This window comes from Rattus norvegicus, chromosome 14, assembly GCF_021556685.1.
Source record: "Rattus norvegicus strain SHRSP/BbbUtx chromosome 14, alternate assembly SHRSP_T2T, whole genome shotgun sequence".
Classification (NCBI taxonomy): Eukaryota; Metazoa; Chordata; class Mammalia; order Rodentia; family Muridae; genus Rattus; species Rattus norvegicus.
In genome coordinates this window covers 5352609-5424697 of record NC_141547.1, presented here as the reverse complement: position 1 = coordinate 5424697, position 72089 = coordinate 5352609, and the positions used below count along the sequence as shown (strand labels likewise).

At 43.9% G+C, this 72089-nt stretch overlaps 2 protein-coding genes and 1 long non-coding RNA gene across 7 annotated transcripts; 2 read left to right on the top strand and 1 right to left on the bottom strand.

Annotated features, from left to right (window-relative positions):
• The first annotated feature begins 16043 nt into the window (after nt 1-16043).
• Ibsp (integrin-binding sialoprotein) lies at nt 16044-28979 on the top strand. Of its 2 annotated transcripts, NM_012587.2 has the most exon segments (8): nt 16076-16135; nt 19411-19477; nt 19568-19618; nt 19713-19790; nt 23382-23447; nt 26791-26955; nt 27509-28131; nt 28182-28979. In NM_012587.2, coding segments are annotated over 6 exon segments (960 nt in total). In that variant the 5' UTR covers nt 16076-16135; nt 19411-19423; the 3' UTR covers nt 28055-28131; nt 28182-28979.
• A 5644-nt stretch (nt 28980-34623) lies between these two features.
• LOC100910198 (uncharacterized) lies at nt 34624-49705 on the bottom strand. 2 transcript variants are annotated; one of them, XR_015636844.1, is made up of 5 exons: nt 49559-49705; nt 39881-40106; nt 38912-38974; nt 37532-38642; nt 34624-35208 (listed from the first exon to the last, which is right to left on the bottom strand). It is a non-coding gene; the product is annotated as an uncharacterized LOC100910198 (long non-coding RNA). The 2 variants fall into 2 exon arrangements; XR_015636843.1 differs by lacking the exon at nt 39881-40106 and having other exon boundaries at nt 49559-49697.
• Nucleotides 36613-48326, top strand: Mepe (matrix extracellular phosphoglycoprotein). Of its 3 annotated transcripts, XM_087584392.1 has the most exons (4): nt 36617-36659; nt 38360-38427; nt 44171-44227; nt 46783-48326. In XM_087584392.1, the coding sequence occupies exons 2-4, from the start codon at nt 38374-38376 to the stop codon at nt 48034-48036; spliced, it is 1365 nt and encodes a 454-aa protein (XP_087440518.1). In that variant the 5' UTR covers nt 36617-36659; nt 38360-38373; the 3' UTR covers nt 48037-48326.
• Nucleotides 49706-72089: the final 22384 nt, after the last annotated feature.

Sequence of the window (72089 nt, the reverse complement as noted above, 5' to 3'; positions counted from 1 at the left end):
AGCCTCTGATAACCACTACTCCATTTCCAACTCCAGAGGTCAAACTTTTGAGAGTCTATCTCTGAGTGAGAGCATGACGTATTTCCCTCAACACAATGTCTTCCAGCCCAGTATATTCTACAGATGATAGCATTTCAATTTTTTAATGGATGAGTACTGCTGTGGTTTGAGTAAGAATGGCTCAAGTCTAATATACCAATAAATAATGCTATGTTTATGTTTGTTTATATGTTTGTGGTTTATATACTGTATGTCGACATCTTAATTTAACTTCCTATACATTTCTTGATTTTTAGCCCCCAGTCTTTTTTGGAAATAACTCAACTATTTTATTGCTGAATGTCGCTTCTACCTTATTTTCTCTCCAAGAGTTCAATTACACACACGCAAGGCATTTTCCCCCCATTTTCTATCACCCTTCTGCTTGTTCTTTGGGAGACACATGGGAGGTGCTTTCTAGGGTTGGACACCTGTAAACAGGAGAATGAAGACAGAAAGGCTGAGCCATGCCTTAGTTCGAGGAAGATGCAGTGGAAACACTAAAGCAGCTGTGACCCTTAATTAGGCAAGAGGTCTAAGTCTCTGTGCCCCATCCTTTGTTCATAGGTCTATGCATGTGTGTAGTCCCTGTTAGTATTGTTTGGCGTGGGCAGTTCCCTGAGGAATGGCTTCCAGGGGGACTTAACTTTCAGTTGCACTCTCAGTGGTGGGGTGAGTAAGCCTAAGGCCTGGAGGGAGGATCTAGGTGTTCACTTTGCATGGCCATATGCATCTCTGATCATTTCTTTCTAGTAGATGTGTTTGTGGAACGGTGCTGATATGTGCACTGAAAGAAAAGAAGACAACTGGGAAATTATATCACTTCAATTTTGAAGGCAGTCCCTTTTTTTTTAAAAAAAAAAAAATGCCCGTCAAGCCTAGGGAAGAAATGCATTAAAGTGTCTATGTCCACTTAAAAGTTTCTTCATTTAGACAGTTTTGCTGCTTTATTTGCATCCTGCTTGTCCTGTGTAGGTCAATCTGGCATAAGCTAGAGTCACCTGGGAAGAGGGTCCTTGAATTGAGACGGTATCTTCCTAAGATTGACCTACTGGCAAATCTGTTGGGTATTTTCTTGATCAATGATTAATAAGGGAGGGCCCATCCCGTTGTGGGTGGTGGCAGCTCTGAGCAGGTGCTCCTGAGTTGGATGAGAGTGGCCCAGTAAGCAGTGCTTCTCCACGGTCTCTGCTTCAGGTCTTGCCTCCAGGTTCCCGCCTTTAGTTAACGCCCTGACTTCCTTCAGTGATAGAGCGTAACCCCAAAGGTTGTAAGGTGAAAGAAACCCCTTTCATTCCTGTTTTTTGGGTCATGGTGTTTTATTACAGCATTTTGTTATTATTATAGGAACTAAGGCACGCCTCTTGAGGGAATATAGTAACAACAGAAAAATCCATAGTTTTCCCTAAACTACCTCTAATATCCAGAGAAATTTATCAGTTACACAAAGAGAAAAGAGCAAAAGAAAAATTAGAGAATAAAACCAAATTCATAAGTTCCATGGTATTGTTTCAACTGTATAAAAACTCTGTTGAGACCGTGCATTTCTGATGATACAGTTTGAAAATATGGGTCAGTGTGGAACAATCTATATGTAAGTAATTATACCACTTTCAAGTATTCTCCCTTAATGTTAATAGATTCAGTTTCATAGAGCTTTAATTATGACTGCATGCACTGAATTCACCCAAACATAGACAATGTGTTTGCTATAGTTGTTGTTGAATAGTAAGTTCAAATCAGAAAATGAAAGCTTTCTGTAAACATCCAAGGCTCGATGAGTCTGGTCAATAGTGTCTGTGTTCTCAGAACACTCAGTCACTAGGTCCCCACAGGTTGGAACGAGATATCCCTGACAAGAAACCTTATACTTGTTTGGATGATTTTTTTTAAGGCTTAAAATTGTGAAAGAGCTGAGTAGTGTCTTAAATGATATTGTGTGTAACTAAATAGCAACCTTTTAGCATAAAAGAAAATCCCCAAAGAAAACTTAATTTTCCAACTGGTCGGAATTATAATGAGTTCTGTCAGATGCAGACCATAATGCCCAGATGACCATTTAAATGTAACCTTTGAGATAAATTTCTTCCATTCAGAGCCTAAACACCTTAAACGAATGCAAAGAGTGAACAGACAGGGACTGGGAAGACCTGTGCTCTTTGTGCACAAGCCTTCTTTCCTACGTTACTGTTCTTTCCTTTTCTAAGCCTTTGCACCAACTCTCTGTCATCTGCAAACCCTCAGTTCCAGTCCCAGACCCGTGAATCCGTGAATCTGTCCACCTGTGACTTCACATTACCTAACCTAGCTCTATAGCGATTTAAAGGTCAACTTTCCATGATTCAGCTACCAGCTTAACCTGGCCTAGCTCAGGTCACAGATCTTTCACATTGGTCCAGTCTAAGGAAGGCAAGATTATCATATCAGACACACGACCAAAGAAAAGAGTCCTCATACTCAGGTCAAATCACAAACAAAAACAGCATGAATGACTAAAGCAGCATGTCTCTCAATAAAACCACTTCTGTAGTAGTGTTCTCTAATGAAAACTACCCAGACGAACCCCAGGACACAGGATTTAAAAGAACACTCATAAACATCATCAAGGATTTTAAGTGAGAAGATGTGGACAAACATTAGAGGAGAATGACCAATGCATGCATGAGACCCAAGAAAATGCAAATACACACATGAACGGAATAGTGAAGGTAACTCAGAATTTGGAAACAGAATCCAATAAAAAGATAGAAGCAAGGAAGAGAACTCAAGTCAAAATGAAGACAGAACTGAAAGACTCAGTATCTGAATCAGGAAACTCAGGGGACGTCTCACGAGTAGAATGGATCAAGAACAAGCTAGAAGATCCAGACTTGGAAATAAAGTAGGGGTTCTAGATGAAATAAAGAAATAATATTAAAAAATAAAGCACAGGGGAAAATGTGAACTATGGGACACCATCAAAATGCCATATCTCCCAATTGTAGGGACCAAGTAATCCAAAGACAATGGCATAGACCAGATCTTTAGCAAATCATAGGAGAAAACTTTCCCAAACTGACTGCCTGGAGCTGTGTACTCTAAGTTCTAGAAGACCACAGCTACCAGCCCAGGCTACACCCAGGAAGAAGACTAGTGGCCATCTATTATCTGTGGTGGCATGGAGGTATAAAAAACAATTTGGATTATTACTGACTTGTAGGAATATCAACTGGACCAATTCTTTTTTTTTTTTTTTTTTTTTTGGTTCTTTTTTTTTGGAGCTGGGGACCGAACCCAGGGCCTTGCGCTTCCTAGGCAAGCGCTCTACCACTGAGCTAAATCCCCAACCCCACAACTGGACCAATTCTTAAAACTCTGAAATTTGCATCTTCTTCAGCTTCCTTCTCCTCGTGGCCTGTCCAGCGCACAGGAACAGAATCAGGTGTCTAGTAACAGACTAGACTAGACTAGACTTACATGGACTAGGGAAGACATGGGTGTTCTGTTGGGTGGCACAAATGTCCTGAACAATGCCGGTAGGAGTCATAGATGTTTTCAAGTGGAAAGACAATCGTGTTACGATACACAAAGGCAACTCTCTCTTCCCATTCTCCTTTCAGCTTTCTCTAGTCAGCTCTACCTAAGAGATTTATGAATTATCAATAAGGAGAAAATTGACAATGATCAAGTAAGACTGCCTTATTATGCAAGATTTACTTGTCTTTATTTGACCTCATTCCCCGGTGCCCTGCAGATCAGTTCAGCAGTGAGAGGAGCAAGTCCCATTGTTTTTGCTCTATTGGGAAAGTGCTGTGTTTCAAGCCAATGTAAGCACTTTGTGTAAGGTGAGAAACGTGAATATTTTAAATGCAAACTCCCACTAATTCCTTGTTACATTCCTGAGAGGCCGCACTTACTAACTGCAGCTGTAGAGGGGGCAATCAAGATGGCCGTGCCAGTATCATTCAGTATTACTCTCTGAGCATCTAAGTTCAAGAATCTTCATCCAGTAGTGATTCTCACCACAGTGCTGACAACATGTTGACAACAGCATTAGACCTGGTCTAGGACTTAGCAGGGCAACGGGGTAAATGAGCGTGAACTAGAAAATGTAAGTAGCTGTTCATCCAGCTTTAGTCACAACTCCATTGCCCACTCGCTTCTGGAAGTGGCATCTCTTAGTGTTCTTAAGGTACCACTAGAATCCATGTTACTCTGACATCTAGAAAAACAATTTACAAGCCTTTCAATACACTTCGTTATTCTGCTAAGAGTAACTAGCAGTCATGTCGGTAATGGTAAATTAATGACCTTGCAGTTGGGTGACTCAATGATGAGTACACGCATCAGATGACAGATTCACAGCACGATGGCGGGTCTTTCTGTCATGATGGAGTGATTAAAGGACACTATTCTTGACGTGGTATTCACTAAGGATAAGATAATGCCCCTGACTTATAAAGAATACTACTTAAGAACTTCAAATGTCCATTTTTAACCTTTTATAAGGTGAATGCTAGCTGAGAAAGTAGACAATAGGAAACCAGGGTTTTTGGGTTTTTTTTTTTCCTCACCAAACAGTTACATCAGTTGTGCATAAAGGGAACTTGAAGAAATTGAAAATACAACACAGAATGCTTTAGCAAAGGGGCGCTTCAGAAAACTGTGGTATTTCTCTGGATGGTGAAGCAAATGGGCCATAGTTACCCACCCTCTTCCCTCTTCTCAAAATCAGAGTTCTCCCTTGTTGAACAAAGCATTTCTGCCATTCACTAGTACTCTGAAAGGCTTTGAATCTGCTGTGTCTTTCTATAGGGTTAGGCACAGTGCTGGTTAGGCTTCCCCAATGCAGTCATCTCGCTTTGCCACTCCTATAGTTCACACCACACCTCAGCTTTCTCTGGTATTATGCTTGTGCCACCTTTCCCCTTGGACACTGAGCTGGAATGTGATTCACAGGTGACATAGTGTCTCATTTGACACACTTTTCTGGCTCCTTTGGGGTCCTTCAGGTTTAATTTCTCTCAGATGACCTATTTCTTTATAAGGCTTTGCTTGGAGGTTGTATAGAATTTACTTCCAGTTTTCAAACATCCAAATCCATAGGAAGCTTCTCTCTCATGTGGCCAACACTCCTTCTACCACAAAGACCAATCCTGGCTTCTCACGGCCTGTGGCTTTCTCACTGTTTGATACAGCAGGGCCAACAGGAGCCAGGACACTTCTCATTTACCTTAGGAATGAACAAGAACAGGGAGCAGAGTCTGAGCTATTACAGGAACACATAATTACAAGGAGCACTTGGCCCTGGTTTTGAATCAGCCTGAAATTGTAGGCAGATTCCCTTGACCCCCACCCTTGATGTAAAGCCACAAGACCAAGGGAGGACATCTCCCAGTGCCAACCCATCAGACTGAAAGAAAAATGAGGACACCCATACATTCTAAATGTTTTATGACTTTGTAGAACTATGTCAAGGGACTTGACATTTCAATAAGTTGTTTAGTGAAACGCTTCATCATTGGATTGTCACCCTCACAATACAGAAGACAGAATTTGGTCTATTTTGACTATTATAAAATTTAAAATCTTCTATCAAAAAATTACTGTAGCCGCATTTACAGATATTTCGATGTCATACTTAAATATATGTATTTCAAGTGTAGAGATTCTTATTCTCACAAGACAGAGAACTTGCCAGACATCAGGTCAAAGTGAACACTTTTGGCACATGTGATAGTGACACCATCGGAGTGACTGAAATCCAGGATTTCCAGAGCCATCAAGTTTCCAACTCAACCTGATCCATTTCTGACGCTGACCTATGATTTAAGCCACCATTGCTTTATTCCATAATTATAAACTATTTACACTGAACTAGTAACCCCTGAGCAGAGACATGCCATTTTTTCCTTTGTCCTAGAGTGTGATTGTGCCTAGAGTACAAAAGTAGAGATAACTATTTTGACTTTAAAAATTCTTCAAGCATCAATTTTGTAAGTATTTAAGTTTCAATCTAAATAAGTGATATTCTCATCTTTGGCATGGGACACGGACAGACCTATCTCATTAGCTCATATACTGGTTAATTAGAAGAGCTCATGCACAGTAGTGGGGAGAGATCCTAGTCTAAGGAATTAGTCATTCAGTCAGCCATCAGATGTTTAAGTGGTGTGTGTGTGTGTGTGTGTGTGTGTGTGTGTAGAATAATCAGATAATCCAAAAATTTTACACAGGAGACCTGTATGAAAACTCACATCACAAAAGAATCATGACAGGAACATGCACCACATGGAGAGGGTGTGTTTTCTCGTGGGGTTTTTTTGGAATGCGAGAGGTCAGGGGTATCCCTGACAATTGTACTGTGCAATTTCAAGTAGGAAGTGCCAATGTAGTCCCCAATAAATGTTGACTACGTGGCCAGCTGGCTTCAGATGCTCTATCAACATTTGTAACCTTTATGGTTGATGCAACAGAATGAGCCCTACTGCACAGAATTACAGCAACACCATAAGTGAGGGCTGGCCATGACCTACTTGTTATAGAGTCACAGACTATTATTATTGTGGGTTGTTGCAGAAGGTCCAGGCGGTGGAGGGCCCAGGAAACACCAAAAATACAACCCCGCTAGTAACTAAAGCCTATATTTGTTGGCTGTGGAATCCCTGAGAAGATTTCTGAGAACAGATTTCTTATTCACCAAAGAATGTGCTGACCCAAGAAAAGGACATTGGGTCTTTTAACAAAACAAAATGGACAGTCACGAAACCTTCAGGCCCATCACAAACTGACTGAATGAAGAGTAACCATGTGAAACCTTTTTCTTAATTAAAAGTTTCTTATTGAAAAATCAGAGTCGAAGAAAATTATCCCATATAGAATCACCAGTATTGTACTTCTGAAAGGGTATTTAAAATTTTTCTTCTTAATTTTTATCCTTAAGTTACAGGATGAGGAAGAAATTAGTAGTTTTTGGAAGGCTGGGTTGTCTGAGTGTGCCACTAAATGCATCACGTGCTCCTTGGCCTCAGTCTCATTTGTTCTCACCGCAATCTGAATGGCAATGGTCCAAACACCCAATGAGATGTTAGTGAGGTTGTGTGTAAAGGGACCCCCTCTGTTACTATTGATGGAGGTGTAGCCTGGCATAGGCACAATGCAAACCCATGTGGGAGTTTCTCAAAAGGCGGAAATAGAACTTCCACAAGATCCAACCACACCACGCCTGGGGTTATTTCTAAATAACTGTATGTTATTAGGATAACAGTTAGAGAGAGGCCTGCATACTGACCTCGCTCACAGCTCTATTCATAAGATCCAGGAGAAAGGATAAACCTAAATGTCTTCAATGGATGAACACACAGGGAAAATGCACTCACACACAATAGACGTCTACGCATCCATAAAACAATACAGTTTCAAGAACATATTCTCCCATTCTTCTTTCTGTTCCTGTGATGAAACTCAGACCAAAAGCAACTTAAGGAAGAGGGGCTTTCTTCATCTAACAGGTTACAGTCTGTCCTTGATGGAACCGAGGGCAAGAACTCAACCAGGAACTCAGTCAGAAGCCGTGGAGGACCGCAGCTTGCTGGTTCACTTAGGTTCATACTCATCTAGTTTCTTACACGTCCTAGGACCATCTATCTGCCTAGGGAACCGAATGCTGTGGGCTGGGATGTCCTGTGTCAATCAAGAATCAAGGCAGGGTTGGGGATTTAGCTCAGTGGTAGAGCGCTTGCCTAGCAAGCGCAAGGCCCTGGGTTCGGTCCGAAAAAAAGAAAAAGGAAAAAAGAAAAAAGAAAAAGAATCAAGGCAATCCTTACAGATATGACACGGGCCAATCTGGTCTGGGAAATTCCTCAGACAAGACTCCCTTCTCAGGTGACAACAGGCTGTGTGGAGCTGACAGTTGATGCTAACTAGCATTCACACTTCGGTTTTGTTTTTCAATGCATAAGATTAATAATGCTTTTAATTACATAACATATTCTGAGGGAGCACAGTCAAACAACAGTTCAAGAAAGCACACACGAGCATCACTGTAATACATTAAAAGGCTATAGATGACTCCTCTACCTCTCCTTTCCTTTTCCCACTTATCCCCTCATGCGTTAATGCCACATATTTGCTCATGTGTTGCCTGTATTATCTACTCCTCATCTAAAGCACTTGGAGGAGACTTCTGTCACTATTATTCCCAGAGTTGTGAACAAATGACGTAATGGTGCATTGGGAAAACTAAAAACACATTGAACTAATAAGAAAATGAGAACGGCTAACCCAGTTGTCCACTTGACTCTGTTTGGAATGAACAACAAACCAGAAATGGAGGGCATAACTGTGATCCAGATCTTGAGGCTGGAAGACACAGGATTTTGATCCAGATCTTGAGGCATAGTGGCCATAAAAAGCTTAAGTGCAGACATGGTTCTAGAGGAGCCAAAAGTTTTACACCTTGATCCAAAGGCAGCCAGGAGAAGAGACTGACTTCCAGGCAGCTAGGAGGAGGGTCCCAAAGCCTATCCCCACAGTGACACACTTCCTGCAACAAGGTCATATCTCCTCATAGTGCCACTCTCTGGACCAAGCATATTCAAGTCACTACATTCTGCTCCCTGGCCCCATTAAGCTTGTTCAAACACATGAGTCTGTGAGGGCCATACCTATCTATAGCTTAATGCAAAATACAGTTAGTTCAATTTAAAAGAACTCTGCTCTTTGCAGCACCATAGGCTCTGGTTGACTCAATACACTCCTGCTGCTCTTATTGGTCATACCACAATACTATCATCTCCAATTCGATGGAGTCTTCCACTGCCCCCAGGCTTCACCGATAGCCTCTCACAGGCTCTCTTCATGATGCCAAGCCTCAGCTTCTTTGCATGGCCCCTTCAAGTGCAACTGAGGCTGCACCTTCACCAATAGCTTTCCCAGGCCTCTCACAGTACCAAGCCCCAGCTGCTCTCCATGAACTCTTCATGCCTTCAAAACCAGTACCACATGGGTGATTCTTATCTATTACCAAGACCAGCTGAAACACGAGGCACAACCTTGGTTATCTCTGGAGTACAGCTTCTTTGTGCTCTCAGAAAAACATTTCTCAGAAGATTTCACCTCAGTGTTACTGGTCTCTCCATCTAACCAGCATCGATTGCCCTAGTAGTCTTCTCCTCTTCATTCCAAAGCCAGAGCTGCATGGCCAGAATGGTCAAGTTCTGCTGCTTGCTGGGACTGGAACAGGCCCTCTTGTTATTACATCATTACCTAAGACCTGAGGTCATCTGACTCCGAAATACAACTTTAGCTTTGCAGGAAATGATGATGGGATTCCATGCCATAGGCATGGTGACATAGCATTAGGCTACTGTGTTTTAGTTTGTTGAACACAAGCTCTGGAGTAGTAGAAAAGCAAATCTTTCAGTAGAGATAATTCTAAGTGACCAACAAGCATTGACATGAATGAATAATGCTGGTAAATCGATAATCTGTATCTCAAAGGAAGGAGCCAGTGTGAGATTTCATTACAACACCCAGAATGGCATACCACCGACAGCTTATGGATTGTGTCTTTCTAGAATTTCCATTTACTTATTCTATTCATACTCTGACTGTAACTGAAACTCTGGGCAGCAACCGTGGATAGTGATGTGGCTCTATTGCAACAGATAATCTCTGAACTCCTTATTCAATCTCTTACAACAAAAGCAATGCCAACAGACCTTACTACCTCAGAGACAGCACTGTTTGCATCCTACAGTTGCAAAAGCATCTTGGATATTACAGATACTGAGGCTCTCGAGTGCAGTGCTCCCCAAACACTCTGGTTCCCTAGTGATCAGCTTCTCTTCTCGGGGAAATGATACATTAAATTAAGTTTTGGTCCGTAGCAAAATGATACTGAAAAATCAGTTGAGAACACTGTGGCAATCTCTCATTTATTCACCGATGGGGATTATTTCAAGGTTTACCGAATGAGTCTTAAGGAAAAGATCCCAGTCCAGGGAATGGATGGAAGTGACTGAGGATGCCTGGGTATGCTTAGGGGAGAGAACCGGAAGTGGAGAGAGTGGAGTGAACTGTGAACCAGAGCCAGTTGACTACCAGCCTTCTACACAACTCTGAAAGGTCAAAATGTTATCTCGAGAACACTGGAGTAGTGGGATATTTCCGCAGAGACTCTAATCATCTTCATGTTTTATTAGACTATGATGTGAAAAGCAGATCGTAAGAAAACAGTGAAGAGGTCCCGGACCAACCTAGGCGAGGCAATACGGTCTCAAGAGAGCAGGGGCCGGTGGACAGCAACAAGGGATCGACTTGACAGCCAGGCATCCCCACACTGATGCTGAAGGAATAGATCCAGGTGAGTAAAGATAAGGAAACAATTCGGATTCCTATCTTGAAGAGCAGGGCCAAGGAGTGCAGAGGAAAGGGCAGTCGAATGTTCCAGGTAGCTCTATTCATGATTGGCTTAAAGGATGGTGCCAGAGTCGTAGATGACCTGAGAGTGCAGAATGAGAAGAGAAAGGGGCGCAGAATCCCCTCACAGCTCACAAATCTAAGTGGCAGGAGAGCCAGCGTGGCCGAGAGGAGAACCTGAGCAGTGGTGGGCAGAGCCTCGGCATGGCGCCACGGGGTTGAAAAGAGGAGAAATGGTGGCCTCGGTTATCTTAGAAACCACATAAGACTGAGACAGAAAAGTGTTCATTCCACTGTACATGCAAAACACAGTGGTTAAAAAGTCAATGGCCTCTGTGAAGCTAGCTTCCCGGAGCTACAGAGGCAAAGGCAGCCTCGGGGCAGGTTGAAAGGAGAGCAGACGGGAAAGACATTGAATCAGCAGCTGCGTTAGTCATTCTTCTGTTGTTGTGAGAAAGCACCATGCCCAAAGGCAAGTTATGATTTTGATATCTGCTTCCGGAGGGGTAAGAGGCCATCTTACGGAGGCAGGAAACAGCATAGCCAGAGCAGGAAGTTGAGAGGTCCCATCCTCAAGAGCAAGTAAGAAGCAGAGAGAGCAAACTAGAAATAGAGCAACGTTCTCTAATATTAAACCCCGCCCCCTAGTGACATACTTCCTCCAGGAAGGCCACAACTACCCCAGACAGCAGCACCAACTGGGAGTCAAGTGTTCATATGACAGAGCCCATAAGGGGCAATTCTTATTCAAACCGCTAAGGCAAATGTTAACTCTCAGGAAACTTGGAGAGAGCCATATAGGAAGATCTAGGTAGGGATATATATAGGCGGTGTACATGTAAATGAAAATATTGGATATATATATATATATATATATATATATACACATACATATATATACATATATACATCCATATGTATACACACACATATATACATATATACACTCATAGATAGAGAGATAGAGAGATAGATAGATGTATATGGGGAGACCTATGTATTTCTTTCTTTTATGTAAGAGCTTTGAAATTTAAATGGCAATGAAAACGAGCCAAGTGGGAAGAAGTGAGAATTGATGGCACCGTAGGGGATACAGGAGCCCAGGAAATCTGTAAATAGATCAAACAGATGTCAACTCTGTTCGTTCCTGTATAATTTTGAATAATGACAATTTAGGAGGGCAGAGAGAAATTCAAGAGTTTGCCTTCTGAGACAGGAACTGCATCAAGAACAACGATCCACGAGTTCTTTGCCCTTGGGTCTGTCACCCACAAATAGCATTGTGTGTTAGCCAACAAGGCTTCCCCCACCATTTTATAGGAATAGAATCAATGGATGCCCCTCACGAATGTTCAACTGACGTCAAACCCTACAAGGACTTCCAGTCTCATGTAAGTAGCCATAGATGTTTCCCAGTCTGCACGTGAAGCGACTGGAATAGGGGCACAGCCCTTGTCCTCCAGAATAGAACAACAAGGAACAGATGGCAAAGAGGCAGAGGTCCGCTGCCACCGCCACCCACAGGAAACAGTGTCATGAGAACAGGACAGTCTCAAGTAAGAGATTTCGTTGAGTACAAGCTTAGACACGCTTGTTTCTGGATTATGAGATAGATACATATTTTGTGCCAGAAGGAATCAAAGTGCTGGAGGAGGAGATGCAGGCCCCCATGTCCTAACCCGGAAACCATCTCCAACTGATGACCACTCACAAACGAAAAATTAGTTTTCTCCAACCGTCTCACTGGTGACACGAACCACTCCTAAGGGTCTGTCCCATGCCCAGCAGGAACTGGACAACACAACATGAGCTCAAAGAGGTTTTAGGACTATTTATTTATTTGTTTGTTTGATTTTTTATTTATTTATTTATTTATTTATTTATTTATTTATTTATTTATTTATTTATACTTTCCAGGTCCTTTGCTTATGTATTATGGCTTTCAGTTTTGTGCTTTTATGGGATTCCTGTGTCTCTGAACCCCTGTTTCCTCTGCTACTTCTTTGGCCTTTTTCCTTCTGTTTGTTTGTTTCACCCTCTTCCCGCTCGTTTATTTTCATTGCATCTGACTTTATTCTATTCTTTAGATGTCTGTTTTCTTTTATTCTCCGCTAATTTATTTATTAATTAATTTTACATCCCGATAGCTGCCCCCCACTTCCTGGTTCACAGAGTCCCTCCTCCAACCCCCTCCCCTTCTCCTAAATGTCTGTTTTCTAAGGAGAGACAGTAAAGGTGTGGATCTGGATGGGAGAGGAGGTGGCAAGAAGCTCAGGAGGTTGTGAGAGGGGAAACTGTAATCAGAATATATAGTATTGAAATCTATTTTTAATAAAAAAATTATGTGTCTACATCCCTCTCTGTCTTTCTGTCTCTCTCTCTGAATGTGTGTGTGTGTGTGTGTGTGTGTGTGAGAGAGAGAGAGAGAGAGAGAGAGAGAGAGAGAGAGAGAGAGAGAGAGAGCGCCCATGTGTGGTGAAGAAGGACCAACCCGGGGTGGTGTTCTTTGTCTTCCTCCTTCTCCTTCTTTGAGGCAGGCAGTGTCTGTGTTCACCATGCAGCCTCTTGCAAGCTTTCAGGATTCTCTTGTCTCTACCTCCCAACTCATTATAGACAGGGGTGCTGGGGATCTGAACTCAGGTCCTGGTGCTTGGACAGCAAGTGCCCTACTCACACTCATGGGGCTATATTCCCAGGAAGTCTTTCTTAATTAATCATTTTATTTTGCTCTCTCTCCTTCCCCCTCCCATTTCCCCTCCCACTCTCTCTTTGTCTTTCCCTCGCCCCTGTGTGTGCGTGTGTGTGTGTGTGTGTGTTAGAAGAGAGCATCAGGTCCCCTGGAACTGATTTTAACAGCACTTGTGAACACCCAGTGGGTGCTGGAAACTCAGCTGCCGTCTTCTGCAAGAGCAGTCAGTGCTCTTAACTGCTGAGCCATTTTTCCAGCCCCCCAAAGTGATTGGTGATCTATAGTGTTCCCTTCCTTCTATTTTATTTTTCTGCTATTTAAGCAGGTAATATGTGAAATAATATTTTCTATATCCCGGATGTTGCTAAGTGCATCTCAATGGTGTGATTTCGTGTCTTTGTCCTTACTTCCATTTCTTCTGAGCTGGTAGGTACAGAGGTTTGCCTAGACTTAAGTGACTGGATACTTTATGAGTGACAGGGGAGTATAAGAGATGATACTTTAAAAAACTTTCCTGAAAATACCTGTTCAACCCCCAAGTGCTTACACAATAAAAATCAATATTGTGGGAGAATCAAAGTAGCACCCCAGTCTTGGCTCTCAGTCTCCCCCTTTTGTTCAAGCAGGAGCACGTTGGTTGGGTCAATGGTCAGTGCGCACCCGGTCTCTCTAGGACTCTACTCTCTCTACATCATACTCTTCTCCATTCCTCAACTCCTCCTAGGTCCTCCTGTCCTTCTTCATCCAATTTCATGTTCTTTCTCTCTCTTAAAGGAACAGTGGTGGGGCCACTAAAAACAGAGTCTGGTTTGCATGGAATAGCTGCTCTTTGTCTACAGTGTGGTCGATATACCCAGTATCGTTTCTCGAAGAAACCTGATTTTACCACCTCCTATGGGCTAATATCTGTAGACAGCTTCTTGGTTAGGAGTGGGACTCTGTGCCCGTGTTCTCTCCTCTGTGCTTGCACTTTCTCTGGCTTGAACTTGTCCAAGACAGTCACGTGGGCCTCTGCCCTGTAAAATTCACCCACTACCTCTGGCTCCTACAATCTTGCTGTCCCCTCTTCCACACAGATCCCTGAGCCTTGGGGGAAAGGGTTGTGATAAAACCATCCCCATTGGACTGAGCACTCTGAAGTCTCTCATTCTCCATGTATTGTCTGGCTGTGGGTCTCAGCATTGTTTCTCATCTACTGCAAGACTAGGCTTTTCTGATGAGGAGTGAGCCTAGTTAGGTATCCTGGTTGGAGGGTCATTATTCCACTCACTAGACATCATTAGAAGCCATGTCAGTCACTCAGCGGAATATTAGTAGTGGGTTTCCCTTGGAGCTCACAACCAGCCTGGTCTCAGGTTCTTAGCACCATGAGCAATTCCACCTTCATTAACATACTTCCCCTCGTGACACCTTTGGACCTTGTGTGTGTTTGAGTTTCTGTGCCCTCCACCTACACTTCTCTCCACACACAATGGTGAGCCTTCTTAAGCAAGTGCTGGGTCTCTTGTTTAGCTTCCCATGTCCTATAGAACACTTTGGTTTGGTAGAAAACTGAGCGATTCTAACCTTGCTCAACTGAGCTTATGGGGTTGAACTGAATGAGAGATTCTTATCCAATTCCTCCTTTGTGGCTCTCTCTCTCTCTCTCTCTCTCTCTCTCTCTCTCTCTCTCTCTTTCTCTGTGTGTGTGTCTCTGTCTCTGTCTCTTTCTGTGTGTCTCTCTGTGTCTCTTTCTGTGTGTGTCTCTGTCTCTGTCTCTCTCTGTGTGTCTCTCTGTCTCTCTGTGTGTGTCTTTCTGTCTCTGTCTCTCTCTGTGTGTCTCTCTGTCTCTGTCTCTCTCTGTGTCTCTCTGTCTCTGTCTCTCTCTGTGTGTCTCTCTGTCTCTGTCTCTCTCTCTGTGTCTCTCTGTCTCTGTCTCTCTCTCTGTGTCTCTCTGTCTCTCTCTCTCATTTTTTAAATGCCAAAATACTTTTCTTCAACTAAAAAAAGAACCATCTGAAGAACGTAGCTGAGTCACTAGGACCTGGGCAACAATGGCATTTATTGATTTCTGTAAAGTAAAGGCCAACGGAGAAAAACACAGTAACAGTATAAAGATGTACAAAGTACGAAGGCAGACTTCCCTTCGCAAGCTTAGGGAACATTCAGCCTGCCAACATACGCGGGAAGTTTATTTTCCAGTGATCCTTTCAATGGCCGTGGAACTGCTTTCTGGCAGTGCTAGTAATTCTTCTCTCCTCAGAGGGAAAGATACATAGGAAGAGGACTTAGAAATAAGCCTGAGAGTATACAGCGCTTGATGACCTCACTCGCACAACGAAAGGCCATGTCCCGGATGATGCCAACTACTTTGTTCGATGAGAGTTAAATCAGCTTCTTGGTCTGAGCCTCAAATGTTGTAGCTTTCACAGTCAGCACAGTTAGCAAAGCCTTGGCAGCCCGGCTGGCTTTACAATACTGATTCTGACTTACGAGCCTCTGAAATGCATTTCAGAAAGGAATATAAAGGGATCTTCACTGAAACACCTCTTGTCATCAACTCGTTTCCTAATTCAGTGCTTTTAGGCTCGGGCAGTGCTGTGTTTAACAGAGGCTAGTTTTCCTTTCTTTCAACATAGTAAAAACCTGTATCATTGTGAAAGTTTAAATGCTTAAGTCGTTTGCCATTTAGTTTATTTGAAATGCAGTGTATTATTATAGATATTCAGAACTCTAACTACCATCTTCTCCTCAGCCTTCAATTAAATCCCACAATGCGACCTCTTGGCAGCAGGCGCGCCTTTCATGTTTATTCAACTGAGGCTGAGTCTTGAAAACGTGTTGTAGTTACGGATTTTCTGGTGAGAACCCACAGCCTGACGTCGCACCGGCCGTGACCGTGATTGGCTGCTGAGAGGAGAAGAAGGGTTTATAGGTCAGCAAGAGCGAGTGAATGGGTGAGAGGCAGCCGGGAGAACAATCCGTGCCACTCACTCACTTGCTCTCTCCAGCCAGGACTGCCGAAGGGTAAGGTAATGGGCCAGCACCTCACAGCCAGGTGCCTCAGGCTTCCTGTGTGGCTTTGGCTTGGAATTTGTCGTTGAAGCATGGATCTTACTGCTTGGTGCACAATGGCTCTGGTTGAACTTTAGCTTGCTGTGAAATGGGACCTCTGAGTTTAGGTTCTTTCCAAAGACCAGGCTGGGTAACGTAAGCATGCAGTTAAACTGCTCAGATTGGTACCGGGAACTAGAAAATGGTGTGTCTTCCTCTATCTCTGCACATCATGGCCACCTGCTTTGTTGTTTTCTTTCTCACGCTGATGCATTCAAGGTAACCTAACTGCTGTGCTGTTTACGTCTGTAAATTGCTCGCATATATGCATTTGCTGTAAATTATGCCCGATGTGTACTTCGGTAAGACACAACATCTTTTCAATATGTTCTGTGTTCAGTTTCAAAGCGCTCATGTCCTATAGCTCTAAAATCAATATGGAAATGTATACTGCTACAGATGTAAGTGATTTTGCCGGCTCATGTATATTTAAGTGCTTACTGTGATCCATTGCAAGTGTTTGAGTTCCCCGAGTCAGCAGCGGCCACCACAGAAGTCTGGTGTGTGAGGAACCAAGGCATAAAGAAGGCGAGGTTAACATGGTGGCCCTCTGAGGTTCTTGGCTCTCACTTGCTGCCTTTGTGTGTAAAATGTGATCATCCAGGTCATGCTTTCATTCCCGTTAGGTCATGCTTTCTTGTGAGAAATTTTATAATCACGGCTCTGCCTACCGTTCTATATATTTAAGTTTCTAGTTCTTTCAATATTATATCACATTCTTAGGAAGCTATAAAGCAACATTCTTCAAGTTCCTCCTCCTCTTCCTCTTCCTCCTCCTCTTCCTCTTCCTCTTCTTCCTCCCTCTCCTCTTCCTTCTCCTCCTCTTCCTTCTCCTCCTCTTCCTCCTTCTCTTCCTCTTCCTCCTCATCTTCCACCTCCTCTTCCTCCTCTTCCTCCCCTTTCTCCTCCTCTTCCTCTTCCACCTCCTCTTCCACCTCCTCTTCCTCCTCTTCTTCCTCTTCCCCTCCTCTTCCTCCTCCTCTTCCTCCTCCTCTTCCTCCTCCTTTTCTTCCCCTCCATCCTCCTCTTCTTCTCCTCCCTCCTCTTCCTCTCTTCCTCCTCTTCCTCCTTCTCTTCCTCTTCCTTCTCATCTTCCACCTCCTCTTCCTCCCCCTTCTTCTCCTCTTCCTCTTCTTCCACTTCTTCCTCCCCTTCCTCCTCTTCCCCTCCTCCTCCTCTTCCTCCCCCATCCTCCTCTTCCTCCTCTTCCTCCTCTTCCTCCTCTTCCTCCTCCTCTTCTTCCTCCCCATCTCCCCCCTCTTCCCCTCCCCCTCTTCCTCCCCCATCTTCCTCTTCCTCCTCTTCCTCCTCTTCCTCCCCTTTCTCCTCCTCTTCCTCCTCCTCTTCTTCCTCCCCATCTCCCCCCTCTTCCCCTCCCCCTCTTTCTCCCCCATCCTCCTCTTCCTCCTCTTCCTCCTCTTCTTCCCCATCTCCCTCTTCTTCCCCTCCCTGTCTTCCTCCTCTTCCTCCTCCTCTTCCCCTCCCCCTCTTCCTCTTCTTCCCCTCTTCCTCTTCCTCCTCCTTCCTCATTGCTATTGTTTTTGTTTTATTTTTTTTATACAGAATCTCATATAGCTCATGTTTGGTTCAAATTTAGTAAGTAGCCAAGGGTGTCCTTGAACTCTGGATTCTCCTGCATCTACCTCCTAAGTATAAGCACTGCACCAGGACTGGCTACATCAATCTTCTTAAACGGGTGGACTGAACCCCTCTGCTCTCTAAATTTGTTAAACTATTTTCTCTCTCTCTCTCTCTCTCTCTCTCTCTCTCTCTCCCCTTTCTCCTTCCTCCTTTCTCTTTTTTGTTTACACGCAAATAAGAATGATTCCAACACTCAAGTTAGAGAGGAGTGTGAAGAAATATATACATCAAATCAAAATTCCCACATCAGTGTGCCTCATGCCTTACTCTACACAGCGAATATTTTAGTATCTAATACTCAGGGTAGACGTAGTCAACATTAGTGACCAGGATTTTTTAAAAAAAGAATCCCTCACAGAGTACAATGCCTGACATGGGCTTTGCCATCCCCATTACATCACTGAATCGTCTCCAGGTATGAAGCAACCCCTGTCAGAGTGTGCGAGCTGTCGGGTTCCAGCCAGGTTTGTTCAACTTCTAGAGGAAGGAGTTTTACAATAGAATTTTAGGGTAACATTCACTGTCACTTCTATTTATGATGGGGCTGTATGGAGGTGGGGAACTGTTGCTGTACCCCAAGACTGTCCACCCACCGAGAGTTGTTCCCTAGAACGTCTATACTGATCACAGTGCTCCACGCCTAATAGATGAAAACCTTAAATAGAGCTGAGGAAACCCAGTTGGAGGAGATTTATCTGACACCTCCAGACGAGACTCTGAAGAGTTCTTCCTCACACTACAAGAGTGGTATTGCACAGATTATGATGTGCTTTTCCCTCTCCTCCTTTCTCTTCTTCCTCTTCCCTTTTCCTTCTCTCTTCTTTCCTGCATCTCTCCCTTCCCTTCCTCTCTTTTCTTTCACCTCTCTCCTTCCCTCCCTCCTCTCTCCCTCCCCCTTTCCTTCTCTCTCTTCCTCTCCCCATCTCTCCCTTTCTCCCCCTGTCTCCCTCCCTCTCTCTTGTAGGCCCCAAGCCAACTATGAAGTATCCAAAGGCATTCATAGGAAAAAGGCTCCTGCTACCTATTTTAAGAATTAACTTTCAGTTTAGAAATCCATGCACAGGAACTGGAAACTTCCTGTAGTCCACTGTGTAAATGAACCATTTCAAAACATTTGAGCTTTGCTTGGTTTTTAATTATTAGCAACTGAACAGGGCACACAGCTGCAGTCTCAAGATGGCTGGTGTGACTGATGCCCCCTTGTTAGTGCTACTTGGGATTCATGCACTCCTGTGTGAAGCACCCTGAGTGTTTAGATCTAGGTACAGGGATCCAATGTCCTTACCTGACAAACCACAGAAAGACAAGTCAAATATGGAGCTCAGTAGTGTTCAGACACATCTACAGAATAACCAGAAGGACTCTGAAAATAAACAGAGTTTTTCAGGGCTGGGGGGCGGGGTCAAACACCGGTCCCCACATGTGGCAGGCATGTACTCACACATCTCAAATGAGAATTAGACAAATTAAGATCAACTGAATCATTTATGAGCAAACCATGCGCTGTGTTTTAATATGTGCTAATTTGATCCCTTCTTCAATGGCAGAAGAAATTGCAAAATGAAGACTGCTTTAATCTTGCTCTGCATTTTGGGGATGGCGAGTGCTTTCTCGGTAAGTTCATCGTGGAAAAACCTGTGTTTTCAGTAGTCACACACTTTTGGGCAAACGGGGTTTGTAACCGTAAAATGTTGTTGCCAACAGATGAAAAATTTCCATAGAAGAATCAAAGCAGAGGATTCTGAAGAAAACGGGGTAAGTGATTTCAGACAGTCAGCCTCTCTGGCCTTTGCCCATTCCAGTGTAACTGTACACTAAACATGGCGATACCATCCTTCTATTTGTGCAGGTCTTTAAGTACCGGCCACGCTACTTTCTTTATAAGCACGCCTACTTTTATCCTCCTCTGAAACGGTTTCCAGTCCAGGTCAGTGCAAAACTTAATTCTCCTTTCCACTTGTGAAGTTTGTATTCCAGGGATCAGACTTAACACTCAAACATCTGGGTTCACTCTCAACACAATCCACCCAGGCAGACTTCTTGCTATGAAAGCCTGAATTTACTATTAAACAAACAAACAAACAAACACCTACGTTTTTTTTCAACACAAGAGAGACAGCACACAGAGTTAAAGCATTGGGACACGCAGAGCTCAAGTGCTCAGCCAGTCTGCTGATGAAAGCGAACCATTTTATCAGCCCTTGTCAATGAAGCCAGTGATAAGATCACTAATTGTCATTGGTTGATTCAGTGCTGTCAGCCAGCTGATCACCTCTGACCTTAAAGCATCTTCTGAACATGGGGCAAGCTACATTCACAGGTGACAGTGGCCTTAGTCCCTCAGTGTCAGTGATGATGTTGATCCCCGGGACCCTTACCTTGTAGATGGTAGAGCTGTAGGTCTATATGGAACTTAGTGATGGAACCTGACCCAAGCACTTCAGAGGCCACAGACAGGCAAATGTCAGAAGCCAACGGGGAAACACATCCCTAAAATTTGTAAACTAGAAGGGGAAATAACCGAAGTTAAAAATGAGACATCCCATTTTTGACGGGCTATTTGTGAAAAAAGGGCCTTTGAATACTGCAGGGTGTGGTATTGGTTCTAAATTCACGGCAAGCTAGGGTGACACTATTTTTGTCACTGTACAGTTTGGGTCCGGAGCACCAATTATGTAGCATTTGACCCAGGACTTCCAAGGCATTGAAAGCAGCAGACTGCTGAGAATTCTACCCCACGGCAGTGCTTGGCTCCAAATCTCACCATGTGTCAGGCTAACCCCTCTCTAACTCATGCAATGATAGGAAATCATAATCCTCAAGTATTTCTAGCGCCATTATAATGATAGGGAGCTTGTGAGGCCACAGAAATATGAGCATGAATGATACAAGAGTTGTGGGTTTTCAGAATTGTCTACCATTCTTTGGTTCACCTCAGGCCCAGAAATAAGCAGGGTCCATTTGGAATCTTGCTCCCTTCCTAAAACAGAAATGATATAAATTCTAGTTTGTACGTAGCAGGGCAACTTTTCTGGAATATCTAAGATTTAGATACTGCCATTCCCTCCTGTTTTCTCTTTTATAGGTATGTATCCACAGTGTACTGACACTGGTAAAGTGACAACTGTTTATCCCTGATAGACTCAAAGTCCATAGAAGTCAACTATACTGTTGTTGCAAATTATATGCATAGAATATTGGATAAGTTAAGTAGAACTTGTGAGATAGTTGTTTTAAAGTAAAAAATAGAATGTCTTCTAACACACCTTCTGAGACAATTGTGACAAGCCCCTGTATTACAAAGTCTCACTTCTCCTGACTTATAATGGTGTCTATTTATCATCCAAAGCTGTCATCCTGAACCCGTGCACTGCATTTCATTGACTTTGGAATTCATGCTTTGGTGAATACATCTGTTTATGGGCAGTCATCTATAAATATCAGCCAGCACATAATGCATCAGATGGCTGGCAAGGCCACCCACAGGTCAGCTAACGACTGTTTCTCTGCTGCCATAGAAGCAAAACCATCTTAATTTAGTATCCTAGCATGTTTCAATGAGAAATCACATCTTATGATTAAGATGATATTGATTACTGTGCCAACTTGTAGAGGATGAGATTCAATTTTTTATCTTTTATCATATTTAGCAAGCATACCAAGGTGGTTTTCAGAATTGTCTTCCATTAAGGTGTCTGTCCATCTGCCTTCTATCTTTCTATGTATCATCTATCATGTATTATCTACTATCTATCATCTATCTTTCTATCATCTATCTATCTGTTATCTATGTATCTTTGTATCTATCTATATATCTATAATCTATCTGTCATCTATCTATCATCTATCTATCATCTATCTATCATGTATCTATTGTCTATCTATGTATCTATCATCTATCAATCATCTATCTATCAATCATCTATCTATCAATCATCTATCTATCTATCTATCTATCTATGTATCATCTTTCATTTCTCTATACATTCACTGAAGACTCTGGAGGAATCAATAAGACTGATAAATTGATGTTAAATAAAAGAAAGGAAAGTGATTGAAAACCATAACAAAGTAAGATGCACGCCCTAAGGCATTCATATAACTTTTAAATGGTTCCCAGCACTCACACGAACAGTAGATGCTGGTTGAGTTAGGGAGGAAATTAGAGGGAAGGAACCATGAAAAATACCCAACACATTCCCAGTTGAGACAAACAGCTCTGGTTATATAAATATATGGCCCTCTCTATATTTGATTCAATAAACGGCTTACTTTATACCCCTCTGGGTGTGGAACAGCACAACTACCAGGTCATGGCAATGCAGGGAAGGTCTAATGATTCTTTTTCCACCCAAAGTTATTACTGGCCGAAGACAACACATGCTCCCTTTCCTTGGCAAGATGACGTAGCCTCCTGAAGAATGAGGCCAACAGGGACCAGGGAGCAGTATGAGTCTTTTCTCCTAACGCAGAAGATCTAGGTCTTTCTAAATAATGTTCTCCAAACAGAATGTTTTCAGCTCATCAGAATCTAAGCTAAGATTGACAGGCAGGAAATAACAGATTCTGGTCTAGGTGTGGATTCAATTCCTAAGGTCACTGGGGCTAGGTGCAGAATAAGAAGGAAGATGTAGTTTGGGTTATCTCCAGTAGAAAGAGCAAGCATTTCCTTTCAGGTGTTAGAGGTTTTGATGCAAGGTTAGACTTATATTTAGTTTTAAAAATCTCAGAATTAGGATAAGTCTAACGTGTAGAGCATTTACCCTGACTTTGAGCCACAGCACTGCAAGAATACAACAAAAACTATAAACACGCCAACATTAAAGACCCCAGGCAAGCTCTTTGCCCCATGCTTTATGTGTAGAGCACTTGGTTTAATTTATCCTCACCACACCAAATTGTAAGTGCTTTAAAAAAACCTTTCATCTAACTGAACGGTGTATATATCAATTATTTTAAAATTAGTTTTAATTAAATCAAGAAGCTAGGGGCACAAATTTAACTTTTTAAAAACAAAGTATAATTTAGATTGCAGTATTTAAGAGAATTGTCAAGTAACAATTTTTTCTTTATAATAAGCTAAATCACTAATTTCGTAAGGAAACTATGTAAGGACTATGAAATCTATTTAGAAATGGTTAGGGAAGTCGCACCTTTTTGAGCCGCTCCTTCATGGAGAGATTCACTCAGCAGTTCCCGCATTCCTTCAAAAACGAAGCAATTTTGTGATTTGTTTTTATTCTGGCTTTTACATGTTACCTGTGTTTGGAAAGTCGAAAGGGAGTATCCCCAGCCATATGTTGCTCTTCCTGAGACAGCTGTTTCTGTTTCCTCATAGACGTGCAAACCTACCTCTCCTCACTTCAGCTTGAGGTCCCTCGGTAATTAGTAAATCAGTCGAGCTGATCACCCCAAGTGTAAGGAAATAGCTGTGTGTTACACTTTCATCGTCGTGGAGTATCTATGCATTATATGAGTGCATACACACACGCGCACGCTTGCTCTCTGTATATTTTAGGGAGGCAGCGACTCTTCGGAAGAAAATGGAGATGGCGATAGTTCGGAGGAGGAGGGGGAGGAAGAGGTAAGACGTTTTGTATTTCTTCCGTAATAAGCCAGGCAGCACAGGGAACTGATAGGAAACTACTCTATGAATTCTAGACTCAGCAAATAACCATTGCCGCCTTGCCGGCTACTCGGGACCTGGTATTTTGGGCAGGTGGAGTATTATTTAAATTAGAAACAACTAAAATAATCTGCTTCAAACACCACTGTAATTTGGGGTTAAAGCTACCTAGACATGGTACAGAAAAACAAAGGTGTCTGCAATTTTAAGGGAAGTGCGAAATCCATCGAAGAGCAACAGGAAGTGTGTTTGTATTTGGTGCCCATGATAGCAGCAAGAAGTAAGTAATTCTAAGCTTGTTGTGACTCATCTTCCTCCCTCAGCAGATGGCATGAGGCCAAGCGAAACCTCTATAGTGCTTTAATCTACAGACTACAGTTGGCCTCTTTAATAGTAATTTAACAGGTTTTGTCTGATAATTAGATTACCGAAGCTAAAATACTCAGGACATACAGACATCTTCCTAAACAGTTAAAATTACTATAGTCATGGCTAAAATTCTTAACAACAGCTCGTAATTCGTGCTATCATGTTTATAACGGACATCCTTCCTTAAGGAAACATACCAATTAGGATATATTTTTCTGGGTAGTCAGTTACAGTTACTCTGGCTTGGGAACCTTCTAAATCCAGGTATTCCTGGGTGGTATTTATGAACAGAAAATGGCAGCCCAACCCGGAGCATCTGTGTCAGCTATCCTGAAAGCAAAGGATGTGGTATCCTGAAAGGTGACAAAAGATTAGGCTTTTTCTTCTGGTTAAGTAACGTTTCCGGTGCCACAGCAACACTGACAGCTTGACGGGCAGCCTTAAAATAGCGCCAAGCCTGGCCCAGAAACCATGTGGGCACTGCATCCTTTACCATCTTGCCGCGGTTCAGTCGTACCCCGAACTAAGGAAGACTCATCCATCTCCTTATAGCTGTTTTCTGTGCAGCAGCTGTGACGTGGCCTTTGCGTATCCCTGCTGTACAGTTCACCTCTGGCAGCAGCTCTTGTGTTGCTGCGGTGGACATGGTGGTGCATACAGAAGGATCAGGTCTCCGGCACAGTTATGCACCCCACACCCACGATGTTGTCCGCCATCTTTGTATACGCGACTCCACCCACTTCTTCCGTCCACATCCCCTAAGACCCAAGACCCCCATGTTAAACTCTGTTTAAGGAAGGGACTGTCCCGTGCCCACTTCTGCAACTGCTCATACTGACTAATTCTGACGCACATAGGGTGCCTGCCCAGTGAATATTTGATGATATGGTTTTGAAATGTCAAAGGAATAGATGCTCCAAAGATCATCCCCTCTGAGTCATCACAGAAAGGTGGTGGGTTCAGGAGTCTGGCATCTGCACGATTCCTGATGTGCCTGCATCTTCCTTTCTTCTTTACGATTTGATTTATAGTTTCAGCTACCTCCACAGCCTCTGCAATCGTAGTCACACGATTCATACTTGGGAAGATTTTCTATTGGGTGATAACATCCCCCCCACCCCGACACCTTAAACTATGTAAGGCTTGCTTAATTTTGCATAGCCACGTACATGAGAACATCATCAACTCACGGAAATTCCAGAAACTGAACACAGAGGTAAAATCATCACTAATATAAAAAGTGGCGAATACTGCCTTAGCCAACCCCACCGCGGACTGCTGTAAGTTGGATGTATACAAGATTTCTGTTTGGCATATATATGTATGTGTATATATATATATATATATATGTATATATATATGTATGTATGTATGTATATATATGTATATATATTACTTAATATGTACTGTATACATGCATGATCTATGTATAGGATGACCCAGTACACATTTCTTCATAAGAGGCTTCTGTTGCTCTGACCTTCAGATTATCGTCTAGTCCTTACTAAGTATTCAGACTTCCTATCAGCATTGCACTGTATCAGTGTGTTGGAAGGCATGATTGTCTGAAAACGGACGTTTTGATAGGTCAGCTGCACATGTCCCGCTGGGAGCCTTCTAGGTCTTCAAGTGCTGGTACACTTTGACTTTAGGGGGCTATTTTAAAGGTGTGGTTGCTGAGTCGAAGATGAGCATATATTCAGCTCTAGTAAATGCAGTAAGCTTTCTGAAGAAGGAGCAGTCAAGCAGCGTCCTGCCCTCAGCATACGAAGTTTACTGCTCCACAACTCGCCGACAGCTGCTCATTTCATCCATTAGAGGATCAATAAACCTGGAATGTGTGTCTAGCTTTTCTATAAGGCATCTGAAGCCTCAGACAGAGCACTCATTCAACCCTCTTCCCCTTTTGGTTAGTTTGCACAAGAACACTCTTCAGTTAAATTTCTGAACCCATAAAGGATCCCAAAGAAGGGAATTGTAGACACTGGGATATTGGCCCCTCTTCAGTCTTGACCCTGCCACCAATGTGGTACCATGAATTGTCACCCCTTGTGATTTCATACGAGCTACTGTGTCACTTTATCAATGAAACGTGGGTACAAATACCAACCACCATAGCCTCTCAGTCTCAGAACCTTCCCAACGATGTTAGTAATGCCTCCTTTCACTCTAAAAAGCATAATTTGTTTGAATGAGTCATACTTTTAAAGCTGGACAGTTTGGCACTCATGACATTGGGCACACCTGCTTGGAAAGGTGGACTTGGCTGTACCAGATCCTTCACTAAATCTAGATCACTTACAAACGTGACAGGAAAACTCCTGCTTTAGACAACTTGTTTTCATGAGTGAGACCAAGCTCAGATTTAGTTTGTCAAGTAAATTCGACTGTCCAGTGCCCATTTAAACATATACATTTAAGGAAACAAAATACAGACTTTTACTAGTAGGTATTAATCACACTGACAGACTAGCTCAATTTGCAAGCTAATATCCCACAGCTAAACAAAGGACTGCAACGTTAAATGCTAAAATGTACATTCATTTGACTTAAATTTTTTTTTCCGGAGCTGGGGACTGAACCCAGGGCCTTGCGCACTGGGTTCTACCACTGCACTAAATCCCCAACCCCTTGACTTAATTTTCAATCATCTTCATGTAATAGCACTGCACCATACTGTGGATGCTTGAAACAATTGTTCAGCAACTGTCTACAGCACAAGCACTGTTGATCTGCTACAGTGAGAAGCTGAAGCCTCCCCCAGCTGATAAATGGGATTCCTTAAATAATGTTTAGTTCTCAGAAATAAGAAGGACCGTGGCGCCCAGGGGCAGCAGAGGCAGCTGAGAGCGATCCCAATTAGGAAAGCCCCAGTAAACCTTGAGCTCTATTGCAGCCGTAGTAAAATTTGAACTCTGGATATTTTCACCAGGAGACTTCAAATGAAGAGGAAAACAACGAAGACTCTGAGGGGAATGAAGACCAGGAGGCGGAGGCAGAGAACGCCACACTCTCAGGGGTAACCGCTAGCTACGGGGTAGAGACCACAGCTGACGCTGGAAAGTTGGAGTTAGCTGCGCTCCAGCTACCCAAGAAGGTAATGGATTCCATTTTCCTCTTTCGGCTAGTATCCAGGTTTCCCCGCTATCCACATAGTATTGGATACCATCTTTATTTATATTAAAGAATATATATATTATTAAAGGACCTCCTTAAAGAAGCAAGAATAGATATATTTTCACTGATTACAAACGAGGGACGATACTCTGCAAATTTCCATCCCAAGCTGTTACTTGACAATTTACATCGTAACAGAGGACAGCAGCAGGCTAATATGGCCATCGGCATAGTGCGTAAAGGGCCAGAGCAGTTAGGTCTCACATCAAATGTGCCCCTTCCAAGGCAGAGAACGTGGATGGAGCTAAGGAATCTCAGCACACAGGGCAAGATTGTCAGGTACAACCCCCCCACCCCGACCCGTTGAAACCCATCCCGAAGGTGCCTGTTCTGAATTCCTTTAAGTCATCACAAATTCCTTCACAAATTAAAGCACGTTCAACTCAAAACAGCATCCGCTGCTAGGCCGTCCGCACGGAAGTTTTGAGTTTCTCCATAACTAGATTTGGATGATTTCAAACCTTCCCTTCCAGGCTGGAGATGCAGAGGGCAAGGCTCCAAAAATGAAGGAAAGCGACGAGGAAGAGGAAGAGGAAGAGGAGGAAGAAAACGAGAACGAAGAAGCAGAAGTGGATGAAAATGAGCAGGTCGTCAACGGCACCAGCACCAACTCCACGGAGGTGGACGGGGGGAATGGCCCCAGCGGAGGAGACAACGGAGAAGAAGCCGAGGAGGCAAGCGTCACTGAAGCAGGTGCAGAAGGAACAACAGCAGGGGCCAGGGAGCTGACCAGTTATGGCACCACGACAGCTGTCCTTCTGAACGGGTTTCAGCAGACGACCCCGCCACCCGAAGCCTATGGGACCACCTCCCCACCAGCCAGAAAGAGCAGCACGGTTGAGTATGGGGAAGAATACGAACAAATAGGCAACGAGTACAACACTGCGTATGAAACCTATGACGAGAACAACGGGGAGCCTCGCGGGGACACTTACCGAGCTTATGAGGACGAATACAGCTACTACAAGGGGCATGGCTATGAAGGCTACGAGGGTCAGGATTATTACTACCACCAGTGAAGGCCCCTCCGGGGAGGACTCCCCATTCTGTCTTTGCATCTGGATACCATTTTCAAAGCTCAACTCAGGAAGGTGCAATATATATATATATATATATATATATATATATATATATATATATATATATATATATATATATAACAGATGTGCATTTTATAGTGTGGAATGGTGCTATGGTCTCAGAGTGATTTCCACAAATGCTTCCGTTTGTATCGGCCTTTTTTTTTTTTTTTTAATTTTTCCAGATGCGTCATTGAAAGGTCATCGTAAATCAGGGCTGTTGATCAAGCAGCACACAGATCTATGAGCTGGGACCAGGTGGAATGCTTCGAGGTTGTTTTTCTATAGTGTTTGTGCTGTGTACACCATTGCTAACCACCCTAACATACCCTGTACAAGAAGGCTCCTAACGAGAGATTTATTAACAACACTGTATCGATGTGTGTAGTTCCTTTATCAGACCCGTTACCTAATACTGTATTAGGTTTGATTTTCATCCTCATGTATTTTACGTGACTTGTGCACATGTGTTTTTATCATAAATAAATATGCAATCATTCACGTGTGTTATAATTAAAAAGAAAGGGAGAGCATTGGAATGAGTGTGGGTCTAAGGAGCAGGGAACAATTTGGCTAGAAAGCAACGCTTATCTCCATCAGGGTTTAAAACTCAGAGGATCCGGAAACACTCTTTATTCAGTACATCTGGGCAGAATCATCTGTATACAGGAGGGAGTAAATGACCCCTTTTAGAGTTGCCAGATTTACCAAACATGAATACACGGTATGAAACGCCCACCTCAGCTTGAATTCCAGATGAACAATGGCTGGTTTTTAATACAACCCCTCCCCTACAGATAATTTGTCTCTGTGAAACATTTGGAACAAACTTATGCTAAATAAATGACTTATTCTTTATCTAATATTCATTTGTGACTGGGTGTCCTGTGTCCTTGTGGTAAACTTATCCCTACAAAATTTGATTTTAATGGGGTAGGACCTACAACGGGGTAACTGAACTCTTAGACACACACATGCAAACATAAATACAAACCACACACACATACAAACACACACAAACTACACATACACAAACTGCCCACACACATGTATACATGCAAATACATACAAACTATACACAAATATACACAAATTCAAACACACACAAAAACTACACATATACAAACTACACATACACATACATACACACACAAAGTAACACATACATACACACATGAAAACATAGACAAAACACACACACATACACACACACACACACACACCCATATTTATTCTACAGTCTTGACCACTGACTCCTTAATATAAACCTAAAAGTGAAATTCCAATTTGTATGTAGATAGTTGGAAGATGCTTGATGACCAGAAGTCACACATCCTTTAATTTATTCTCTATAAGATTTAATATGAGCCCCCATAATCAATAGTTAGACATCCAGCACAGGAAGATGTAGGGCCTTGTCTATGATTTCAGTTCGGGTGCAGTCACTTGCTCATTGACTTCAACAGAGAAGTTGGAAGACTAGTCCATAAACACCGTCACAATACCTGCCACCTTGTCCTCTGACCCCTCAGTCCTCTCACTGACCCCTTAGTCCTCTCACTGACCCCTCAAGTCCTCTCACTGACCCCTCAAGTCCTCTCACTGACCCCTCAGTCCTCTCACTGACCCCTCAAGTCCTACCACTGACCCCTCAGTCCTCCCACCAACAGCCTCAATTTTACCACTTCTTAATCTTCTCACTGACCCCTCAGTCCTCCTACTGGTCCCTCAATCTTCCAACTGACCCCTCAGTCCTCCCACTGACCCCTCAATCCTTAGTTTCAGGATATTTTTGTTTGCATGTTTTACATTTTTAAGCTACCAGGAAGCCAAGTCAGCTTACTCATCATACTGTCCAAAATAACCCAGGTAGGTTTTGGTAAATTGTATAATTAAGCGAGTTTCATCACTCTTCATTTCTACCAAAATGTAGACTTCCAGGACGACACCCCGAGACCTTGTTGGGCGTCAGGTGGTTCCTAAACAGCAGAATGGTTTGTAGCAGGCCCTCAGTGCTGCTGTTAGGCTGGCATTCACTATTTATATTAATTCCACAAGCAGGAGGACAGGCAACACACAGGAGCAGCCAAAGGTCGGTTCCCAGTGTTCCTAGCATTTCAAGATGATAGTGAAACAGAGGTGCTAGGTGACAGAGGGTCGGACATTCTGCTACTGAAGAGCTAGCTCTAGTCAGAGCTGAGCAGATAGACCTGGACAGAAGGCTGGAGTTGGGTATCAAGGAGATAAGGTTGAAGACTTACGCTCAACTGAAACTGGGGGAAAGGCAGGCAGGCTGTCTGTGAGTTGATGACCTGAGAATATTAATAGGTCCATAGATAGGTATCTGCTTCTGAAAGAGGACCCTGTCCCTTTCCTTGTCCCTATCTTGTCTGCTCTTTTCACGTCTTTCTTAGTTTTGTCAACACCATGTCCAATCCAGTGTTCTCTCCACATGTCTGCCAGATACAACAAGATATACACTTTGGAGGACACGAGCTCTTCTGCAGTGTGATGCCAGCACTCCACGGTCATGGTGTGGGACCTAGTCTTGCACCCCACTCATCCTGGCCCACTCTGACCAAGTCTGACTCGCTGACAGCTCAATTCACAAAACCAGCCTGGAACTCTCTGCTTTCTGCTCTGGAGACCAGGGTTCTCAAATAAGAAAAGGAGAATCTCCGGGGCAGGTCAAAATAGCAACATAATCTTCATGGAACACAGGTCTAGCTAAAGAGTTTCCAGGGCAGGGTATCTTGTAACCTTGTAAGAAATGTCAAATATGATTTTTTTTCTATCAAAACCCATAAAGCTTGTGTTTAGAAGAAGGAATTCAAATACTTTTATTTCTTCCACCTCTTAAGATTTTATGTAAATGTTTGTTTACACACAGGCTTATTGCTGTATTCCAGGAATTTGGTGACCTGAAGCTGTGACTCTTTTCTCTTTGGAACAATGGACTCTTTCCCCTTCCGTCACTTCCTGTGTACCAATTATTGTCCAACTAGCCTGTAGCATGAAATGTTAAACAACCCACGCTAATGCTAGCTAGGCACAAGCCGGCAGTCTCAGTCTGTTTCCAGCAAGGCACATAGGCCGACACTGCATTTTTTTTCCCCTTTTGCCAAAGCTGGTTCTGCCTCTCCAGAGCTCCAAAATTGCTCTCTCCACCCTGTGGCTGGCTGCTGCCTAGCCCGCTCAGCACTCCCAGATTTCCACGGCTAGCTGGGGTGCACTCTTGCAAACACACACTCTGCCCTGGTTACCTTTCCCTGGAGCTCAGTTGAATTGCTCCAAGAGAAGAAAGACACCGGACAATCTTAGTTTAGAATCAACAGATAACACAATCGCTGGGGGCATCCTAAATTTATCAACTATTCTACGTTAGAAATCTTCTGGTGGCGGATCTGAGATCTGCCACCCGAACTAACTGCCTCTGGCCTTTTATGTCGTGTCTGCCTTGCTCCTGCAGTCCAAACTCCAGTTCCTCTCTCCTGCCTTCCCTCTTCCTCTCCAGACCCGGAAGTCCCGCCTCCTCGTCGCCCAGTGATTGGCTTCTTTTCTTTATTTAATCAGTTAAGGGAACTTTCCGCTACACTAGCCAAGTAAGTTAAGACTGTGAGGTTAGACCCAAGAAGTGGAGAAAAGACACAGGCACCACCTGCGTTAGAGTAAAACCCAAATCCCATGCTACCCTGTGTGTTTGCTTTTCCAAGCACACCCACTTGCTCGCTCAAGAGTAAGGCTGCCTTGTCCCGATCCTTCTATGGGGTTGTGGTCTCTTTTACTGCAACCCCAGACTTAGTTCTAAGGCCCTGAGCCGCCATGTAGGAAGTCCAGCTTGTTCTACTAGAGAGCAAGGTCATATATGTGCAGCTGCACAAGGCACCATCGTGGGTGATCCGCCTGGGTTCCTTTGCAAGCAGTGTCCACACCTACTGTTCTGCTTTTCCTGCCAGAGATATCCAGTGAGAACGGAGGTTAAACCACATCAGCGCATACAACCTTGAAAGAAATTAGTGTATTATTTGAAACTAAGTTTTGAGATAACGTATTAAATAGCAAAAGTTACCTAGAGCAGAAACGGATGGAATGATGCTGGATCTATGAAAGTTAAGAAAGCCATTGAAGAAAAGCTGGAATAACACAGTGCAGAGACACATGAATTTAAAAGACAGAGAAACTACAAATGCCCTAATATGGTCCGCAAGTATTAAAATATGCCCATCACACAGACAACAGCGGGTAAAAGCCACAAGCTGCCCTGTGGTCTTGCAGCTGTAGAACGGCAGCCCCTGAAGGTAACATTGTTTCGAGAATAAGCAGTGTTTTTCCCTTGAGCTCACACAACAGAGTTTTGTAGCCACCTCCGGCAATGTCACCATGTCCTGAAGAAAAGACTGGTTTATCATTCTAATTATATTTTAACTACATCCACAATGTCCTCATCTCAACTTATAATAAAACTTCTTTCTAATATAAAAGTAAAGGCAAATTCTATTGGCATAGCCTTTCTTTGCTAGTAATGTCTGAGGGGGTATGCAGCCTAGAGAAATTGACAAAACTAGCTTCGTGCTGTTCTGAGGCATTCCATAGTACTGTAATTGAGTGACATGCCCAACATGGAGAGAAAAAAATATACTTTCTAGAGATAAAAATAACTTGGAGGAATAGGAGAAGTTGGTTGTCAGTGATATTTTAGAAAGTGGCATTTTGTAGTTTAAGATGAATATTGATACTTATGAGTGAGTATATTTAAAATAAAAACATCTTATTCTTTTGAAACAGAAGAAGATTTCCAGGGTTATTTTATAATTATTTCATACAGAAGACAGTTAGGCCATTTTTTTGTTCATTTGTTTTAAACTCAGCAAAGATGGCAGGTCCAAAAGAAGAGAAACCAAGTGTCCGTCTCCGAACAGCAACATTAATCACCCAGACGCCTCTTCCCAGAATGCCTCTCTCCTAACTTCTAGCTAGAATGGGGTCTCACTATTTTTGCTCTTGTCAATTGTAGGTTCTAAATTTAAGACTTGGGTTGAGTGTTACTTCTTTGAATTCATTTCAGCTTTGAGAACATGTATATTTAGCTCCATTCAGTTTGCTCCTTGGTAGGACAAGAAGCTGAGTCCTAAGTCCTAAAATTCTATGAACTTTCTTTGCCTAGACTCATGTTCTTTCAGATTACAATGATATATGCATGTTATTATATGTAAAATATTTATATTATATATTAACATATAATATTTTATACTGTATATAATTTATTTAATAGATGGGAACATTTTTGAAAGGAAGACAAAACAAAGGAAACATTTGCTAATCTATGGAATTCTTCATAAGGTTATAGCAATGAAAATGCCATTTTATGTCTATGCTATATACGAGGCACAAGTGGAGCATCCTGCATGAATCACCAATGCTACACCCGGTGTAGAAGCATGAAATGCTGAGTGACCTGTTAGTTGTAAAATCTTTGAACTGATCGTTGGTTTAGCAAAACATCTAAGGTCCCAAATGTGCATTTTTACCTCTCTTTTCCCCTTCCTCTCCCCTTGCTGTTTGCATTTGATTTTCTTTTGCTTGTTGCCTTTCTGGTTTTGACTTCCATTTCCTTATTAATTTTGTCTCTTGTCACCCAGATCCTCAGTGCTGATGGAGCTGGAAGCATGGATTGTGTAATATCTAGAGAAATATACCTCCAGTTCCTCTGTCTCTCTCTCTCTCTGTCTCTCTCTCCCCCTTCCCCCTCCCCTGTCTGTCTGATTTTGTGCTCTTATTAGATAAACCGTAGAATAAGGGAACCAGCAGGATGGGTCAGAAACATTAGCATGCCCACTCTACCTGGTTCCCAGACAGTTGTTAGTAATGGTAACAACAGACGAGACAGCAGACAGTGGCCTAAGCATCTCACAGAATTTGGCAATGTTCATGCTGACGTACAGCATCCTGCCTCAATTAGCCAAAATTGCCTGTGCTACTCCTGGCCTTTCTTTGTTGGTTATGTGACTTTAAGAAACGTCTAAAGAGAGTCACTCTGTGCTTCATCACCAAAAGCTATGGTGAAAGTAATATCATCCACATCAGAATTTTTACAAGTACTAAATTTCTTAGAATAACACTTGGTTTGAGAAAAGAAGGTTGAAAAGCCTCCGTTTAGCTGTTAAAACAACTTATCCCCCGACTAGAGCTGGGTTTGATCTCCTGACCACACGGCTTTTCCGGTTAAAAGTCTTCACTGCCAACGATAGATCCAGTATTGTAAAGTTTAGCTACATGGTTTGAGTCAACTGCAGTTCTTACACAGTGGCTTGAAGTTCTTCTGAGTCTTTAAAGTCAGCTCGGGATCCTTGGAAGAGAAGCCGATGTAATTGAATAAAACAAGGAGGATTTGGCTTAAACTAGACAAGCTCTCGTTCCCCAAACCAGAACTGTGCCACCAATATGTTACTCATTATTTTCTGCTTTTAAATCTTTGTATTATTTTAATTTTGCCCATCCTATTTGAGTTGGGGGAAATCAGAGTTAAAATTTATTACATATTATTTATAATTAGTCATAAAGCTGGTTACACTTAAGTAGCCCATATCATAAAGTGTGTTTTAAAACTTTCATAATCTTTTATTGGGCTATTTACACGTAAGCCTAGCGTGAGTCATCCTAGTAGGCGCGACTATATTTTTAGACCAGATGAACACTCCCTAACTATTACAAACACGAATTGCAATTCAGTTTTAGCTCCTACCACAGGAAAAAAAGGACTCAGCGCCCTACGTTGACCATTTAATAAAAATCTTCATCCAAATTCAAACCCACAAACTCATCCTCAAAAGTATCTTTTGAATATTATCCTATTTCAATAAAAGAGCAACTTTAGGTTTCCCATTGCAAGGCGAAATCCTGAGTCCATCCTGACACTGCAGTCTCCCTGCCCTGAGTTTGCCTGGTGCAGACCATTCCTGTTGCCTTCCCGTGAAAACACGCGGAATAGAACGCTGTTCACCCGGGCTCTGCCTCTCCAGGCTGCCTTTGCTCCTCTGTCCCGGCTTCGTTCCTTCAACATCAGCTCTGCACAAACCTCTAGTAGTTTTCACGACCTGGAATTGAATTAAATTAATTAATTCGTTCATTTTTAACTATTTGCTTTTATTTAGTAGTGCTGAGACTGAATCCCAGGCCTTATGTAAAGTTGGCAAGTGAGTCATCCCTCAGCTCGGTACCCAACTCTGCAGCGGCTTCACCACTCAGGGCTTCACCACTCAGGGCTTCACCCTGCAGGCGCCTGGCCCTGAGCAGGCTAACTGCTGTCTGGCTACTTGCTGGAATAAGCCATCAGGCCCCTGTTAGCGGAGCTGGCTGTTCCTAGAACTTCTCTGTGGAATGCCCTATGTAGAGCCATGTGGCTACATTCTGTCTTAGTCTATGCTACTGTAACAGAATCCCCCAGAGGTGGTAATCTAGAGAGAGCAAAGGTTGATACTTCACTGTCTTGGGTTCTTGTGGCTTTGGAGGCTGGGAAGCTTAACATAAGGTTCACTGTTTGGAACAAGATAATTACTCGCCTTCCAAGATGGCGTCTTGCTTGTTATTTCATCTTTAGGCTGCCATAGTAGTTGGGGTTGGGTCGGGTGGGGTGAAAGCTGTGCGCTCACATGGCAGAGCGGCGGAATGCAGAAGGCTTGAGGTCTTTTCCTTTAGCCTTTCTAAAACTGTTACTCTTGCTCATGGAGATTCTCACCCAACGACTTAGATTGCACAAGCCCTGCCTTAATACCATCACGTGGGAGTTTTATTTGCAAGATATGGATTTTGGAGCAATACACACATGTAAGCCGTAGCGAGGACTTTACTGAAAAGACACCTTCTCAGTGAGGCCATCCCAGGATTCTCTGTGTAAAACTTCAGCCGAGTGTCCTTACACCCAGTGCTTGAGATCTCCTCCTGAGTGTATCTGCTTGAAGTTCATCTGTGTCACTGTCTAACACGATGTAGTCCTCGGTCTATTTTCCTCATTAGATAGTGAGCCCCATGAGACAGGATTATTTTCTCTTTAATTTGCTGAAGCCTCTCTAATGGCTGCCCTATAGTCGGTGCTCAAACACCATTGCTGTCTGAACAAGATTCAGACATAATTTATGTTGTCCATTTTCTAAATAAAACAATAAAAATACTTTCCATTTATAAATTTGTTGGTTTACGAATATTTTCTACTTAATATGCAAGCCATTCACCCAGTCCTAGTTAATAGTTCTGAAATCAATTGTAATTATTTTGTAGCATAATGCCCAAGCTGAGATATTTTTATTTTTCTGTTTATTCTACTTTCTGGAACATTTGATAGCAGCTTTCCGCCACAGAAACATTTTTAGATTAAAATTACTTTACCCCCTGTGGTCATCTGTGGGCATTTGTGACAGACTCCGTGCTGGTACTGAGTGAGTCATGCTGATTGGACATCGGAGGCTCTAACAATCTTTAAATTTCAGCAAATGCCCAGAGACTGCTAAACCCGAAGAAGCCAAGCTTCCCTGAAGGTGAACGACACCAGGTAATTTATCTCTCGCTGCCCCTCGTGGAGAATTGCTTTCTGTCAGAAGTGCTAGCTTTTTAAGCTTTCAGGAGCCTCGCCATCCTGCTAAGGATATTGAAAATAAGTGAAAATTACATGATCGTCTGGATTTGGAGCTCTATTCTGTACAATAGGTGGGGAGAGTTACCCTACACTAGAGATCGTTCTTGGAACTCCATGCCTTGCAAGTGTCCTGTGAGCTGACAGCCAGTATCACCAAGATCTGTATTAACTGAGACTGCATCATTTTACAAACCAGATGCAGGACAAGCCACTTGCGGTTTTCTTTACAGATATTTCCTCCGCTGATGCATCTACCAGCATTGAGCTATTTGATGAATGATAAAAGACTGCCCTTCCTGCAATACTTAGAGGCCAAAGTTATTGCTTGAGTTTAGATGTGGATCCTAAAGATAACGTTTAGGAGGACGGTTAGAGCTTACAGTTTTACCATACACCTTAACTACACTGTTTGCTGAGTGAAAGTCTTCCTATGAAATGTTTGAATGCTGTAAAAACTGCCTTTCCTCATTGAGTAGATTTTCTTCCAACAAACCGCATTATTATTATTATTATTTTCATATTGGTTTTGCGTGTTTCTATGGCGGTAAGTAAGCACTGGCATCAGGACCAACGGATGCTGTCCAGAGTTGTGCTGGTAATTTTTCAGTGTGATGGCTACCTGAGTTAGCCGAGCTTCTGAGATCATAGTGAGACCAGGCCTGCTTTAATCAGCAACCAAATGCTACTGTTCCAAAGATTTGTCTGCTGAACGTTCTATACCATAGGGTCTTCTTTAGGTTGACTGCATGTAGCTTTCTCTTTAATAAGACAGAGGAGTGGGAACTTACTTGAGGTGATGCAGAGTCTGGGTCAGGAGCACTGGTTCTGCAGTCACTTTGCCGGAATACCAAACCCAGTTCTGCTTCTTCATATTCATGAAGGGTGGGGCATGTCATGTGACCTTTTTGAGTATGTTTTCTAGTCTATGAAACGATTAAGCCACCTGGTTCATTAGGCTGTGGCAGGATGCAAATAAATAAATACACGAGTAAACGTAGAATGGTGCTCAGCTCGTTTAAATACTTAGTAAATGCTTTTACTTATAGTAAAGCTTGCTTCAGCAGTTTCTTCCTTTGTCCCCTACGCAGTGACTAGTTCAGACATTGTGCTAATGAATATAATGATATACATTGGGGTACCAGCCTGGTGTTGGTAAGATTCTATTCCTCACCTCTGTATCTGCCATTTGGCACACTTAGTAATTCAGGTATGACCTGGTAGGCTCCCTTACTGTAACTTTCAATTATAAAAGCACTTAACAATGCTTTTTTTCTAAGGGAAAATGTCAGGTCACCAGTAGAGTAAATAAATAAATGTGTCTATAAAATTAATTTCCATGAATTGATTATTGGATTAATTATAGTCAATATTTTTATTTTTGCACGAGAGTAATCAGCAATGAAATAGAGATTAATAGATTAACCCTGACTATGAACTAATTGTGAAAAGCACATACATTTATGCAAATGCTAATTCGATAGGATGTACATATGAGGGATGTAATTCTATATATCAAAGGGAAATGAACTTATGCGGGAGGGTTGTCTGCATGTACATGCCTTCGAGTCTGCAATGCATAGCTGGCACTGCTCAGACAGGTTCTTGCTATCTTTCAGAGAGCCGTGTGACGATGCAGGCTGTGTCTGTTGGACTGTTCCTCTTCAGTATGACCTGGGCGGCACCAGTAAGCACTTGCAAATTCACTCGCATGTCCCATAATCTTTCTCGATAGCTTCCAAGCAGGTTTGTTAAGAGCTGAAGAAGCAGGAAGCTTGAAACTCAGAAGCTTGCCACTTAGAGTATGCACACTCTAGGAGAGCACCGTGCTGTCTTTTCCAGAGTCTTTGAGAAAACCAGTAGCGGAGCACAGCATTCCAAGGCAGCAGAGGTTAGTGCAGTCTGCACAAAGACAGAAGCCACAGTGAATCAAAAGAGCCGTGTAATAGTCTACCCTGAAGAATTTGACACAAATATGTAAAGCTAACTAAATACATAGATGGCCCTGGGAAGGGACGAGAATGTCTCTGCACTCTGGCAGCACCTTGACGGAGTGGGATCCCCTCGAAGATGCTCCCTTCTTTGGTGAGGCCAAAATGGAGCTGATGCTCACGAACTTAACCCAGATCAAGCTCCCACTGCCTCTTGTGTCTTCTCTTCCTCTGACTCACCCGGCTGAGCTCTCGGGATGTGACCCAATTATCCCGTGAGAAATCGAGTATTGAAGATGTTTTCTGCAATTCAGACAGGAGGCAAATTAGATAACGTCTCACCGACGACACCCTAGCTCTCGGAGAAACCTTCTGGGTTGGGGAACTAGGGAGACATGTACTCATTCCATGCTGGCCGTGTTTAAATATAGGTCCCGAGCAAGTGGGTGAGGAGCTGGGTAACCGGACCCACAAGGGTGAACCATGGCATCTGAAGAAGGAGCAGAAATACCCATGCATATGCAGTCATGCCCACCCCCCATCCCAACTCATCCCCCACCCCTGCTTCACACACACACACACACACACACACACACACTCACCCCACCCCATCCCCCACCCCTGGGTGTCTCTCTCTCTCTCTCTCTCTCTCTCTCTCTCTCACACACACACACACACACACACACACACACACTCACCCCACCCCATCCCTCACCTCTGTTTCACACACACACACACTCTCACACTTATACTCACACACACACACACACACACACATACCCTCAACCCACCCCATCCCCCACCCCTGGGTCTCACACACACACACTCACACACACACACACACTCACCCCACCCCATCCCTCACCTCTGCTTCACACACACACACACTCACACTTATACTCACACACACACACACACATACCCTCAACCCACCCCATCCCCCACCCCTGGGTCTCACACACACACACACACTCACACTCACAGACACACACACTCACCCCACCCCATCCCTCACCCCTGCTTCACACACACACACACACACACACACACACACACACTCACCCGCACCCCACCCCACCCCTGCTCACACACATCCTTATACAGTGGTAGGGGCTGTGCTGAGTGAACCAGTTGGTCCCACCCCCTCCACAGGGCAGTCAGTCAGAAGCACGCAGGGATGCACTGAAGCTATCTGGTGGTCTCGCTGACCCGCTTCAGTCCAACCAGCTGAGGAGGAGTTATTTTGAGCAGCCAGTTCCAGGGAACAGCCGAAGTGTCCTTTCTAACCAGCTTCCAGTAAAGGGCTAGGCCAGTGACCACCAGTCAGAGGAGGCTGCCAGCTTTCCTGCTAGGGGGCAGACGATGTCACATCCATTACAGGGCCACAGTCAAGTCCAGGGCAACTGCCAAGTGGGCGTCAGAGGAGCAGAGAGGGCTGCAGATTTCAAATGGAGAAGTCTTAGCAGGGGAACAGGGACGACATTGGGCTGTAAGAATTGCAGCGTTCTCTCTTCTCACAGATACAGTCCACCTTAACAATCACCTTAACTGTTTAATCCTAGGCTTTGGTCTGTCTGAGTGTATAGCAAGGTGTGTGCATGTGCCTTGCAACTATAAGCCAAATCCATCCCGTTTTAAAGTGTCAGAAACTAGAAGGTGAAGATTAAGCAGCACAATGCAATTAATACCTATATGATGCAAATGAGGGAGGCTTTGATCTTAGTAACAATGTATCAGGAACTGCGCTGGGTTCATCTATGTCAGCAGAATGTATTTAACATGAATGCTAAATGTAATGTGCATGCATGAATGTGCATGTGTTTGTGTGTGTGTGTGTGTGTGTGTGTGTGTGTGTGTGTGTGTGTATGGGTGCGCATGCATGTTTGCTCTGTTAGAGGCATTATGCGATCAACATTAGTTTTTTGAAACCTATCCATGTTATTTCTACATTCTTCTCCCTACAGCTTAATTTGATATTACTAACAATGAGGTAACAGTTTAAATTTACATTCACAGAATCCTGGAAGAAATAACATAGGTAGGTACAGTAAAGAATAAAGCAATGTATCTTGAAGATTTAATAGAAACTTCGGGAACATCTCTCCACATTAGCAAGCACTCTTCCAAACAAAGCTACTGTAATTTTCTTATTGCTTCAGTCTTGGGATTTTAGAGCAGGAGATTGAGGTTAGAATGACTCTGCTTCTTCTCACCAGTGTGTCTGAGTAGGCACTCTCTTTTCTACACTCATCTCACGTGGTGATTATGGAACACAAGTGAAGTTATTATGCAAAAGCCCCTTGCAAACTCTGAAATTCTCTGCAAATGAATCGAGCCCTAGAAAAATAAGGTGCTACTGGCAAACTGATTGTTTCTAGAATGAAATGAAACAAAAGACAAATCCTTTCGGTCCACATAATGGGATGCTTTCACTAACCAATCGAGTTTACGCCTCTGTGAAGATTTTGTCCATTAGTGTAGAGCCACAGAAACAGAAAGAAACCAATGGCTTTGAGGGTAGTTTAGGAAAAGCACCCTCTGGGCCCCTGGTTCTCAACCTTCCTAACATGTGACCCTGTAACGTGGTTCCTCCCAACCATAAAATTATTTTTCTTGCTACTTCATAACTATGCTTTTGCTACTGTTATGAATCGTAGTGTAAATATCTATGTTTTCCTACGGTCTTAGGCGACCCCTGTGAAAGGTTAATTCAACCCCAAAGTGGTCATGGCTCACAAGTTGAGAACCGCTGCTCTAGGCCAACAGGACAGGTAGACAAGTCCTTAGATTGCTGTCTTTCTTTCTTTTGTAAGACTTCTTCCTCTTCTGTGACTCTCAGTGGTGCCTGCATCCACTCTAGCACACCCGTGACACCGGTACACCCCACTCCTGTGACTAATCCACTCTACCACACATGAGACACCAGCACAACCCACTCTTTGTCCCCTTCACCACATCAGAAATAAGCAACGACTTTTCAAAGAAAACAGAAACACTAAGATCTGAAGAGTTGCCACACCATTTTGTGCACAGAAAACTTGCCCCCAGTGTTCTTATATCCTCTATTTTGGGTGACATTTTGTGTGCTATCTCATAAGGCCTGAAATAGCTACCTATGTCTATTCCTGTGGCTGGCCTTTATGAGTTTCAATAAGCCTTGGCAGACAAGTCACCTACTGACACTTGCACACAGGTCAGAGAGATCGTGTGATCCCTGGTAAAATGATTTGCACGTGAGGAGGCACCACAGGGCCTTTACACAGAGGCCCGCAGCTCATGTGTCCTCAGCGTCCACAGCACAGCACAGCTGCTGACTTACACTATCACAGAACAGCCCCAGCTCTGGCTGCCTTCATTTTACCACCTCAGGTTCGCCAATGAATGTGTCTTTCCTATGGTTCCAATGGCTACTCTCCTCAACTGGAACCCTGAGGCCAACATATCTCCCCACCACATCACAGGACACTTCTCCACACTAGAAATGGATTCTCTCACAGAGATAGCATTGCCATCTAGTGGGGAGAATTTCCTTTTCCTTGACAGATAAGTACTTAAGGAAAAAGTGACCCAATCTTTCTTTCAGTCAGAATGATTTTTCCATGTTCATACAATTCCAGCGAAAGGCATAGAAATAAAAAGTTTGTTGTTTGAAGAAATGAATGAAAGAATTTCTGTTTGGTGAGGTGGCCTCCCTTGTTTCCTTGCAGACATTTCAACCACAGACTGTGAAAACTGAGTAAGGGTGTATGGAGGGACAGAGGGTAAACAGAGTTATTCCTCTCAAATAATTTTATCTTTGGAAAGGAAAAAAAAAGCAACAAGAGAAAAATTCAACACTGACATGTTCTTGGGTGCGTAGGCCAGAAGTGCTCCCTACCCAGCAGAACTGTGACGAATTCTAGTTCAGTTTAATCCCTACAACAGATGACTGAAAATTTCCAAGTATCGATTGCTTTTTCTCAGTGTGATTTCATCCTTCCAATGAAGCAGTGGCTTGCTACACAACGTTCGAGGGATAAGTAAGAATCCTGGGACACTTTAATTAGCAAGCACTGTTCCTCACCTGTGCACAGCATGAGAAGGCAAACTTATAACTAAAGAGAGGAGGGGGCTGGTCAACAGCATTAATGCAGAATTGGGTTCACACAGAAGTAGTTTTCTGCATATATTCTGTCAGATTTGCATGTCACCAAAACACAGATTATTTCTACCATGGTTTCTCCTGGCCATCCCAGGTCTATGTTCTGAATGTTAGCTAAAAATTACAAAGGTTCCAATGGCAAACTTCAAAGCCAGAAGGTTCATATGCTAGCATTTGCCGGCTGGATTTTAGCCATGGGCAAAGTAAAACCTATCTTTCTTCTAATGGTATCTTCCTTCTGCTCTGGAAATATCCCCTCGTGTTGCAATTCCACTGAGATGTGGTAGGAAGACTGACAGGCTGAGGAACGCAAACATTTGACAGTGGCATACAGGAAAAAATATATTTCGAGATTAGTGTGAGAGAGCCCTGTAGCTGGCTGCCTTCTACCGTGGGTGGCATGCGCCCTCTTGTGGTTTTAGGTGGTACTACCTATTGTCAAAGGGAGAACTTGAGTTCTCTCAAGTTAAAAATAGTATTAGGAAAAAAATCAAGAAATTTTCTTAAAAGACAAAACCATCTTAATATAATGGAAATGGTTTGTGTGTCATTTATAAGGGTCACAATGAAAAACCCATGTCTACACTGAACGTGACTTGAAGGTGAGTGGCCATGAGAAGACTCCTCCCATGCGAACTGGCCAGGGGAGATGGGAGGAGACAGTGTGCTCTGGTTTCCAGCGTGGATGTTGCCTTTCTTCCCTTCCCCACATTCCCCAGGTCCTAAAGTCACTGTGCAGTGCAACTCTGTGTTCCAGAAATTTCCTTATCTCCACCCATCCCTTTGGCCCAACCATGTTCTGCAACTGTGGCCATGATGGACCTTGGGGGCCAGTAACTGTCATTTTGCTGTGCATCAAAGCACTGTATTTCATAGGCAGGATTTCTGAGCATATTCTATACCATGTAGAACAGGGTAGACTCTCAGGGAATGAGGTTACAGGCCGGAAAGAGTGACACGTGTCTCTTACAGTCATTCCATGGATGACCTCATCCTTGTCCAGTCACACTGAAGAGAGGGAATGAGGCCCTTGTCACTGGGATGACAATACTTCTTTTCACTCGGTGGCTTCTTGCAGAGCCATTGCCCAAAGTGCTGTAAAGAGCTCCAAAGGCCTCTAACTAAAGGGCCATTTACGTTCCTAAATCTGGCTTCATTTCCAATGGAAGAGAGAATTCTATAAAACGTTGTTTTCCTCTGCTAGAAATCCTTAGCAGGGCCATCTGTAAGGCTGCACCGTTCTGCCTATGAAAGTCAGTTCGTTGTGGTTTTGCTGTGGCATGTGTTTTCGGTGCCTCTGCTGAGTAAGACACAGTGCACACTGAAGCAACTGACGAATGCAATTCCTTCTCTCTCAGAATTTAAAGACAGAAAATGAGCACAGAGAACCCAAGACGGGATGGGGAAAGTGTCACGTGAGTGCCCCCAACCCCCAATCACACATTGGGTGCCGAGAGTAGAAAATCAATTCCCTGCTGGTGTTCGGAGAAGTGGGTTGGAGAGGCTGCTGTGCAGTGAAAGGATGCCCTGAGCTAAGGCAGGATGCGGAAGACAGAGCAGCCAGCTGACTCACACACAGCCAAGGACGAACTGGAGATCACTTCCTGAGCCCATGCGGGAGAGGGAGTCAGTCATTAGTAAGGACGCCATTGTTCTTAACCAAAAATTCCTCCGAGGGTAGGGAGAAAAGATAAAAAATGTGTAAGTTTACATTTAATTTAGTATACTGATTTTTCTAACCTATCCGTTCAGCTCAATATGGCTTAAGGGAAGTAAGAAGACAGAAACAAACGCCCAAGGCGAGCTTTCTGAAGCTCGATGGCTTAACCTAAGCCAAGCATTTAGAATATTTTCTACTCAGAAGCAAATCAGTACGAATCTTTTTTCCTTTTCTTCTCATAACACGATCCTACCTATTTTCAGAATAAGCTTGGAGCTATAAAAGTTAGTGAGCAGTGGTATCATCGCTCCCACATGAAGTCCATTAATAATTTTATCTTACAGAGAGAACAAACGGAGAATTTTTGGAGATTTTGGAGACTTCATGCTAACACATTCTCCCAGACTAGAAGGGACTCACACATTATCCTTACCCGAAGTTCAAGTGTCTGCAGAGCCAACAGTCTTAAAGCTCCCAGCACTTAATAAGGTGCATTTTAAAGCAGGCAGAGGCAAAAGGACGCACAGCAAGATGGCTCAGAAATGGCTGCCAACCCAGACATCCTGAGCTCTGTCACCAGAAATGACATGGTAGAAGGGAAGACCAAACTCTCACAAGTTATTCTCTAGCATTGAATCGTGGGTGTGACTCATTCAAGTTCTCCCTGCTCTTCAACACTGGCACGAGTGGGCGCATGTGCACACACACACACACACACGCACACACACACACACACGCATGTACACACGCACACACACACGCACACACACACGCGCATGCACGCACGCACACACAGACACATGCACACACACAGACACACACGCACACACACGCACGTACACACGCACACACACACACACACACACGCATGCACGCACGTACACACAGTATTCTTAATTAGAGATTGGGGACATCAAACCCCTATTTTAGACGGCATTTGGTCAGAGGCCACAGATTGTAGAACTCAGTCAAGAATGAGTCCACGGTTTTCTGCCACTACACACAATTCAAGGATTTGTAGAGCCTGAGAGGACAGCTGAGCATCTTATGAGGAATTATGTGCCCTTGTCACTATGTAGGGAAGTAAGCCGGGGCCTTTTTACCGAGGGCCCCACAGGGCCCTGCACAAATGGCAGCTGCCTTCATCTACACAGAACTTGGTTAGCGAGAGACACTGTGCGAGATGCCGTATCTACATTGTATCACTTAACAAGAATATGTCTTTTTAAAGTCCTGAAATGTGTGCGTTTTCTCATTTTGTTGTGAAAAATCTGATGCTCAAATTAGCATCCCTAGGTCACGTGCTTCCCTGAGTCACGTGCCTCCCCCGGCCACATGCTTCCGTGGATCACATGTCTGGCCAGCTAACCCAGTCCAAAGAAAGCTGGCAGCTGATGGGATATTGAGCCCTCCTGTAGCACAGTTACTTCAGTGAGCACTGAAGTGAGAGCTTTGGAACCATTTGGGGCCTGGAGAGACGATTCAGCAGCCAAGAACACTTACTGTTCTCCCAGAGGATCAGGGTTTGCTTCCTGATCACAAGGCAGCTCACATGTGCATCAGACACACACATGGGTTCGCGCGCACACACAGGCAACACACTCACGCATACTAAAAATAAGAATAAAAACGTTTGGCCATTTCTCCATGGCCCTGGCTCGCCTGAACTGCTTCTGCATCTTCGCGATCTTCCTCATCTCCCGAAGGTGTAAGCTTCTAGCTGAATCCTCCTTTTCTCCATATAGAAGGTTTAATTTATTCATGTCTTTATTATCATAACCAAGATGTTAACACGCTCAAGGGCAGCTAGCATATTGAAGAGTGTCAAAAATAGATTGATCCTACCACGTAGTCTTAAAATGTCCACATCGTTTCGCTTCTGAGTATTTGACTCTTATACGCCCATCAAATCTACCTCAGTCTTATTGTTCCACGAAACCCGCGTTCCTCCTCCCATTCCTGTTGAATTGTAGACTTTACATTAAATACATTTTATACATTAAATATACTATATATTAAATAGGTTTTTAATGCTTTTTTATGAATTATTGGGTTTTAAAACAACACAAAACATTCACTTTATGCTAATTTTTTACTTTATTCAAAAGGAAAATAAAGCAAAGACAGTATTGCCCTTCACCATGTTGACAAGAAAATACGAGTTAACACTGAAAGAAATCATTATCCACGAGAGAGAGAGAGAGAGAGAGAGAGAGAGAGAGAGAGAGAGAGAATATGACTTATCCCTTTTTTGGAAGCAATGAAAATAACCGAAGTAGTAAAACTCCAACTCTTTCTGTCAATCCACAGAAGCTGAATGAAGATGGCAGCAGCGGCGGTAACCAAGGCAACATCCACTTAGCATCTGTGAAGCCTGAGCCCACTGTGGGTAAAGGAACAGAGGGTGGGCGAGATGCTCCCCTTCACCTGCCTGACCAGAACAGGCAGGGTGCCACCCTCCTCAGAAATATCACTCAGCCTGTAAAGAGTCTGGTGACGGGGACTGAAGTACAGAGCGACAGAAACAAAGAGAAGAAACCTCAGAGTGTTCTAAGCGTAATTCCAACAGATGTCCACAATGCTAACGACTACTCCGAAGATACAGAGAACCAACAGAGGGATCTACTACTCCAGAACAGCCCAGGACAAAGCAAACACACCCCTCGGGCCCGACGAAGCACGCACTACCTAACACATCTCCCCCAAATCAGAAAGATTCTCAGTGACTTCGAGGACAGTGCTTCCCCAGACCTTCTAGTGAGGGGGGATAATGATGTCCCTCCTTTCAGTGGAGATGGACAACATTTTATGCACACTCCCGACAGAGGAGGTGCTGTTGGATCTGATCCTGAAAGCTCAGCTGGTCACCCTGTGTCAGGCTCCAGCAATGTCGAGATTGTTGACCCACACACGAATGGACTGGGCTCTAATGAGATCCCAGGGAGAGAAGGTCACATAGGCGGTGCCTATGCAACCAGAGGAAAAACTGCGCAGGGGGCAGGTTCCGCGGATGTGAGCCTTGTGGAGGGCAGCAATGAAATCACGGGCAGTACCAAATTTAGGGAGCTCCCTGGAAAAGAAGGAAACAGAGTCGATGCCAGCAGCCAAAATGCTCATCAAGGAAAAGTAGAATTTCACTACCCACAAGCGCCCTCAAAAGAGAAGGTAAAAGGGGGCAGCAGGGAGCACACAGGGAAAGCCGGTTACAATGAAATCCCCAAGAGCAGCAAGGGCGGCACTAGCAAGGATGCGGAAGAATCTAAAGGGAACCAAGTAACCTTGACTGAAAGCCAAAGGTTCCCAGGCAAAGGCAAAGGCCAGTCTTCTCACAGTCTTGGTAATGAGGTTAAAAGTGAAGAAGACTCTTCTAATAGTCTCAGTAGAGAGGGGATTGCAATAGCACACAGGAGAACAAGCCACCCTACACGGAATAGGGGGATGTCACAGCGGAGAGGCTCCTGGCCCTCGAGAAGACCCCATCCCCACCGGCGCGTAAGCACCCGCCAAAGAGACAGTAGTGAGTCATCATCCAGTGGGAGTTCTAGCGAGAGCAGTGGTGACTAGACCCCGGGGTTGAATCAGTTCCCAGCTCTGGTCCTGGAGAAGGAGAGGACACAGCAGGGACTGAGTAAGGTACCAGACTTGGTCACCTCCAGGACACTGTGCTGTTTTAGTGGTTGTAATAAGAATCCCTACTCAAAGTTCTAATGCTTTCTGAATAAAAATTTTCATAAGAATTTATATAATAGGTAATATTTGACTAGGTGGCCCATTAAAATAGTCTATGGATGTCACAAGTGCCTTGATATGTGATTTGCTCTTCAGACATGAAAATAAAGAGGCTTTCTCTATGACGGTGTGTAGTTATGTGACCTACAGGCGACTGCTGGCGGGAAGGGGAAGAATTCAGAGGTAACAAGGTTAGTCCGCCTCCAGCAGAGAGCTGGGGTGTGTGAACCGAATCCCCTGGACAAAACTTGAAAGCTGTCACTCTGCACTACCTGGGATTCCACGGTTGTCAGTGATCTTTAATCTGAATGCATTTACTGTGTCCTATGAGTCAAGTTTAATTTCTGAAGCATATCAAATGTCGATCACTTTTTGCTAGCTCTTTCTTCGTTTAGAGAGAATAGGATGTAGGAACTGTTAGCATTTTGTCTGAGCTCCGCCTCAGAGTTACCTGGCAACAGCCAGGTATGCTCCACCCTACAGTTCCCTGGCAACAACCAAATGTGCCTGATTCACTATAAAAGGGGCTGCTTGTCCCCTCCCCCCTCCCCCTCCTCTCTCTCTCTCTCTCTCTCTCTCTCTCTCTCTCTCTCTCTCTCTCTCTCTCTCTCTCTTGCTTTCCTGCTCCCGCTTTCCCCATTCCCTTCCCCATCTCTCTACACATGCTCATGGCCAGCCTCTACTCCTTCTCTTTCCCTTCCCTTCCCTTCCCTTCCCTTCCCTTCCCTTCCCTTCCCTTCCCTTCCCTTCCCTTCCCTTCCCTTCCCTTCCCTTCCCTTCCCTTCCCTTCCCTTCCCTTCCCTTCCCTTCCCTTCCCTTCCCTTCCCTTCCCTTCCCTTCCCTTCCCTTCCCCTCCCTTCCCCTCCTCTCTCCTCCCCATCCTTCCCCTTCTCTTCCCTGTCCTTCCTTCCCCTACTCTTTCTCCCTCCTCCCTCCCCCTTTCCCTCTTCCTCTCCCTTTCTCTGCCTCTACTACCCTCTTGACTCCCTTCCCCATGCCTGAATAAATTCAGGGGGGAAGCCTCAGCATGGGCCCGCTGAGGTGCTCCCTTTCCCCATACCTCACCACACATCCACATCCATAAAACATATTACCTCCTCTCTTTATCTTTTTATAAATACATCAGGAAGTGCCACGGGGGGTGGGGAAACAGTCAAGATCCGGTTTAACTCTAAAAGCCTCTTGACTCCTCTGTTTTCTAGGGGACAGTCACCTCTTAGAGTGTTCCCTCTCTCCATGTGTGAGCACGCACGGACAGTCCTTCAAGGCACGGCAAGGGTTATATCTGCTGCCTTGCAAGGGAACTAGAAAGGTTTCCCGGACACACATGGAGACAGACACTGGTACAGATCCAGACCTGCAGAAGCCCACAGCTCCCTCCGCAGTCCAACAGGCTATGCTTCCTCTCCGCTCCTGTTTCAGCAGGACCATCCTCACTGAGAATTAAGTGTGCATGGTCTCCAAACGTTTAAACTCGTGGATAAATTTAGCCTCTCCTAGTCACCTTTGGAAAGATGAGAAACATAGATGCAGCCTGCCACCTTGTGCCCAAAAAGAAAAACTGCCATCTCCCAGCATAGGAGAATCCAGGGCTACCATTTACTGCCTGCGGCCAGCGCACTCCCGCTGAGCCACTTGCCTGCATTTCTCCAAAAAAGCAGGGAAGACTACCTAATCCTGTTCAGCTTCCTAAGCTTGAACACAATGCACAAAAATGACCACAATTTACAAAATTCTGTGAAGATTAAAAGGGAAGAGATGTTAATGACTTTTACTGAGTAATGTAATGAAAGAGAAAAGTGACCAAGAATAAGGCAGGAGACTGGAAGGGACTACTGCGCATGCGTGAGGTCCTGAGCTACCTTAGCAACGAGTGGGTGGATTCAAAACAAGTGAATCCCAGCCAGCCTAGGTTTATTGATGAAGTTCCAAGTAAGGTGGGTGACTTTATCTCAAAAATAGAAAATGGAGAACAACTGAGCAAGACACCCGAAGTTAACCTCTGCCCTACTCGCACAACCATGTGCACGGACACCCTTGCTAATACGCGCGTACACTCTATGTACATGTCCATACGTCACATAGATGTACACAGACACAGCGAGAGAGACAGGGAGGGGGAGAGCAAGAGTCAGAGATGGCTAGTTTAACACTAAAAAGCGATAAAGGGGTCCCTGTAAGAGTTACACAGGTAGACAGACCTTTGCAGGTAAATAAGAACTTTGTAGATGAAGACCTCAGATCGTCCGGCATTATTTTAGAGTTTAATAAAGGTCACTTCAGTTGGAGGCCTGGGAGGCATTGTGATGAGCAGGGGCTGAAGAGGGCAGAGCAGAGGGAGACTCACCGTAGATACATGGGCGCTGGACAGGAGAGGTCAAGAACTGCAAGTGGACACTGCCACTCACCGGACAGTGCTTTAAAGCATAGGGTAGCTTATCATGCTTGTCCCCTGCTTAGAAATGTGGCTGTTGGTATATTTGAAAATTTAAAAAGGATTTATTTATTTATGTATGTAAGTACTTTATAGCTGTCTTCAGACACACCAGAAGAGGGCATCAGATCCCCTTACAGATGGTTGTGAGCCACCATGTAGTTGCTCAGAATTGAACTCAGGACATCTGGAAGAGCAGTCAGTGCTCTTAACCGCTGAGGCATCTCTCCATCCCAGGTATATTTGAATCTTTATAGGTTAGGTTGTTAATGGATTAGTAACAAAAGTTAAATCGTTTCAATTTGAGCTTCTTTGCTTAGGACAACGAGGCAGAGGGAATCTGGAAGCTGTGGCTGGTGTGTTATATTAAGTCAGACAGTCATTTGGCAGAAGTGTTGCTTCTGATGGGGGTGGTCTGGCATCAATCTTGGAACAACATGTACGGTACAAAGTCACAAATAGGGAATCTACTCTTTTTATTGTAACGAGTTCCTCAATGCCTATGACTATATTTGAATGACTATATTTCGAATTTAAAATTACTACCTTGGGCGTCTCTTCCAGTGACTATCAAACCACTTCTCTGGGTCTCCCATAGGTCCAGACTTCTCACTAACCTGGTTCTGTGGGGATAGTTTGTTTTCTGATTAAAGGAGCTGATCTTTATGGATATCTCACACGAAGAAATAACAAAAAGAGAATCAAGGGTGTAGGTCAAGGCTCTTGGGCAACAGCCATTGTTGGAAGTGTATGTGGGTCTTCCTTAGTTCCGGACTCTGTGCAAACAACCAACACCACCACCACGAGTCTCTGTGAAAGACAGGAGGGAGTTTGAGGAGAAGACAGGAAGCGCTCACTCTGGTAAAGGAGCAAGAGTCACGTGTGCCGATGGCAGTGGCATCTCCTGCTTCTCCTTGCTCAAAGCTCCGAGTGCTGACAAGAGCTGCTCCAACCCTATAAGAGGACCAGCAGTCTCAGTTAACCTGGACTCCTGAGCGCGCTCAGACACTGGATCACCAACCAGGCAGCATCCACCAGCTGATAGGAGGCCCCCAACACAGATACAGCAGGGGACTCCCAGGTCTGGGCTCAGTCAGAGAAGATGCATTTAACCCTCAAGAGACAGGAGGCCCCAGGGAGTTTAGACGTCTGGCAGGGTGGGGTGGGGACATCCTAGTGCAGACAGGGGGTGTGGTGAGAAGGTATGGGATGTGGAACAGTGGGAGGGTGGACCAGGAGGGGAATAAAATCTTGAGTGTGAAAATAAAAACAAAAATAAATATATATATTTTTTAAAAAGAGCAGCTTATGTGGAAAGAACCTTTAATGGGTACAGTTTTTGAGTAGTGTCCCTTGAGTTTGTGCTCCTCCACCAAGTCAGCCTTGGTCCTTGGTTAGTGTTGAAGCTCTCTGGTCCACGAGAGTCCAGATTATCCAGAGTTAGGTGGGAGGAAGATGGAGTATCCCCGTGAAAGCTCCCCCGTTCCCCAAGACCACACGCAACCACTGGAGACAAGTCCCTCTCCCACTCTGGGACACAGCACAAAGCTTTCCCAGAGCCCCAAGTGAATGGAGTGGCTTCGTTATCTCAGCTCACTCTTGCTTGTTAAGCTCTGACTTACTAAAAAGCTAAGAAAATAAGCCTTCGACCTGCTGGTAGGGATCCACTTCATAAAATAATATCTCTGGCCGCAAAAGTAAAGTTCTGAAAGTAAATATGTAAAAGCAGTAAAATAAAAGTAAACAAAATAAGAAATAAATATACGTAAGCCGTGGAATAAAATTTAAAACGCAGATGTGTAAAAAGTAAAGTTGTAAAAACAGGAAAAGGCAAAGGGAAAACTACATCACCACGTTGTTTTCTAGCCCTTCGTCTGCGTGATACTGACATGTAACAAAGCAGCCGCAGACTTGCTCTTCCTCTTGGCATCCCTACTGCTTACTTTACTGTAGGATATGATTTACGATAATGTCTTTGCCCAGCTACGGGCTGATGGGAGCATCGTAAGGAACGTAGGGTAAGCCAAGCTACGGTGTGCACTCAGTAATTCACACGCATCCTGATTGGTGTTTTCAGACTACAGCGTGGGGCTTATTGCTATGCAAGTCCATCATCTGTCATGGACGAATCTACCTCCATGACACTCCCTGCCTCTTACCCAGGCCCCAAATGTTGGTGGCCGACTTGGTCCACGTGCATCACCTGGCACTTTCTAGTCAAAACAAACAACACCCCAAACCTTCTGTGCTTGTACAGTTGTCCTGGGAATCTATAATTCAGGACGGTGACCAGGTGATGGCAGTGTCCAGGCGATGGCAGTGTCCAGGCGATGGCAGTGTGCAGCTGGCCCGAGAACAGTCCCAGAGAGCTCTAAAGCTGACAGCCAGGGATTGGTCAGGAGGTGGCAAACACTCGCTTCTCAAGAAGTGCTTTGAAATGCCCTGCGAGTTTTGTTCTCATTTTTTATTAAATCTGGAAATTATCTCAGTATAGACAATTTGCTTTTAAAACATTAAACATACTCACCCCCAGACACTTGTCCTCCCTCCCTCCCTCCCTCCCTCCCTGCTCCCCTCCCTCCCTTTGCCATTTCTTGATTGCTGTAACTCTTCATCTAAGGGTTGGGTCATATGATTTCCTCCTCCCATGTTGGCATGCCCGCTGGTGCTGTTGTTGTTCGTGGCTTCTTCAGGCTACCATGCTGTTGCTGTTTCATGGCTGAAGCTTCCCTTCCCGGTCAGGTGTAGAAGTCTCACAGCAGAATTCCTGGTCTCCTTCTACCGTGTTCTCTGGGCATTAGGTATGGGGTTGTAGATGTGTCCCCCTGAGGCTGGGCCCCCCACAGTCTGTCAGCTGTTCTCTGTCCTTTGACCTGGCCCTCTGTAGTGGCCTCTGTGTGCTGCAAAGGGAAGTTCCTCTGATGAGGGTGAGAGCTACACTTACCTGTGGGCATTAGGGCAAGTATTAAGACTGAAGTTAAAGGTCATGTTGGTTTGGGAAACTACAGCAGGGGGTTCACTTCTAGGTTCCCTATCAAGTGGTCATAAATATAATATAATACATGTACATATACACACACAAACACATACACATACATACACAAACACATACACATACATACACACATAGTATACGTACATACATATATATATATATTATGTGTATGTACACATACACACACACACACACACACACACACACACACATATGCCATGAATTTGAGGGGGCACCAGAGAGACTAAGGGAAGAGGAGCAATATATAAAATATATAAAATAGAGCCCGCATGCATGAACTTTAAAAAGTAAGTTTTAAAAATGCAAGCAGGTGCTTCTCTTTATAAATCCCATCATCTTTGGACTCCACAATCTTCCGTTAGAATAACAAGCTTTGGAATTTTGTCCAGCTTTCTTTCATGTACCTTTCCTTAGGAAACTCCATTTTCTGTCTCTTTATATAAATGATGGGTTTATTTTAATTGAAAATATCTCTTCTTCCTTAGTAATATCCAGATCTCATTAAAACCAAGCCAACCATGCTCAGTTTGGGGATGCTGGTCCCCTCTCCCACACCCTATCCTCTCACCCCATCTCCACGGTTCCTTCGTCCTTACAATTCAGTCCTTGGAGACACGCAGCCTTTTAAAGGAACCTGAGAGTCATCTGGTCCACAAGCACCTTCTTCTATCACCAATTGCTCCCAATTCTTCTATTTTCATACTTATTTTGAAATATCTATTTAATTATTTACACATATAATACATTATATATCATATAAATAATAATTATTTATTTATGCACATATATATATATATGCATATATAAAATGTGCCCGAGTGTATAGAGTGAACTACCTCCGTGCAGAAGCCGTGGACGTCAGAAGGAAGCACTGGATCTCCTGAAACTAGAGTTACAAGTAATTGTGAGCCACTTTGTGCGTTCTGGGTCCTCTGCAATAGCAGCCAGTGCCCTTACTGTCTGAGTCCTCTCCCTAGCCCATGTCTCTACTCTTACAGAGATGTCTGGACGTGTGGCTCTGCGCATGTGTGGCACTGCGCATGTGTGGCGTTGCGTAGAGTGACTCATTCTCTTTCCACTCATGTCATCGGTTTTCTTTCCTTCTCATTTCCTTAACAAGCTTCTGTCACCTTTCATGTGACCTTCAAATACACTTGTCATCTCCAGTTGGGGAAGCGCAGTGTTCCAAACGTTCTTTGGCATCGCACAGCGTGGCGGTTACTTCCTTTATTTTGTCCACTCTTGTTAATAATCGTGAACTGTACTAAGTTTTTTTTTTTTCTTTTTTTCGGAGCTGGGGACCGAACCCAGGGCCTTGCGCTTGCTAGGCAAGTGCTCTACCGCTGAGCTAAATCCCCAACCCCCTGAGCTAAATCCCCAACCCCCTAAGTTTTTAAAAATGTATTTTAGTTTTCAATTGTGTATATATGGGAATGAGGTCTCCCTATGTAGGAGTGCATTTGCATGTGGTGTCCAAAAGAGGGCGCTGTGAGCCACCCACGTGGGTCCTGGGAACCAAACTCAGGTCCTCTGCTGTAGAATTCCTTGCTCTAAGCCTCTGCAGCCCCTGCTTTCTTGACATCCACAAGTCTGTCTACTGCCTGTGCCAAGGCCCCAAATTCAGTTTGAACTAATACCAGCTTCCCTTAATTCTATTTAACTTCTAATTTTAAAATGAACAATCTCTCACAAAAGAGAAAACTAAGGCAAACCTGACTTTGCAAACCTTAGCTGGTTTTATTTGCAGCTTCGCCATCAGGCTGTGACAACTCAGAATCGGTTTGAAAGGCCCCACACCACATGTGCTGGTTGGCTTTATACAGGGGAGGAGAAGTGACCTGCAGGAAGTAGAGATGACGTTAATTTAGCCCAGCAGCGATCTGCTGTGTTTAACCTGGCATGACTGGCTGTCTAGCTCACTTGAGTTCAGCATCTGTGACTGCATTGCTACAAGGGTTGGCTGCAGTCCGTTAGGATAGCAGGTTAGGGTACGGTTCCCTATGTGCAGAGAAACCATTAAGCCAAACATAAAACACACGCAGAGGAAGTTTGAGGCCAAGTCTAACATGGTTTAATATTTCTTCACATGTGCTTGCTCTGTAAGAGCCCAGTATTGAACCAGCTCTGTCCTGAGACCATGGGATGCCATGCACTTTCTGAAGCAAAATGAAATGGTTGGGTTTCTAATGCTGCCTCATCCCAGTGGTTTTTGAGCTCTAGTTTTGTCATATCCTATACATATCATTCCCACTTTTCAATATGAGACACTTACTTCCTGTTTATCTCAGTTATTTGTAGAAATCTTCACCACACAGGGATCGGGTGGGGCAGTGCCATGTACCACATTGATGTTGGCTGAAGCTAATCTGTCAATCACTATCTTTTGAGTGTAGCTACATGTAAGTAGGTCTCTGTTATTATTCTGAGAGACAGAGAGAGCAGGTCTACACACTGAGCTCTCAACACTCCCTAAGTCTTTAACACCAGTATTATTACCAAATAATAAAGTCAGAATAGCTCCAAAATAATATTAAAATGTGACTAATTAAGACTTAAGGAACAATAGACAACTTTCACTCCTGGGAAAGAAGGGGTCCTAGTCCACAAACTTCTTAGTAATTGCAATTAAAATACCTAGATATATTTAAAACAAACAAAAACGAACGAAGAACCATCCTGAAAGTGAACGGAATTATTGGCCAGAACCTTAAGATCCAGGAGTGACAGGTAGTGACTGACTGAGCTTTCTTCTTTCCCTTATGTATCCCAGATTTGAAGCTATGTCATCTGCTAATGTGACAGCCGGCACAGACAGAAATAAAATAAAACTGAAAAGCCAGCAAAGACTTACACCCATCACCCAAGGAGACAGGGAAGGGACAGCAGAGAAGGACTGGAAATTTTAGGCCATAACCATTCCTCTGCAGCCAGACACCACAGAGGGAAGGGACCCCACCTATGTAGACCAAGGCTGTGGGTAGTCTAGACTTTCCACCCTTAAGAAACCATACAGGTGCTCCAACTCCATCACCACCAGCACCTAGGTTGTGCCAAACTGCTAAGGAAGTGGCCAAGACTCTTATCCCAGCCAAAGAGCTGGCTGTGTGGCATCAGTGGAGAACATGTGAGGAGTCTGAACTCCACCCACCCTGGCAAGACCCTGCTGTATTAGGAGGACTGGTGGAGAATAGAGGATATGACCACTGCCCAAAAGTAATGATACCACCTATTCATGGTGCCAGTGGGGACTGTGCTGGGAGCTGGAAATGCCAGTCCTGTCTGGAGTAATGAGGAGCTCACTCCACAATCACACACATGTCCATACGCGGATGTCAAGGGAGTGCTAGCAGGGAGCCTAGGCTTCTATCCCTACCCTAACCCTACCTATCATTGATTCCACTGAAAGCCACCCCCAAACAGAAGTTCAACAGAATGCAGGGCTTCTGGGAAGATGCTTCCATTGGTAAAGAGCTCACTGTGCAACTTTGACAACCTGGGATCAGATTCCCAGCATTCAAATAAAAAGACGTGCACGACAGTATATGTCTTTCTATAATCCCAGCTTAGAGGAAGTGGACATAGATGGAGCTTCAGAGTTCATTAGGCAACGAATGGTCAGTGAGTTCTAGATCCGATGAGAACCTGTCTCAAAGGATAATGTGCAATGAGCTGAAGACCTGTGTGTGTGTTCACATGCATGCTCATATGTACACACATACACACATACACACATACACACCATACACACACACATACATACACACATACACACACATACATACACACATACACATATACACACATACATACAAACACATACACACCATACACACACACACACACACACACACACACACACACACGAACACACACACACAGCCACACTCTCAGAATATGTTCTGGAATATGTATTCACGACTCTAATGAAAAGCTGTCATAATCCCGTGAGGACAGCAGTAAGCACTACACATCAATGCTGACATGAAGAATCTTAGCACCCAGAACATCATGGGAATCATAAAAAGGCTCCAGGGAGAAGGTGTTGTCGTATAGACAGAGTCAGTCCGGAAGCAGAAGATCCACGCAGAAATGTTGGCATCTAAAAACATGGCTGAAAAGTTTGAAAGCTCAGTGGACAAGAAGAGAGATGGGAGTCAAGGAAAGGACTGTGAAACTGGAAAATAGAATGAGAGACATTATCAAGTCTCAACAGAGAGAGATCCTGAAAAACAGGCAAAACTGGTGGAAACCAATCAGAACCCAAGCCATCACAGGCGAAGATGCCCAGGGGCCTCTGGGGTATAGCAAAAGCTCTAATGTTTGTGTCATTTAGGTTTCAGAGGCAGGAAAAGGGGCCATAGGTGAAAAGATATTTGAAGAAATAATGGGCAAAACATGCAGTCAATTTTGGCAAAAGAGAAGAGTGAGGGGGGAGGGGGGGGAGGGGAAAAGGGAGAACATAACAAATGCTAGCAAGCACACAAAGAAAGGGGAGTTCTCACACCATCGCTGGGCTATCATGTGGAATAGCCATTGTGGAAAGCAACTTCATCGAAGAACTAGAAGCAGGACTGTCATGTGACCCAGGGATCCCACGATCATATATGTATCCAAAGGAGCTGAAAGGAGCGAGCGTGTTAAAGACATGCACACAGTTACATGCTCACTGCAGCATTGCTCTCAATGGCCAACGCATGAATCAACTGAGGTGTCCACAGAGAAGCCAGCAGAAAATATGAAGAAGCCATAAAAACAGCATGACGTCATTCCCCACAACATGGACGAAACCAACCAGTGTGTACACTACATGACTCAAGCACAGAGACACAGTTTCTGCAGGATCTCACTTAGAACATGTAGAAGCTAGACAGTTGACCTTGAAACACCGACGGTAAAGTGGTGTTGTCCAGGGCCTGGGAAGGAGTTAAGGAGAGAGGATGGCCAGCAGATGCAGCTAGGACTGAGAAGGAAGGTTCCGGAGAACAGCAAGGTAGGCTACAGTTGGCAGCTGCGTGGTAATTTCCAGCTGGCAAGCAGAGATGATTTTTTAACATTGTTAACATCAGCAAATGATAAACACTAGAGGTCATGCTTACGGCAATCGCGGAGACATGAGTGATGGTGACTCTTTAAACATGTATTCAAGAGCCGTGCTTGATTCCCGTGAATGTGCGCAGTTCTTATTATCTGTCAATTCAAAACAAAGGATCCAGGGGGTGTGTCTACTGCTGTTTGTCTGTTTTGACAAAGTTTCACTGTATCGGCAGGCCTTGAACATGTCTCGAGCTCCTAAGTGTTATGCTGCCACACTGGGCCTAAATATATATTTATTGAGTAGAACAAACCTTAAGTAGAAGAAAGCCCAATCGCTCAAAAGTCTCGTGGGTTTTCCTGTCTGAGCAGAGAACCTGTCTCTGTCAGAACCCACTCTTCTAGACTAAGGTTATCTGATCTCCCTGTTAATGGAGGCTTCTGTCTCTGGCCCACGGAAACAGTTAGAAAATCTGTCATTGAGCAGCTCCTGCATTTGCCGGAGAGTGAATTGTGCAGCACGTCTGTTGGGGAAAAAGAAAGGACAGAGAATGGAGACTTCACCGTTCCCAAAGGAAGAGACTGGCCGTCAGTGTCAGATAAGCGTGTTGCCACATTCAGCCAGACTGGGTCTCCCTTGTTCATAGCATCATGGTGGCAAAGTTGTGGGGCACGCTTTGACTCAGTCTCAGCTGCTCCTAATTAGTGCATGCTTGCTGCCAATAATGGCAAACACCTGGGACCATCAGCTTATAACAAGAAAAGGCTTAGGTTGGCTTACAGTTTAGGACACTCCAGTCCATGCTGAAGCGAGCTCATTGCTTTTGATCATCTTTGAGACCACATCATGGTAGTCCACTGGACCCCAGGTCTTAATGCCTACCACCCCCAACTAGTGCTACCTTGGGAACCAAGCGTTTTACGCATGGCCTCTGGAGACGCTTGAATAGATGCTGCAGCACTGCTTATTACCAACACTTACACACCTACTCTAGTGAAATCTCGTTGAATTTGTATGTTAGAAAGTTTAACGATACATTCCTGAAAGTGTTTTAGAAATGCCTTCAGAACTCATGGCAGCTCCATTCAGCTATGATTTCCTCATTCTCTTAGGAAGTTTATCAGTTTAGAATCGCTAATGTATCTACTACTGATAGAAGCACTTCATGTTCTTTATAAACAAACTCCTACAGCATAGATGCTGCTATATATTTACACACACACACACACACACACACACGCACACACACATGCACATACACAACACATGCACATGCACACACACAGATACACATGCACACACACATACACATGCACACACACATATACACATGCACTCACACACACACACACAGACAAACACACACACACACACACACTACCATGGTCACTTCTTGGTTATAAACTCTCAAAGGGTGTAGCAAATATTAATACTAGATGTCAGCTTGTCAGGGATAACGGACGCCCAGATAGGTTATAAACAGTATTGATGAATGGGTCTGTTTTAGGCACTTCTGCTACTTGATAAACACCAGGACCAAAAGCAACTTACAGTTCCTCATTAAGGGAATCTAAGGAAGGAACGCACGGCACAAACGTGGAATCAGGGCTAAGCAGAGAGCATAGAGGAACAACGCATGCTTTGCACACTCAGGTTGGCTTGGCCACTTTACTTCCACAGCCCAGGACTACCCCGGAAGGATGGCACCAGCCACAGTGGCCTAGGCCCTCCTCCACCAATGGACAACCAATAAAATGCTCCTAAACCAACCTAATGGAGCCAGTTTCTCAATTGGGGTTTTCTTCTCTGCTACGTCAAGTTTACAACGAAGAACGGCCATCACAGGTCTGTGGAAGTATTTCTGAAAGAGAACAGAATTTAAATGAGCAAGCTAAAAACAATCTTGATTAGGATAATGAAATACACTGAATGCCAGTGTGTGTGTGCGTGTGTGTGTGTGTGTGTGTGTGTGTGTGTGTGTGTGTGTGTGGATATGTGTGGCCTGTCTGTCCAGAAGTGTGTAAGAAATGGGCACCCTCCCTCTGAGATATCCAGCCATGCTCTGGGACATGAATTCTCTGACCTTCAGACTCAGGCCCTCAGAGCTGGACTGAATCACATCACAATATACAGTGTACAAGTACACCAGGGCATTTCTCTGCTCTCATAAATTAAGTGACTCAGTTCCCATAAGAAGCGTCTTCTTCCAAATCTACTTATTTCCTACTGGTTATATTCTTCTGGCAAGTTCTGACTAACACAAGCACGCTATTATTCATGGAATGAAAATCTGTGGAAACCCACATAGAAACAGGACCTACTGTATAATGAGGGCCTCCGGGGACAAGCAACGCAGGGTTTCACTTTCGAGTGACTGGGGAAAGCACTGTATACCTACCACTCCGTCCCATGCTCTGCGTACCTCACCTACAGGAGTACGTGGTCCAGGGTGTCCGTTGTGGCTCTATGTGATCAACATCTCAAAAAATAACTATTAAGAACTTCAAGTTGGGGTTGGGGATTTAGTTCAGTGGTAGCAAGCACAAGGACCTGAGTTCGGTCCCCAGCTCCAAAAAAAAAAAAAAAAAAAAAAAAAAGAAAAGAAAAGAAAAGAAAAGAAAAAAGAAAAGAAAAGAAAAGAAAAAGAACTTCAAGTTGACGTGCTGGTGTATAGTTCGCTGGAAGAGCACTCATCAGTTTTATATATACACATTCTCTCTCTCTCTCTCTCTCTCTCTATATATATATATATATATATATATATATCCCATAAGCATAAAGATTATGCCATGTATAAAGCATAAAGCTTTAGCATGTGTGTGTGTGTATGTGTGTGTGTATTCCAATTTCTTTCTAAATTAAAACACTCACGAGTCACAACTCTAAACGCGTGCGAGCCTGGTTTGAGCCCTCAGACTTCCGAAGGCAGCCCTGTGCGGCTCACAGGCATGCGCAGGACCAGCCTCACTGGTCCTCATTCCTCCTCTCTGCAACGGAAACATACTTTTCTATTATGTTTCCTTTCTACAAAAAAAGGATAAGAAAATGTTGAAAAGAATCCCCTCTTCAGGCTCGCAAAGCAGTATGGCCACAGTGGGTCAGAGGCAGAGCAGGGCTTAGAGCCGGAGGATAGGGCTTCTTCCGGACTGGAGAAGCAGACCAGGAAGTCCTGGAAACGTCAGCCCGTTTCCCCCTCAAATTCAAACAGAACAGAGTATTTCTCCCGTGGGTGGGTTTCAGCAAACACTGTAAAGGACACTGTGTACAAACCTTCCCAGAAACAGCGGGTGAAACCAGTACCCACTCCTACTCCTCTGCCTCACCCCATTTTCCTTGCTTCCTGTGGCTGCCACGTTTTATTCAATAGACACTCAGAAAAACATCGGTTATTAGACAACCCATGGTTAATTTATATTCTTAGCATGTGCTGCTGGGGCACTGTGTGGTGATTTAAAGGTGCATACTAGCTCTGACTGAGTTTCTCAAGTTCACGGAAGCAACTTCAAAAACGGCCATTCTCCCTCGTTCATTTATGTCTTGCTACAATAGCACTAGGAACCGAACTAGTTGGTCTAGCTATGCACCAAAACGATCAAATGGGGAGCATGGTGGAGGAACTGTGTAAACGCCTCCTTTTTCAGAAGTAACATTGGGTTCAGTTTTAAGTTTTAATCTGGAGGCTTTCTCGTCCCTCTTATAGTACAGGGTCTTTGTAATGCTGCTTAAATCTGCCTCTCGCCTGTATTGTATTGCAGTGGTGTTACCCTATTTCTAATCCATTACCACACCAAAACGTTCTTAGATCATACTTTCTGAAAAGATCGTATGGCATTCTTAAAGGTTCCCCAAGTAAAGCCAGCCTTGTTGTAATTGATATTAAGCACTTAGAAGTCAGAGAGAAGCAAGATGTCATGAAACCATTTAAAACAACAGTTTGCCTTTAATGTCCATAAAAGTCTCCTGCCAGTAACTCCCTCAGCCGTACCAATACCATCTCAACCTTGGTTGGAACATGGAGATCTAATCCAGTGGAAATTTGGAATGACCCCGAGGAACAGGCACTTAGCCAAACGAGCTGGAATTTCTACGAAACTTCTTATTTAAAAAAAAAGGGGGGGGGAAAGCAGTGAGACAAACTCAGAGAGGAAGAAGGCCGACAGTAAAACTAAGTAGTTTCCCAAAGTGAGGCTGAGGTGAAAGGTTTTCCAGTCACGCTGAAAATAGAAGTCGCTGACAAAGTTATGATCGCATCAGGCAACTTACAGCAGGGTTGTGAAAGAAATTTACAGAAAGCATTATTTATTTTTAACTGGAGTATTTCCAAACTACCTCTGGAAAGTGCCTGCCTGCCTGCCCTCAAGGGTTATTTCATGCCTTCTTCTGCCTGCTACTCCCCCCCCCCCGCCCCCCACAACTAACTTACTGATGCCCAGAGGTCGCTCAGGGAAGCATGAGAGCACTCGATGGTATTTACAACTTTTAGCTAAGTTCTTCTTTAACTTAGAAAACCGATTGCAGGGAGGTGTGTATTTATGGCTGACAATGCGTTCCCTGTTAACTAAAATGGGACATTTGTTCTCTTTTTAATTTTTCTAAAAAATTAATTTATTTATTCACTCATCATCCCAGTATCAGTCTCCCTCTCCTCCCAGTACCACCTCATGCAGGTCCTCACCCCATTTCCCCCTCTCCTTCTCCTCTGCGAAGGGGAAGCCCTCCTCTGAATCTCTCTCTCTCTCTCTCTCTCTCTCTCTCTCTCTCTCTCTCTCTCACACACACACACACACACACACACACACACACACACACACACACACCTCAAAACGTCACTGCAGGACTAGGTGCGTTCTCTCCCACTGGGTCTAGACAAGGTGACCCAGTTAGTGGAACGAGATCCACAGGCAGGCTACAGTCTGGGGCAGCCCCTGCTCCAGTTACTGGGGGACCCACATGAAGACCAAGTCGCACATCTACTACATTTGCGTGGCGGGCCTAGGTCCAGTCCGTGCTTGCTCTTTGGTTGGTGATTCGGTCTCTGGGAGCCCCCAAGGGTCCACATTAATTGACTTTCTTGGACTTCCTTTGGAGTCGCTGTCTTCAAGTCCCTCAATCTTTCTGCCAACTCTTGCATAAGACCTCCTGAGCTCCATCTAATAAATGGCTGTGGGTGTCTGTATCTCTTTGCACTGGCTGCAGGGTAGAGCCTCTCAGAGGATACTTCTGGTAGAGTAACAGAGTATCATTAACAGTGTCCGGGATTGGTTCTTGGCCGTGGGTCTCGGTTTGGGTCAGTCGTTGGTTGGTTGCTCCCTTACTCACCAATCAATACATGTATTCTGATACGTATCTAAACTCTTTTCCTAGGCGGTTTTGGAATGTAAATGCTCCTCTGGATGTAACAGTTACTTATGTAATCTAAACTTGCACCTTTTGCATTTAAATAGTATTTTTTTTTCTTCTCAGTGGTCACATAGGCGCTACTTAGCAGAGCTTGCGAGGTACGCATTGGGGGAATGTGTGAGAACAGCTGTACCTGTGGCTTTTTTGCCCATTGTCTGAGATCAAATACAGACACGGGGTCTGAGATGTGAGCAGGATAAGCAGGGAAGAATCAAGACTGATGGCCAGCAACATCAGCCAGGCCAACTGCAGGTTGAGTCCTCAGAGCTGTAACTCCACCCTCTTTCTCACCTTCAGCTTCCGTTTCTGCGCACTGGAACAACTATCAACCCCCCCCCACACACACACACACACACACCCGACCTCTAGACTGGCTTCACTTATAAAGATGCCCAGTCAGTAAATCTAAGCTTTTCTTTCTCCGCCGGATAATACATGCTTCTTCTGACCCAACTTGAGCGTTCTTTTTATTCCTGAGCTGGGAAGTGCTATCGGCTTAATACTGTAATCCTCGCACTTGCTGTACATGAAAGACTCACACTTCAGAGTTGATGCTGTGTTCCTTAGAGGACCACGTGGATATTAAAACAGCGCCTTCCTTTTTTAAAGGACTTCACCCTTTGGGGAGAGAAGGTTTACACAACATAGAAAATGAGCAGGGTGATGTGTAACAAAAATTTCTTCAAATATTCTAACGTGATAACAACAATAGGAAATGCAGGTAATACATCCCTACCTTTTCTTTTCTTTCCTTTCCTTTTTTCTTTCTTTCTTTCTTTTTTTTAAGCGCTCCCTGTTCTGACATACTGGAAACTTGGATGGGAGTTGCTAAGGCCATCCTCATTATCTTTAAATTCCAATTTCTTCTTCATTATCTTTTTTTTTCTTTATTAACTTGAGTATTTCTTATTTACATTTTGATTGTTATTCCCTTTCCCGGTTTCCAGGCCAACAACCCCCTAGCCCCTCCCCCTCCCCTTCTATATGGGTGTTCCCCTCCACATCCTCCCTCTATTACCGCCCTCCCCCTAACAGTCATGTTCACTGGGGGTTCAGTCTTAGCAGGACCAAGGGCTTCCCCTTCCACTGGTGCTCTTACTAGGCTATTCATTGCTACCTATGAGGTCAGAGTCCAGGGTCAGTCCATGTATAGTCTTTGGGTAGTGGCTTAGTCCCTGGAAGCTCTGGTTGGTTGGCATAGTTGTTCATATGGGGTCTCGAGCCCCTTCAAGCTCTTCCAGTTCTTTCTCTGATTCCTTCAACGGGGGTCCCGTTCTCAGTTCAGTGGTTTGCTGCTGGCATTCACCTATGTATTTGCTGTATTCTGGCTGTGTCTCTCAGGAGAGATCTACATCTGGTTCCTGTCAGCCTGCACTTCTTTGCTTCATCCATCTTGTCTAATTGGGTGGCTGTATATGTGTGGGCCACATGTGGGGCAGGCTCTGAATGGGTGTTCCTTCTGCCTCTGTTTTAATCTTTGCCTTCCTATTCCCTGCCAAGGGTATTCTTGTTCCCCTTTAAAGAAGGAGTGAAGCATTCGCATTTTGATCATCCGTCTTGAGTTTCATGTGTTCTGTGCATCTAGGGTAATTCGAGCATTTTGGCTCATAGCCACTTATCAATGAGTGCATACCATGTGTGTTTTTCTGTGATTGGGTTACCTCACTCAGGATGATATTTTCCAGTTCCATCCATTTGCCTATGAATTTCATAAAGTCATTGTTTTTGATAGCTGAGTAATATTCCATTGTGTAGATGTACCACATTTTCTGTATCCATTCCTCTGTTGAAGGGCATCTGGGTTCTTTCCAGCTTCTGGCTATTATAAATAAGGCTGCTATGAACATAGTGGAGCACGTGTCTTTTTTATATGTTGGGGCATCTTTTGGGTATATGCCCAAGAGAGGTATAGCTGGGTCCTCAGGTAGTTCAATGTCCAATTTTCTGAGGAACCTCCAGACTGATTTCCAGAATGGTTGTACCAGTCTGCAATCCCACCAACAATGGAGGAGTGTTCCTCTTTCTCCACATCCTTACCAGCATTTGCTGTCACCTGAGTTTTTGATCTTAGCCATTCTCACTGGTGTGAGGTGAAATCTCAGGGTTGTTTTGATTTGCATTTCCCTGATGACTAAAGATGTTGAACATTTCTTTAGGTGTTTCTCAGCCATTCGGCATTCCTCAGCTGTGAATTCTTTGTTTAGCTCTGAACCCCATTTTTTAATAGGGTTATTTGTCTCCCTGCCATCTAACTTCGTGAGTTCTTTGTATATTTTGGATATGAGCCCTCTATCTGTTGTAGAATTGGTAAAGATCTTTTCCCAATCTGTTGGTTGCTGTTTTCATTATCTTTAAATGCCAACCAATGCACGGAGCACAATACCTTCTAGGATGTTCCCAGTCAGTAAATCTAAACCGAACTCTCTATTCCAAGTGGGTTTTTCTTTTAAGTCATAAATAATTCTATCTTGCTTCTGGTCCTCAATCTCCATCCATCAATTCAGAAAAGTAAACCGCATGTCATCTCCATGGACTTAAGATTTCTAGGGTAGGCAGAGCAGCGGGACTCTAGGTTTGAAAAATCTTGCCTCTGAAGCAGAAGAAGCACCTTGTTTTATATTGTTACCCAGTTCTCTGTGCACATAAATAAAAGGTTTCACAAAGTCATATGATATGCAGCCTAGTAAATGGGAACTCTTGTCTTTATTCACTGTAAACCAAATATGTTCTAGACTTATTTCTTATTTTATCAAATAACCATATTTCTGCAAATCTTCTCGACTGTGTCCTGGTAAAGATATCTATGGAGTATGAGGCTGAGGTTGACCATGAGTTTTCCTTCTACAGCATAGTCTCTGTTTCAGAACTGAGTTTAGCGTTATTATTAAAGTATTCATCCAGCTCCCCTTATTAATTTTTTTCAAGTCATGTATAGCAAAAAGGATAGCATAAAATAAGCCAGAGAGTGGAGAGGGAAAATATTTATGTGACTTTGCATACATAATGGACAACTTTCATTTTAGATGATTTTGTTTTCATTTTAGTAATATGGACTTCTTCTTCCCAAGGAATAACTTAAAATATGTGAACTCCAAACCATATAAACACAGTGTTTTCCAGAGGGCCACTTAGAGTGAAACTGTTAGAAAAACAAGTGCTCATTACTTGCTTTCCCCATAATTCAGGAAGTGGTGTTCCAAACCTATGTACAAAAATGGTCAATGGCAACACAACCTAAAAACAACATAGTCTCACTCTGGACACCAAGTCAGCTTCAAACTCATGCCAGTGCTCTTTCATTAGCTTTCCATGTCCTGGGATTCCAGGGGTGAGCCATTATGCCCAGCTAATACCATCTCTAGACTGCTGCTCTCAGAAATCTAATAAAAGAGCCCCCCCAAAAAAAGATAGACTGCATTCTATGAAGAATGCTCATTGCTATGAAGTCATTTAAAACAGCCAGTAAGAAAACCAGCAGCGACCGAAATCTAGCCTATCTACAGATATCCCTGTTGTGCTAGAAATATTGCAATTGAGAACTATACACCACGTGCTTAAACATGGCAGAGGACTTGGAGTTAAATTGTTTAAGAACTTAATACCCGAGTAGAAACCCTTAAAACAGAGGCAGAGTACCTACGAAAATGAGTTAGCAGAGGCTGCGATAAAATATGAGAGGTAACACGGGGAGGACGCACGGTTCTGCGAACAACATTGGATAGTCCCTAAAGCACACAGAGATTGCTGAGAATAAGGATGGCCAGAGAGAGCTTTTCAATTAAAATTCAAGACTTCACACCTGTGATGGCTACAGATTGCTAACTTGATGGATCTAGACTCACCGTGGAAACAAGCTTCTGGGCTGTGTCTTAGTCAGGGTTTTACCACTGTGAACAGACACCATGACCAAGGCAAGTCTTATAAGGACAACATTTAATTGGAACTGGCTTACAGGTTTAGAGGTTCAGTCCATTGTCATCAAGGCGGGAACATGACAGCATCCAGGTGCACGGTGCAGGAGGAGATGAGAGGTCTACATCTTCATTTGAAGGCTGCTAGGAGGACATTGACTTCCAGGCAGCTCGGATGAGTGTGTCAAGCCCACACCCACAACGACACTCCAACAGGGCCACACCTTCTAATAGTGCGACTCCCTGGCCCAAGCATATACAAACCATCACATTCCACTCCCTGGCCCCCCACAGACTTTTCAAAGACATGAGTCTATGGGGGCCATATCTGGCTATTACACAATAAAAAGTACATTTAGCCTAACTTCCAAGGTCTCCATAGTTCTATAGCAGTCTCAACAGTGTTAAAAGTCGAAAGTTCAAGGTCTCTTCTGAGACCCATCTAATCACTTAATTGCAATCCCCAAAACAAGACAGGAAACCAGCTGGGCAGACTCCAAACTCTGTGTCCCCTTGTCTGATGTCAAAGTGGTCTTCAGATCTCCAACTCCTTTTCGTCTTTGTTGACTGCAACAGACTTCTTTCTTCTGGGCTGGTTCTACTCCCTGTTAGTAGCTTCCCTCAGCAGAGAGCCCACAGCTCTGGCATCTTGAACATCTTGGGATCTCCAGGGCAACTTCTTGTTTCAGTGTCTGGGATCCACACATGATCTTCTGGGTTCCTTCAAAGGGTTGATGTCACTTCTCCAGCTCTGCCCTCTGTAGCACTCTAAGCTCAACTTGGTCCACTCCGCTGCTGCTGCTGTTCTAGGTGATCATCCCATGGTACTGGCATCTCCAATATGCTGGGGTCTTCCACTGCAACTAGGCTTCACCAATAGCCTCTCATGGGTTCTCTTTATGGTGCCAAGCCTCAACTCCTTTGCATGACCCCTTCTGTTCTGGGACATCAATTACAATTAAGGCTTAATTTTCACCAGTGGCTTTCCATGGCCCCTCACAGTGCCAAGTCTCAGCTGTTCTTCATGCCTTCAAAACCAGTAGGCCCTGGGTAACTCATACATTAGCAAGTACAGCTGCAACACTAGGTATAATCTTGGCTATCTCTAGAACACAGCTTCTTTGTGCTTTCAGAAAACACTTCCCAGAAGGTTTCACCTCAGTGATGCTGGTCTCTTCTTAATCACCACTAATATCTTAGCTCTAGCTGACCAGCATCAATTGTCCCAATAGTCCCTTCTATTTCTCACTCTAAAGCCCGAGCCTTATGGCCAAAGCTATTGTGTTCTGGTGCTTGCTGGGGCTGGAACATGGCTCTCCTTATTCTATTACCAGCTTTCTCTTTTCTCACTCCCTCGTTGCCTAAGCATGGCTTTCCTGGTATTTGATCTGTAGATTGACCTTGAACTCAGATCTGCAGGGCTCTGTCTCCTGTAATGCTGGGATTAAACGCATATACCACCGTGCCTGGATTTAAGCTTATTTTCACCTAGAACCTGCCTTGTCACAGGCTATCCTTGAACTCAGAGATCTATTTGGCTTTGTCTCCTGGGATTAAAGGTGTGCACCACCATTCCTGGATCTAAATTTAGCTGGGTATAATCTTGCTCCAAAATTCCTTAATCTGTTATCTCCTAGAACATAAAATTCAGTTCCATTTCACTTCCTGGTATCCCTTTAATACTTGAACCATATATTTTATATTTTTCCTTTCTCAGCTTACTGCACTTGTTTAAAATGTTCTTCATGAGACTTAACCAGAGAACGAAGTCTATGATGGGCATTTCTGAGACTTCCTTTGTCAGTATAATTAATCTAAGTCTCTTCACCTCAGCCTCAGACAGACTCTTCAGACAAGGGCAAAAAGTAGCCACATTCTTTACCAAAATACCACAAAAACAGTCTCTAGGCCACATACTGAAATTCTCCACTGAAACCTCTTGGGCCAGGTCAACACAATTCAAATCACTCTCAGTAACAATGTCTTCTGCATTCCTACTAGGATAGCCCATTAAGCCCCATTTAAAGCATTCTACTGCTTTCCAAGTCCAAAGTCCCCAAATCCACATTCTTCCAAACAAAAGCATGATGAGGCCTATCATAGCAATAACCGAGTCTCCAGTACCAACTTCTGTCTTAGTTAGGGTTTTACTGCTGTGAACAGACACCATGACCAAGGCAACTCTTATAAGGACAACATTTCATTGGGACTGGCTACAGGCTCAGAGGTTCAGTCCATTATCATCAAGGCAGGAACATGGCAGCATCTAGGCAGGGATGGTGCAGTAGAAGCTGAGAGAGTTCTACATCTTCATCTGAGGGCTGCTAGCAGAATACTGACTTCCAGGCAGATAGGATAAGGGTCTTAAAGTCCACACCCACAGTGACACTCCTATTCCAACAAGGTCATATCTCCAAATAGTGCCACTCCCTGGGCCGAGCATATACAAACTTCACCTATGGAGGATTACCCAGAATAGTTAATTGATAGTTAATTGATGTGGGAAAGCCTGTCCTAATTGAGGGTGCTACCATTCCATAGGTTGGGGTCCTAGACTACTTAAAAAAAAGCTGACTGAGGACCAGATCCTTTCTTGGCTTCCGGACTATGGATGCAATGTGGCCAGCCACCTTGAGCTCCTGTGTCTTGTCTCCTCTGCAGTGATGAACAGGGAGCCACAATGGACCTTTCTTTCATTAAGTGGATTTTTCAGGTATCTTCTCATAGCAATGAGACAAGTTATTAATACAGCATTACTTGCTCTCCCCAGTACCCCACAAGGACCATGACAGTCTGGCCCAAGCCAGGATATCCTTCCTCTAGGTGGATTTAGCTAAAGGTTTCCTAAGTATTCACCATGAGCTAGGATTCTAGAAGAACATAGGACATAATAGGACAACAAACCATTTGGAATTTCTGGGGACTTCCTCCAGTTGTTTATAAATCAGAGAAGAATTGTATATTTGGTAGTCTGAGGATGCCACTCTGGCATCCGTCTAGGCTCCACAGAGTTCCCTCCCTTTTTAAATATAGTGGTTGTTTTTGGGTTAGACGCATGTTAAAATATGACACAAATCTTTCCTGGTGGATTGTTTAAAAACACCCAGTTATAATTAAGAAAGCACACACACACACACACACACACACACACACACACAATGTTGCAAAGGAAGGAAGAGGTTTCAGTAGTAAAACGAACAGTGGAATTGCCAGTGGTTCACAAACATAATTTAAATCTATTATAAGACCCAAAATCTGTTCCACATGTTTCTGCCAAATCTTGCTCTCGCTTTGGGCTAAAACATTTAAAGAGAAGAAATGTCTGCAGCAAAGATTTTGGGCTTCACAGAATCAGGGTAATGATTGAAAAATGTTTGTCCCCAGCGACATCTGAAGGTCTCACAAGAGTAATAGAAGCCGAAGTCAATGACTTAGCCTCGTTTTACTGACTTTTAAAAACGCATTCTCCTTTGATCCAATTTTTCGTTACTCTCCTGAGGTTCAGGACTCTGCAGTCCACCAAAAAGGAAATGATTCGGAGAATTAACATATCCTAGCTTAGGAGGATCATTTGCAGTCCAACACAGTATATGTTTGTATCTGAAAGTATTCTGAGGTATCCGTACAGATATTAATAACTAGACAAACTATCAATTAACAGTTGTTGGCCTTGGGGTAAATATGGTCTGTTGTTTTGGTTTGGTTTTCAATTTAGTCATTTACTATGGACACTCAGCAGGGGAAAAAAAATACAAGTAACGAGGAAATGTGTGTGAGTTCAAGCTCTTGTCAGTGAGTCTGAGAGAGAGAGAGAGGTTGAGAGTGTGCAGAGAGCCAGGTGCTTTAGTCAGCAAAAGAGAGCTGTAGGAAGAAGTCACATGTCTTCTCTGTTCCCGCAACTGAGCACTTTGACGGTACAATAGTCTTCTTAAATTTCGAATCTAGGGGAGCAAGTTGACAAAAACACGAGCCAAAAGTGGGGTGTGGTTAGGAATCTGGGTGCTATACTCACCCACTTGAGATAGATCATACCTGCTCCTCCCTGAGCTGGAAAGTCTAGGGTGAAGGAAGGGAGGTGGCCTTGTGGAAGGGACG

What these genes read in the sequence shown, in the direction of transcription:
- Ibsp (XM_087582310.1), top strand. Translation starts at nt 16,062, where the DNA reads ATGGGTGAGAGGCAGCCGGGAGAACAATCCGTGCCACTCACTCACTTG. An exon ending in CCAGCCAGGACTGCCGAAGG is followed by an intron (nt 16,136 to 19,410) that starts GTAAGGTAATGG and finishes CTTCAATGGCAG; the next exon opens with AAGAAATTGCAAAATGAAGA. An exon ending in GGATGGCGAGTGCTTTCTCG is followed by an intron (nt 19,478 to 19,567) that starts GTAAGTTCATCG and finishes TGTTGCCAACAG; the next exon opens with ATGAAAAATTTCCATAGAAG.
- Mepe (XM_087584391.1), top strand. Translation starts at nt 38,266, where the DNA reads ATGAACTTATGCGGGAGGGTTGTCTGCATGTACATGCCTTCGAGTCTG. An exon ending in GTATGACCTGGGCGGCACCA is followed by an intron (nt 38,428 to 46,782) that starts GTAAGCACTTGC and finishes GTCAATCCACAG; the next exon opens with AAGCTGAATGAAGATGGCAG.